This window comes from Lygodium microphyllum, chromosome 6, assembly GCF_053477565.2.
Source record: "Lygodium microphyllum isolate KBCC chromosome 6, Lygodium_microphyllum_v1.1.10, whole genome shotgun sequence".
NCBI lineage: Eukaryota > Viridiplantae > Streptophyta > Polypodiopsida > Schizaeales > Lygodiaceae > Lygodium > Lygodium microphyllum.
In genome coordinates, this window is record NC_141140.1 from 101953821 (window position 1) to 102025909 (window position 72089).

The following is a 72089-nucleotide window of genomic DNA, read 5'->3' on the forward strand; positions in this document are numbered from 1 at the left end:
AGATCAATGATTGCCTTGGTTTTGATTTATGGCTAGAATCTATATGAAACAGATGCTAAGAATGCTTCCTTGAATGGAACTTGGAAGAGAAAGTGTACATGGAATAGGTAGGAAGGGATGCATATCCTAAGAATGCACATTATGTATGCAAGCTAAGAAAGGCATTGTATGGGTTAAAGCAAGCACCTAGAGCTTGGTGTGAGAGAATCAATAGATTTTTATGTAGCATGGGATTTCAATAAAGCAAGGTTGATTATTCACTCTACGTTAGATACACGGAGGTGTTAGGATAAAATCTGGATAAGATAAGGATATGCAACACGTGGACAAAAGGATCCCATAGTTATCTCATTGTAAATATCCTAGATATTTAGAAAGAAACTCACCTATCTCATTTAATGTAACATGTATATATACAACTACTAGCAATGAAATCAATAACTGCAATTCACTCTATTTTCCATATTATCTCTCTCTTTCTCTCTCATTCATTGTGCATAGTGTCTTCTCATCTACTTATCCTTTAGCCTATGCAATTTACTACATGGTATCAGAGCCCTAGCTTCTAGTTCTCTAGTCTATTGTATCTTCTATACTATCTCCAAAATCATAAATCACTTATTTCCCTTTACTCTCATTACTCCAATGGCTCTAGTCAATGCCACTACCTCTTACAACCATCACATCAAGATTGACAAACTCAATGGCAGCAACTATCAAGTTTGGAAGCTGAGGATGGAAATATACCTATCCCAAGCTAACCTCTAGAACATCATCAATGGCAAGGATGAATGCCCTGAACAAGGAGCAAACAAGAAAGATTGGATGCAAAGAGATGTAGCCACAAGGATGGAGATTTTTATCCATTGTGGAGATCAATAAGTGCAACTAGTGAGAACAATATCCACAAAGGTATTTGGGATTTCTTCAGCAAAACCTATGAACACACAGATGTTATATATCAAATGACCATGTTCAGAGAGCTAGCCACTGCCACTATGCATGAAGATCAATCTACCACTAAATTCTTATAGGAGCGGCAAACCCTGCTAGATGAAACTATAATATTTGGATTAGTCATCTCTGAAGAACTACAAGCTATGTTTCTTCTCTCCTCTTTGCCACTATCGTGGAGAGCCTTTATCACTAGTCAAACGTCCATTGATAAACTCAAGCTTCAGTCTCTCATAAATAGAATCAAGTAAGACAAGTTATGAGGGATACTCTTTCCACTTATTCTACTCAAGAGTCTAAAGCCCCAGCTGTATAACTGCCTTCACCTCGAAACATCTTTACAAAAGAGCTCACACCCTTCACCCAAAGCCCAAGTTTTCTCCTCGCTCCCAACTTCAAAGGAATTGTTGCCAATCCTTATAACAAATCCAACTCTTTCTGACCTTCTCAACCACCACAAACTCTCAATCTCTTACTCTCTATCCAATTGCATCCTTTGCAACTACATCTTGTAGTTCCTCCCCTACCAATCACACATCCAATGTTACATCTTATCTACCCACTTGCCTCTTCATAATTGTCACATGGGACACCACTCTAAACCCAAAAGAATTAAATCAAATAACTAACTGCCAAAATGTATTGAATCCTTCCTCTAGTTCACAACCTAGCATTGGCTAGATCTTCATGGAGGCTTCAGTGCCTTCTTCTCCTATCCACACCATGATGAATCCCCCTTATCCCTATCAAAATGTAGCATGGTAGCCTCTTCAATATCTTTAGATTGAACCATGCCATTCACAACATGCAAATTAGCTCCTATCCACTCAAGAAATGGTGCTTGATAACACATGGCAACAAGAATCCTGTGTATGCATTTTCCACAGAGCACTAAGCACAAACTAGCACTATCCTTCCCAACGCATTCATTTGTTATGTGTAAGCATCGAGTGTTTTGACATGCACGGTAGTTTCTAAAGTTGCGCTTTTGGAAGCATGATATACTTGAGCATAATGTCCAACAAATGCATAAGCATGCTTCAAGGTAGGTAGGTGCACAAGGGTCATTCAATGGGCACTAGTGTAAGAACATGGGTTACGAATCATTTATCTCAGCATTGTGAGGGGTGACAGGTAGAGCGTAGTTCCTTATTCATGAGAGGTGAGCTAAGAATTATTTTTTGGTCTGTGGGATATGTATATATAAGTATAGCCCAGAGTGTACGACACATGTAACTATCTATTATATTAAATTTTGGATGTTCCTTATTGGTGGAAGAGAAGAAAGGCGAAGAAGATGGTGGAAGACCTCCGATAAGGCTAAAAAGAGGAGGAAGAAGAAGGACAAAGACAGAGTAAAAATCACGAGTAGGGAAGAAGGGACAGAGGAAGACGAAGACAAAGATGGGTTTTCTGTGCGTGGCCATGTTTTGAAATGTTAGACCATTACACGAGTTTCTATAACTTCAATACGAGCGCGGGAGAGAGAGAGAGAGAGAGAGAGAGAGAGAGAGGGAGGCTGCCTTACCACCCTTGACACTTACCATGGATAGACACAGAGCAGCCTGATCGGAAAACTTTTACTGCAGCCATTGCTCCCCCTTTTGCCCCTCTTCTAGAGCTAAGCCTTCAGCCGTTGCGATCTAGAAACCACGCGCGTTTTCTAGGTTTGTCCCAAGTGCACTTTAGCCAAACAGGAACACAGGTAAGGGGGAACATTTCACCACACAGGTTTGAACAGGACGCTTGCTGCAAAAAGGAGGGTGCTAAGGAGCGTGAAGGGTTCTAAATGATTTGAAATGGTGGATTGTTCTAAGTATACCCGCTACTTTAATTCACCACTAGGAAGCAACTGATCAGAAATGCTCTAAAGGACGCTTGCTCTCAGAGAATGAAAGCGCAGCAAAAAGCGTTAGTAAAGCTGTGTTTTGATCAGATGTGGACCTACATTTAAGGATGCAGCAGGTGTATTTAGTAGTTCAAGATGAAAGAAAAACTAATCTTGTGAAGCAAGAGATCAGCTTGGAGAGCAATGTACAAAGTCTATCATAGCAACGATTAGTCAGTAATTAAGTGGGGCTACAGGTTCACGACAAGGCAACAAGGAGGGAAGACCTCTTATAACTGATGCCTAGAGTAAATAAAGAGGCCGATGCAGTTGTGGGTCTGAGAAGAGGAAAGTAGAGATGTAATGGGAGTGAAGATGGATGGTTGGTTCTACTAAAGGTACATGGAAGATAATAAGGGTTTCTCTAAGTTCTATTTTTCTGCAGCTGTTGGATAAAACCCATTAAAGATTGGAAGTGTAGCTATTCCAGTCATTTTGTTTGATTGATGAAGACACCAATAATGTTTGTGTTTACGGCAGTGGTTTGATGTATGGAATTTGTGGTTTGTCGGGTGTCTAGTTGCACTCAGTTTGAAGAATAGGAGATTATGGAGAGGTTCATGGAGAAATATTGCTGAAGCAGGTTGAGAGATGAGGGAGATAGAGAAGAGATATGGAACAACTCCTAGAGTTTTTTGCAAGCATAGTACACCAACATCATGATGCTTTGCAAGTGTGATCAGAAGCATCATCTTGAGAGTCATCATTTCCAACTCCTTCAGGTATGATTAGCAGAGTAAGGGCAACATGCAAATTATTGTGAAGGAAGAAAGTAAATGCATCTAGGAAGAAGGCAGCCGGCCGGTAAAAGAAGATTGAGGAGGGGCTGGTGCAACGATTTTTGGTTTAGTTAAATTGCTTGACATTTTGGCTTGGGATGCAGACTACGGTGCTGTCACTGGTTGTACTAACAGTCACGATGTTATTTCGACAGCGGTGGTGAACTGATCTCCAATAGCTGGTACACAAAGAGGTTAGAGTGCTGTGTGTGTGAAGGAGGGCTGCAGCTTATGAAGAATAGATAATAAAGGGGAGGTGGCTATATCTAGAGGGAGCTGTTGTTCTTATGAAGGTATCCTCTTAGAAGCAGAGGGCTAGTGAAAAAAAGAGTGACAGGTGGAGATTGGAAGAGGAGAGTAATGGAAGATAAGAACAGCCAGAAGATTCCTTTGAGAGCTTGTTACAGAGATAGCAACAAAGAATTAAAGCTACCGTGCAAAATATCAATTTGAGAGCAAGCGGGGGTGAGGTTTAAGTAGTGCAAAAGAGTGGAAACAAAGAACAGTCTATTCAGGCCTGAAATAGATATTAACCTAGCAAAAGCTTCACGCCACGACAAGAACAAACACCAAGCACAAATTTTTAGCAACCTTATGAGATCTGGAGTAGTGTAGCGGATGAGAATGTGAAGGAAAGAGAGAAGACAACGGACGTAACCTGGGATAACACAATTTCAGATTGCAGCAGAGCCATAGCAAGTATTCAATTGTTATGGACCATACCTCTTTGAAGGGGAGTTGTAAATTCCAATAGAGGTGATAATTTAGAAGGGAGCCTCCTGCTGCTCGAAAGTTTGATTCTTAGATTTTGAAAGAATGGAAGACAAGAAGAGGCAAAATGACGTTCTCAGATTTTGAAAACATGGTTTCTTAAAATTCATACCCACTCTATCATGTCTGAATACATACCAAGTGTGGTGAGCTTGCAAAAACACAAATGGTTCGAGCATGTCATTGATATTTGGAAGTTAACAAGCTGTGCATTTCTGTAATTGCAGGAATTTCAAGACAAGGTTTTCAGCATTTTATGAAGTATATGTCTAGGTAATACTGTCATGGTGCATATTCACACAGGTACACCACAATGAACCGTCTTCAGTCTTTAACTTTGTATGTTCCATTTTGTCTTGGCTTTGCAAACATGGTGGTAGCTTTGACATATTAAACTAATTGGAATCAATAGTGGCATTTCATGGCAGGCATGTATCATGTACTTTTTAGATGTTGAAGCATATGTGCAGCTAAAAGAACATTAATGGTGGAGGTGCGGGCATATTCTAGGAGGTGCAAGCAATGTTTGCATCAATTGGAATCATGACCTGACTGGCCATTTCATATATCAATGACAAAGAAATGAAACATTGCCTGGATGTGTAATGCTTCAGAGTTTTTCAACCATATGTGCAACTCACGTGGACATTGAACAAAAGTATTGAGTTTTGATGTTATGGGATTGCATGTACATATTTCATTTGGTATTATAAGTTTCTATGGCCAGTGCATTCACAGTGCTGGCATTGCTATTTTGAAACAAACAGCGTATTGTGTGTTGCAGGAATGCGCATCCAATCAAAATAGATAGTAGAATCTCAACCTATATTTTGGTGTCTACAGGGTGGAGTTAGCCAGAAAACACTGATGAAAGTGACCAAAGAAAGTAGGAATAGACAACATAAAATCTATACAGCCTGGGCACATGGATGTTGTAGAATAGCTGCATATGGCTACTATCCCATAACTGCGACAACAAGCTGAGAAGTTGAGAAAGTGTGGAGCAAGGAGGAGAAGAGGCATGGAATGGTTGCAGGATGGGCATATATATGCATGTAAGTACTAGATTACAGTTTTCTTTTTCAAATATTTTTGTGCAACATTGTGAAGTATTTAATGTAGTTACATATTGTTAGCTCTTATTTGTGTGTTGCTTGCAAGTTCCCTTGTATCAGTCAGGAATGCCCAGAGCTATACCCTAGACTCTTACCCTATGAAATGCCAAAATTGTAGGTAATAACCCAGCTATGCTCTCTGTGACAACATTTGGACTATGCATGTGGGCATGATGTGATTCCTGAAGGTGGCATTGCAAACTTAAGACATGTTGTCAAGGATCTCATGTTGTTTTCTCCACTATTATGATGGGGTGTCTTCTTGCTAGCACAATAGAGGCTCTAGGTATTTTTATGAGGTAATTTTGATTCCCTTTTTTGGTTTAAAAACGTGCACTTGAAAAGAAATGTGTCATCCCATAGGAGAAAGGGTGCTTTCCACATAAAGCAGACCTGAAGTCAATGCAACTACTTGTAATGGATTAGATGGTTTGTTCTCTCTTGGCTTCTGTATGGCATCGTATGATATAATCTACTTGATGTACTTGTTGTAAACCTACTTACTATAGCTACTATCGCATAAGATGATATTGTATAATATAGTAAATGTATTGTAACCTACTTGTTGTAGCTGCTATTAGTCTCCCTGAATTTAGCTACCCACAAGATTCCACGTCAAATTTTACTAATTGTCTTTTCCTTACTACCCACAAGATTCCACCACAAACTTTGCAATAGGAGATGGTGCACAACAGGTAGTGAAGATCTATCATAGTTTGATACACACTCTCTTTAATTTAATTGGAATTTGCAAATTGAAAACGAGCAATTCTTCAATTGTCGTATGGTTGACTGTTCGACAAGATCTAGGTGCCTTATCAAGGCATAGAAAGATGTTGTAGCCATGGAGTAATTATTGAGCCATTAATTTTAGGATTTCTAGTAACTCATTATTAAGTCTTCTTAGACCATCCCTAAAAACATATCAGTGCTATTTTATTATTATTAAATGGCTTATTTTGGCAATAGTTTAAATCTCAAACTCTTTATAAATATAAGTCTATGTGAGTGCATCCATAGTTTCTTTATTTTAGCTAGCCATCATTCAACCCTGTGACACCCATTGCCGCTCTCACCCCTTTTAGAGGACATTTTCAATTCATGGAGCCTTCTTAAAGTGCTACCTTGTTGTCCATAACCACTACAATGTTAGGTGATTTGATGACCAGCCATCTGATTGTTGTATCCTCAATGCCTTGCTAGTTTGGGATACTTAGCTGTTGCATATCTATTTGATTGCCTAGCTAATTCACGGTGTTCTTACTACCTCCTCTAATATACCTGGTGGTGGATAGGCCCACCAAGGCAGCCTATTTCATTCCCATGAAGACACAGTTTATTGCATCATAGGTAGCTAGTCAATTCATGAGCATATATTTAAGTTGCATGAATTATTGTAAGTTATTTACATAACATGAACTCCAAGTTCATGAGTAACTTCTGGTAAGCGGTATTTAGCTCCATGGGTACTAAGTTGGCATATTCTACAACCTATCATCTGCAAAGTGATCACCAAACAGGAAGGGTCAACAAGTGGTTGGAGACCTACCTTAGACACTTCTGCCACATGAATGTGCACTATGTGTGAGACTCTTGGCTATACTTGATTGAGTTTGCCTGCTATAATTTTACCCATACGAGTATTGGAGTTTCTTCCTTTGAAGCCTTATATGGCTATAAAGTGCCCTTTCCTACAGTTCTCTTTAATGAGAAGGTTAACCCTCATGGAAAAGAGGAGTTAGAGCAGATGCAAACCCTTCTTTAGCAATATAAAGTGAATCTTAGAAAAGCTCAAAAGCATTAATGAAGATGTACATGGATGAGAAGAGGTGTCCTATGGAGTTCCAAGGAGAGTTGGTTTTGTTGAAAGTACCTGAGTCTCGCTACTCCACTTTGAAAGATGGCAATCTTCAATTGTGATTATGCTTCAAACCAAAAAACCTAAAGTATCCCAAAGATAAGGAAACTTATCCATGCTAAATGTAGGCCTCCAAGAAGCTTTTTTAAGCACGACAATCCTCTCCACTTAATCAAGTACTCAATAACTGACCTAAAGTGAAGCTTCTTTTCAAGAGCTACCTCCCAAGTATATCCCTTAGGAGATCACAGAATAGCATGAAAAGAAGCTTCACTTTAGGTCAGTTATTGAGTACTTGATTAAGTGGAGAGGATTGTCGTGCTTAAAAAAGCTTCTTGGAGGCCTACATTTAGCATGGATAAGTTTCCTTATCTTTGGGATACTTTATTGGTTGAAGCATAATCACAATTGGGAAATATTTATTGTAGACAACGTCAAACATCAGTCTGTTTATTCTACCTAGTTTTTAGCAAAGTGCCACTTATATAAGGTGAAATTAAACTTTTAAAGCTTCGTATTGATATGTAGTATGCCCCATTTGGACCAGCCCTTAAAGAGTTATGGCAATTTTTACTCCATAGCCATCAAGGTAAAATGAAAGGCCCAAATTGTTCCATAATGCTTCATAGCCTCAATCTCCATTGATCGGTCCAATCCAATCCTTATAAAGTGTGAAAGCCTTGCAATAGAAGAGACTTCAGCCCTTTTGAAAGCTCAATGACAATAAATTTGAGCTTAATGCATGAAACCGCCAAAATGTCGACCCATAATGCCCTCTTGATAGTCAATGGCTTCAATGATTGCAATCTTGAATAGGTCTTATTGACAAATCGTCAAGGATTTATGAGAAATTCAGCAATGCTTCTTAAATGGCATGTATCTTGATGATGACTTGCTAATTTGTCTACCTTGGCTCTAACTTTGCTTCCATTTACTAGAATAATCTCTAGCTAAGTTGTATTCTTCACTTAAAGGGACCTTTGGTATTTACACTAGTCTCTTTCAAGAGTTGTACCACATATACTTGTGAAAATGGAAAATCTTGGTTAGGATGTAACTAAATGGAATCAATGACCAATGCTCTCATACCACTTGTCAAAGAGGAGACTAGGCAAGAGAGAGAAGAGTACAAAAGAGAAAAAGACTAACGAGAAGAAAGAATGACTAGAATGAGAGGAAAGAGATGAGAATCCATGAAAGCTTGGAGAAGTTGGAGAGATGAACAAACCGTTCTTGTGTATTATTGAATAATGAAAAAATTACAAGTCTCTACATTTTAATACCTATGTCAATGTATCATGGCATTATTTCTTAAATACACTAAAAATATAACTCTTTCTAGTTTCTTACATTAGACTATAATAAAAGAAAAGAAGTGAGAGAAGCCATGAAAGAGTAAGTCCTTGTTATGTACAATAACGTGAGATAATCCATGGAGCTTGAAGATGTATTCCATGAACTGACAAGGCACTTATGATGCAGTAAATTGTGCCTTTGTGCGAATGAAATGGGCTATCTTGGTGAGTCTATCCACCACCATATATATACTATTCCATCCCTTCTTAATTGTAGAAAAGCCATTAATAAAATCTATGATTATGTGCATCCACTTTCCTTTAAGAATGGGTAAGGTTTGCAACAAACCACTTGGCTTATGAGTGATATCCTTATTCGGTTGGCATGGAATGCATCTATTAACATAATCTTTTACATTCTTTCATAATCTTGTACATTCTTTCATAATCCTTTCCAGTGAAAACTCTTGGAGATCTCATTATAGGTTTTAAACACACCCAAGTGTTCAACTATGGGTGAAGAACCCATCTCCTTCATAAAATTTAGCCAACTGTATATGAACTTTTGAATATATTTGGGTGTTGATTTTCTCTTTGCCATTGGCTACTTGCACCTTAATAGGCTATTGTAAATCTATGGAAAGAGAGTTCAGCCTATCAAGAACTGACTTATTTACAAAGCTATGTGTATTGTCATTGTCTATTAAGATAAAAACATCTTTCCCATGGATAGTACCCTACATACGACAAGCATCCAAAAAGATAGAGCAAAGTATAGTGGTAGCAATGTGTAGATCAATCCCATTCGGCTCAAATGGTACATTTCCACCTTTGTCTTTGTGGTTGGAAAAGAAGACCCATTTGTGAGAATTGCAAATTCACATTAATATTGGGGAAGCAAGTCCTAGTAACATGCTAATCCTTGGCGCAACTGAGGGCTAATAGAATCCCTGTTAGTGCCCGACTTGTGAGGTAGCACTAATGTATGAAGCAATGAAGAGTTGGTGCATGCATGTATAAAACTATCTCTAGAAGCCTCAACTTCATGCATTTAAATATGCATCATAGCCGCTTTGGGTACCAAATGGTATATAGAAACTTGGGGCTACCAAAAGACATGTTAGATTCACCAATATTACTCCCAAAGTTTCCCTATCTATGTATAGCCTTATGATGTCCAAGAGTGGTTGACTAGGAACATCCTTTTTGTACTTGTGAGCATATATTTCAACTAACTCAATTGCTTGAAACAATATGGTTACTTTTTGGGCCATAACATCAGTTGATAGACTAGGCTCCAAACCATCAATGTATTTTTGCAACTTTACATCATTAGTCACATTTTCCACATACATTATAATATTTAAAAATTGAGTGGTATACTCTCTAATACTCATTGTTCTTTGTCTAACTGATATCACTACTTGGCTAATTTTTTCTTTTTAATAGGGACACAAACACTTGAACCATCTTTGCCTTGAAACCTTCTCAATTATTAACCTATTGATTTTCTCTCTTGAAATATCTCCACCATGTATGAGCAAAGTCCTCTAGGTAAAGATAAGCAAACTGTATCTTTTGGTCATCTGATCTAGGAAAGATGTTAAAATATTGCTCCAATTTAGATGTCCTCTCCTCTAAATCTAAAGGAAAGATCAATGCCACTGTACTTAGTCAATACTATCTTATCATGGAGTTCTCTTTTAATAAAGCCTTCCTACCCATTAGAAGCTTCGAGATGCGTGCCCATGTAACTACCAATGGGGACTAAAATATTTGGAGCACTCCTGGTTACTAAATTCTTACCCTTGAAGGATTGGATGCATGAATGCTCAAGGCCATCTGTTCATTTCTAAATGAAGTTTCTCCTATCTCATAGGTGAAATCAGGTATTTCTTTCCTTCCAATAATCCCAGGCTATGGGTTAAGCTTAGGGGGTAGAAATAACTATTTTGATTCAAATCTATCCTTGTTTTCTTTATCAACTATCTGTGCTACCATAAATTGTAAGACTTGGCTAGTGAGCTTGTCTAATGATTTCATTGTAGAAGCAGTGAACTTATCCAAAGAATCTTTGGTAGAATGAGCCATTTGCTCTATTACTTCCTTGGTTTAGGCATTAGATTCTACCATTTGATCTAACTTGGAAACAAGCTCAAGATACCTAATTGAGTGCCTAGTCTCATGGTTACATAGAGTGTCATTTAAGGTACTATATTCCCCATATTCTTAAGAATCTTTTTTCTCATGTTGTGAATCCATCATTGCATCTCTAGATTCCTTGATTTGTCGCTGAAAATCCTAATTTGCCTTGTTCTTTCTTTATTCCTACCATTTCTATATGTTATCCAAGCAGACCTCCTATCAAAAAAATGGTCGTAACTTTCGATTTTGGTATGCAACTAAGCTAGTTTTTTATTTACATCTAAGCTAAGGATGAGCTCTTTGAGATAATCTATCAAACACTTCATTAGAATTAGTAAAAAATGTTGTGAGAATATTCTTTTGTGGCTATACAAAAATGTCCAGCAACCTGTAAATGCCCTACTTTAGTGTTCTAACCACCCATAGGTCCAAAGTAAGGTGCCTAGACCATATAACAACCTTTGTTTGGTTTATGAGGGCTAAGAGCAACTTATAATGACCTGTAACAAACCTATATATGCCTTGTAACAACCTACAACACCTATAAATGGATGGCAATCACCCCAAAATAGCCTCTTCGTATTTTACTTACAAACTCTCACAATCTATTCTTGAAGGTCAAAATAAGATGTAAACCATGTAGATTGATCACAATGAACACTCTATTTCTAGCACTTCAATGCTCCACTTACAATACCAACGTGAGAGATAAAGCGATATAATTTGGTAGCATTTGGACTACTTCAAAACATGCTTGAATAATGCTTGGATTCTTTGAATAATATGCTTAATCTCTTGCATATGACACAAGGAAGGTCTTGCATTCTTGAATAATGTGCTTAATCTCTTGCATATGACCTAAGGAAGGACTTGCATTCTTAAAGAATAATCTTTCAAATGGTTACTAATTGAAAATGGAATAGAGGTCTAGATCTAACATGGAAACTCCATAGTTTACATTGACCTCTTGCTTCTATTTCATGGATGAACTTGTCATTGGTTATTTTTGAGCTTTTGGACTTGGATGAGTGCTTCAAAGCCTTGAATCTTAAAGAGATGTTGATAAATATTTGTTGAAGGTAGGCCTCCAAAGCAAGAAAGGGAATATTATTCAAGAAATTGTAAACTTAAACCAAGGTTTTCATGGAGTCCTTGCCCTATCACAACCAGGGTTTCAAGAGGAGAAAATACTAGGAAAAGAGATAGCATTCAATCTTTATCAAGCCCTCATGGATGATGCTTAAGGAAGAAGCATAAGCATGAGACCAACACACATGATAAGATCCATGAGGAAAATAGAGTTGTCCAAGTAGCACATTCAGCTTGCTTGACTTGGAAGAATACTCCTCTAAAGCTCTTGACAATAGTGCTTATCTTGAAGGTTTTGACGCTAGGAAGCTTCCTCTTTAGTCATTATGTTTGAGAAGAAGAGATCAAAGAGAGGAGTAGATATTTCTTAAGAAAAGCTCCATGGGAGCTTCCAAGAAAGCTTGCAAAGAGGAAAGAAAAGCCTCTTCTACAAAAGTAACTACTTTGAAGATTTTCTCTAACTCTTCTACCCCTTCTTTGACCAAATATCTCCAAAAATTGCACGAAAAGTAATTATGAGTTGTTATTTTGACTATCCACCACCACATCTGTTCCTTCTAGCTTCAAAGATGTCCAGACTTGTCTTCTTCCAATTATTGAAATCCTTTAGTTGCATAGATGTACCATCAATGGAAGTGGGATAAAGGAAAAGTGGATAAAAAATTTGTGCTTTGATACCACTTGTAATGAAGGGACTTGAGAGGAGAGAGAAGACTAAAAAGTGAGAAATTGAGTACAGAGGATAGAGAAAGAGACTAGAAATGGAGAAATAAAGACCTGAAGAGAAGAAAGAGATGGCTAGTAGCCATGGATGGATAGGTGAGAAGCTTGAGAAGGTGAAAGGACAATTTGTATTATTCAAATGGTGCATGTACAAATGTCTATATCTTTTATACTTAGGTCAATGTGATACTAAATATTTATTCAAATATGTCCCTAATTTAGTTCTTTACAGGGAGAGGGATGGAGAAAAAGAGCCATATACAATCTCTCAAAGACTCACCTTTACCCTTTTCATAATTAGATCGTGTATTCAATTGAGAGAGAGAGAGAGAGAGAGAGAGAGAGAGAGAGAGAGAGAGAGAGAGAGAGAGAGAGAGAGAGAGAGAGAGAGAGAGAGAGAGAGAGAGAGAGAGAGAGAGAGAGGAAGAAGAATTAAAAAAAAGGAAAAAAGAGAAGAGGGAGAGAAGGAAAAGAGGCGAGAGGGGGGAGAATAAAAGGAGATAGAGAGAGAGAGAGAGAGAAGAAAAGCGAGAGAAAAAGGAGAGAGAGAGAACGAGGAGAGGAGGAAAAATAAACTAAAATAGAAGGCATAGAGAGAGAGAGAGAGAGAGAGAGAGAGAGAGAGAGAGAGAGAGAGAGAAAATTAAAAGATTAGAAATAGAGAGGAAAAAGAGGAGAGAGAAAGATAAGAAATGGATTGTGAGCGAAGTTGTGCGATAACATGGCAACTTCGCTTGCCGCTTCGAAGTAGCGAAGCGGCCTAACGTTCCATGCATGTGCGGAACGCTTATGCCTATAGTAATCAAATGCACTTGTCGAGTGTAAACTTGAATATTGTGATATTCTAATGTGTCGTTATTACCTTGTCCATGTATAACTACAACTTCATTCACTGTTGAAATGGCATAGTGTTTAGAAGTGGACCGATTCTCAAAAATTATAATTATTATTTTCATAGAGGGATTGGTTTGCAAGTCTACACCTACCACTCTACATGCATAGGCATGAATATTGTGATTATGCATCATTTATTAAAGTCCCTCTAATAAGTTTGGCGAATGCCGAGACATAACCCCCATGCGATTCAATAGCTCATTTCAATATCATAAACATAAAGTTGTGTAAAGTTTGGCATCTGTCATTCATTCCTCATTTGGAAGTAGGAAACCTATGCAATGATATATTGATCCATGAACTCAACAAGTATAACGATTTTCATTTTGAGAAAAAAGCTCATCAAATTTTGCACCCCTTGAAACAAACGCCAAAGCATTACTCTATGCAAGGGTGTTTTTTTTTTAAATTCTATATTTTGTGGATGTGAGCCATCCAACAAACTACATAGAGATTGTGGAGGTTGTTGTAAAAGTGGTAGAAGTACTTTTTCACTTTTACAATAATGTTTTCAAATAGAAACAAAACGTACATTTTTAATTTTAAATTGTCACAACTTAACCATCCAATGCTCACATGTTGGGGGTAAAGGCGCCTCCGCCTAGCTGCCTGTGTATTACTACACTGATAGTCACCGCTACTGCACACTGCAGGTGGCGGGCGTCCGTCACCGTCACTTTATTCTTTATTCTTTTAGTGACAGTTTGAATAAAGGAAGGCCCGGTTACACATTGTGACTGTTGGAGTTCCCATTTCTTGTCTCTCTATTTCTTGCCCTTGCTCTCCCGCCATAGCTCTTACGTGCAAGCTTCGATCCTTTTCACCTTTCAACTGGTATCGGAGCACGGCTTCCCGACTCTTGAGCTTGGCTCGTGGCATTCTCAGCTTCCCATCGACTCCCCACTCGCATTGGGTCTCCTTCCCAGCAGCCATAGCTCATTCTCTTGAGCTCCCGTCACTCCCTAGCTTCCCGAGCTTCTTCCCGGCCTATTGAGACACCATCAGGGCATTGATATTGAGGTATTGCTTCATTATTTCAGAGATTTATCTCAGTCCACAGGTCTAGGTAAACAGGGTTTTCATAGGTTGTGGGCAGTCATAGCTCACACCTCTTGGAGCTTCCTTCACCTAGATCTTGGTTCCAGCCTATTAAGGCTTGCTGAGGCTTGGTGTAGGCCTTCTTTGGCCTCCATTTGTGCCCCCTTTGGGCCCCATTGTTGACACATGGGACAACAGATCCCCCCAGCCAGCTCACGTTTTTTTTGCGCATATTTCAAAATCTGGCCCAAAAATCACTCTTTTTGTCATATCTCGGGCATTCGGAACCCAATTCAGGCAAGATAAGAGTCTAAGTTAGGGTTTTGGCATGCTCAGGATGCGATGGTGATGTCGGATTTGCCAAATTCTGATGACAGAATATTCTGGAATAAGTTTCAGGTCTGGGACAACATGTATTTGTATGTCTATAGCTTATGTGATGCTTCTACTGATGTCTATTGATACCGGATCACTTGTGGATGTTATGCCTCTTATGTGAGACGCATTTGGAGCTGATTTAGCTCAGTCATTGACTGTTTTGAACAATTTCAAATCTATCCAAAATAGGGCAGCCACCTGTTACTTCAATTTTATGCTTACAGGTCTTGGCATTTGATGTCCGATTATGCCCGGTTGGTGCCTATACATACGAGAATGTATGCCTATGGTTTGCCTATGGATTTGAGCTTGGATTGAGTACAAATTTGCTCAGTTTACAGAGGTTATATGCTGCTGGAAACTTCAGGGCTGAAGCTATTTATGCTATAGTTGGGTTATGCCTATTGGTCACGGGGTGCTCCCGGCTACTCGGTATGATGTCATGATGTATTTGGACTATGCCACATGTCTTGTTTATGCTCTGGAATGCTTTTGAGTTGAGATTAGAGCTCGATTTGGGTTTGACTGTCACTTCTTTGCAGCTGGTATTTCATCTATGACATGGTTTATGCCTAGACTACCCAGTATGGGTTATGATATCTTGGTGAATGCTTTATGCTTTGGCTGTGGATGGCAGTTGTTTGAGCTTGTCTCGACATTCATTTGAGTATTCCCTTGAGCAATTGGACATTGACTCGGATTTTTCCGTTACGACTTGGCTTTTTCCATTACGACCTTGGATGCTATCGAGGCATTGTCTTGGTTAACTGTCTTTGGTACTTTGACTTGGTTTGCTTGAGCTGTTGAGCTCGTTTATTCGCATTTTTTGTGCCAGTGGGAGCATCTTGTATGCTTGACCGACATTGAGCAAGAGGTTTATACTATTTTGAGCATTTTGCAGATATTTGAGACTTTGGGATCTCTTATACTTAAATGTTACATGATTCATGCACTGATATCTTGGAGTTGCTTTTCACTTGAGCTTGGGCTTTGCACTCTTGTGAGCATACACCTACTGGTGTCAGGTCTTGCCAGTGTTATGTATACTTTGCTCTATTATGGATATGCCTACTCACTAAGGGATGCTTTGGTGATATGTTTGGGTGTTTGCTCAAGGTCTTGATGACTGTTTGGTGTTGATTTATGTCCGTTTATGGCTGGTCATGTCTTGGCTGTCATTTCTTGACTTGGTGCAGTGATTTGGTCAGCAATTGTTTCTCACAGTACCCTGCTGTCATTTATTACAGCAAGTATATAACTCCAGACTGACATGGATTTTTCATGTTGAAATATTCTGAAATGATGTACTTTCACTAGTACTTAGTGGGCAGCAGCTTTGGTTACATTTTTCTCGTAATTTTTTCTCGATTTTGGTCATTTTCTGCAGTAAACAGCAAGTAGTCTTGAATTGTATGTAGTCTCCCAGTCTGCATTATGGCGAGTTCGTCCACTGATCATGCTATTTTCAACATCACTAAGCTTGATGGTACGAATTACTCTTATTGGAATAGCCAGATTTTGCAGGTGTTGGTGCAGAAATCGCAGATCAAACCATTGAAGTTGAGCGGGCATCTGCCTGTAACTATGCTAGATGAGGAATGGCTTGAGCTTGATGAGTTATGCAAGTCCACTATTGTATTATCTCTCACAGAACATGTTCATTACAATGTATTTGAGGAAGAAGAGAGTGCATGGTAGTTGTGGGATAAAATCAAGAATCTCTATGACAAGAAAAGTCCAGCGAGTCAGATGTATTGGCTGAAGCAGCTTATGGATCTGCACATGAAGGAGAATGTGACTATGTCTGCTCACTTGAGCCAATTCCATGCTATACTCAAGAACTTGACTTTGCAGGACATCAATTTTGCAGAGGATGTCACTCCTCTTTTCTTGCTTGGTACTCTTAATGAGTCATGGGATGTATTTCGCATTGCATTATGTGCCTCTACTGCTACCTTGAAATTATCTGATGTTGAGAGTGCTCTTCTGCAGGAAGAGGTTAATCGTAAGAATTTGGATGCCTCTCGTGTGTCGCATGCTATGACAGTTAGAGGCAGGAATGATGGATATGGAAAACATGGCAGTGGCAGTGGCCGTGGACGGGATTCTCAGAAATCTCGGTCCAAGTCTCGTGAGAAGTCACGTAGCAAATCCCGTGGTAGGAATGCAGATGTTACTTGTCACCATTGTGGAAAAAAGGGCCATATTAGGCCACAATGCCATGAACTGCACAATGAAAGGCGCAAAGATAAGGGGAAAGATAAAGTGCATGATAAGTCTTCAGATCGCAGCATAGTGCCTGCAAAGTCTAGTGTTAAAATTAAAGAGATCAATGTTATGCAACTTGAGGATGTTGATGATGATGATTATATCCTTGCAGCTTCTTCTAGTGCTTCACAGATGACAGAGATACACTCTATGTATGTACAGTGTTGGCTCTTGGACTCAGGTGCGTCCTTTCATGTGACACCTTGCCGAGAGTGATTTCATTCATATCGTATTGTTTCGGGCTCTGTGCGCTTGGGTGATGACAACTCTCTTGATATTGTGGGCATTGGTGCTGTTAGGCTGCAGTTTCCTTCTGACAGCAGTTTTGTTATGCAGGATGTATGTCATGTACCTGCTTTGACATACAGTCTCCTATCAGCTGGACAGCTTGATGACACAAGTTATCATGTATCTTTTGGAGACTCTGCATGGAAGATCACTCGTGGCAGACTTGTGATTGCGAGAGGTGCCAAGGCTGGCAGCCTCTATCCCTTGATTGTATCTGCTTCTTCCCTTGATTATGTTTTGTTTGTGAGTTATATCCCACATGTATCTCTTTGGCATGCCTGTTTGGGCCATATGTCTTTGAAGGGAATGAAAATGCTTTCTGGTTTGTATTACCGCCCCTTAATTATGCATGTTTTGATTCATGTGAGCATTGTCTTTATAGCAGGCAGACTATGTCTACGCATAAGAAGTCTGGTAGGCCACGCATGAGTGAGCCCTTGGCATTGGTACATTCGGATATCTGTGGGCCCATGCCTTGTCAATCTATGGGTGGTGCAAAATATTTTGTTACTTTTATAGATGAATTTTCACGGAAAGTTTGGGCTTATTCCATTAAGCTGAAATCCGATGTCTTGGCTGAGTTTCAAAGATGGCTTGCATTGGTTGAGAACCAGTCTAGGTATAGGCTAAAATGCCTAAGGACAGATAATGGGGGTGAGTATGTCTCACGTGCTTTTGAGCAGTTATGTGATGATAGGGGTATTAAGCGTCAGTTGACTACCCCCTACACCCCCTCTCCCCCCCCCCCCCCCCAGAATGGTTTGGCTGAGCGGATGAATAGAACCATCCATGAGCGTGTACGTAGTATGCTTAGCCACGCAGGCCTACCACAGAGCTTTTGGGTTGAGGCAGTTAGTACAGCTGTGCATATCATAAAGAGATCACCTTCTAGTGGTTTGGATTTCCAGGTTGCCGAGGAGGTATGGACTGGAAAACCTCCCTTTTATGCGCATCTCCGTGTCTTTGGATGTGAGACATTTTGCCATGTGCCCAGGGACAAGAGAAGTAAGCTGGATCCTAAGAGTATCAAATGCATTTTCCTTGGTTATGGGGATGCAGGTGAGATGGGTTACCGTCTCTGGGATCCGCAGGCGCGGAAAGTCATCCGCAGTCATGATGTAGTCTTCCATGAAGACAAGATGCATAGGCAGCCTGAGAGAGTTGTTGAGATCCGCAGGGTCATATTTCAAAAGGAGCCGAGAGCTCCCGCACAGCCAGTTGGACAACCTACAGCTGCAGCAGATGCTCATGGTCAGGGTGTTGGGCAGGCAGCTAGGCAGGGAGCAGAGCCTGCCGTGAGACGGTCTACTAGAGACAGACGTCCACCTGATAGATTTCAGCCCTCGATGTATTATGTCTTGGTTACAGATGCAGGAGAGCTATGCGCAGGGGTGACAATCACTCCTGGGAGATGGCTATGCAGTCTGAGATAGACTCCTTGCATAAGAATGAGACTTGGGATTTGGTTTCCTTGCCCAAGGGCAAGAAGGCTTTGCCATGCAAGTGGGTGTACAAGCTGAAAAGTATCCCTGGACACCCCAAGTTGGCATAGAAGGCTAGACTGGTAGGAAAGGGTTTTAAGCAGGAGCATGGTGTGGACTTTGATGAGGTCTTTTCTCATGTGGTTAAGATGACCACCCTACACTTAGTCTTCACTTTGGTTGCTCAACTTGACTTGGATTTATACCAGATGGATGTCAAGACGGCTTTCTTACATGGGAACTTGCATGATGAGATTTATATGGAGCAGCCTAAGGGCTTTGCAGAACCTGGCAGGGAGCACCTAGTGTGCAAATTGAATAAAAGTCTTTATGGCTTGAAACATGCACCTAGGGAGTGGTATCATAAGTTTGATGCCTTTATGTAGTCACAGGGCTACAGCAGGAGTGCTATGGATCCGTGTCTTTACACGAAGAAAGCCCATGATGGTTCTTTATTGATTTTGGTACTCTATGTGGATGATATGCTGATAGCAGGGAAAGCTCATGATGAGCTAGATGCTTTTAAGGCTCAGCTCAAAAAGAGCTTTGAGATGAAAGATCTGGGACATGCCTCTTACATACTTGGTTTGCGCATTAGACGCGACAGGCATCGATGACTCCTCTACTTGTCACAGAGGAAGTACATTCATAAAGTCCTTGAGCGCTTCCGCATGCAGGACGTAAAGCCTATTGGATGTCCATTGCCTTCTTATGTGAAGGTATCACAGGCTGATTGTCCGCAGACAAATGAGCAAAGGGCCGAGATGGCCAAGATTCCCTATGTATCCGCAGTGGGCAGTCTTATGTATGCCATGATCGCCACTCGTCCAGATATTGCCTTCGCAGTTGGTGTTGTGGCACGCTATATGGCTACACCTGGCAAGAAGCATTGGGATGCCATGAAGGGTATCATGAGGTACCTGAAGGGCACTGCAGATATGTGCATATGCTATGGCAGCCAAGATACAGGAGTCGTGGGGTACACTGACTCTGATTATGCAGGACATGCATATAGTAGGAAGTCCACTTCCGACTATGTATTCACATATGCTGGAGGTGCTGTTTCTTGGATGTCCAGGGTGCAGAAATACACGGCCCTTTCTACTACAGAGGTTGAGTATGCTGCAGCCACTGAGGCTTGCAAGGAGGCCATTTGGTTGGGTCATTTGGTTTGCTGACCTTGGTATTGATGCTATCCCTACATTGCATTCGGATTCTATGAGTGCTATTCAGTTAGCCAAGAATCCGGTCTTCCATGTGAAGACGAAACACATTGAGGTGAGGTATCACTTCATATGTGGGGTCGTTGAGGACAAGTCTGTTGATCTTGTCAAGATCTCGGCTGATTAGAATCCTGCAGATCTGCTCACGAAAAGCCTCTCTGCAGAGCGCTTTGCTTTCCTCAAGAGGTTGATGGGCGTGTGATGAGATGACGTATTTCCTCATCCTGTTGTACATGTGTACATGTTGTACTGTCTTTTTTTTTCTTTTTCTTTTCACTCCTCACTAGGGCCGATTTGCCTTTAAGTGGGAGGTTGTTGGGGGTAAAGGCGCCTCCGCCTAGCCGCTCGTGTATTACTACACTGATAGTCACCGCCATTGCACACTGCAGGTGGCGGGCGCCGATCACCGTCACTTTATTCTTTATTCTTTTAGTGACAGTTTGAATAAAGGAAGGCCCAGTCACACATTGTGACTGTTGGAGTTCCCATTTCTTGTCTCTCTCTTTCTTGCTCTTGCTCTCCCGCCATAGCTCTTGCGTACAAGCTTCGATCCTTCTCATCTTTCATCACAAACCTTGCAAAGTGTACCAATTATATGCATATTTGGTCCTTTGAAGAGTAAACTAGTTATTGATTGATGAACTTCTAAATTAGATGTGACATTTCATGGAGAATTGAACAAAATCCACCATTTTTTAGAAGAAACACTAGAGGGTCGTTTTTGTAATGCTAATATAGTATCTCAGTATTTATATTATTTATAGTTGCATTGTTCTATTGACCAATGGGAGGTGCCGATACTTGTAAGGGCAAGAATTCATGGAGAGAGAGGCAAAGTGGCACACTTCACATTTGAACCCATAAACTGCTTCTATCTACATTATCTTATTGATGGATTTTGAGTTTGTTTAGAATCCCATATAGAGTTTGCATGATATTATACTTCTATCTACATCATCTTATTGATGGATTTCGAGTTTATTTATAATCCCATATAGAGCTTGCATGATATCATATCCATTTGTATCTCTTCTAGGTTGTTTTTGTAAGTGTTGTAATTCTATTCTAGATCTTCATGTGTACCTATGTTTAGCTCCAGTAACAAAAGCATTTACCTATACGTACTTAATCCATTATTTGAAGTTTATTATAATTGGAAAAGTTGTCAAAAAGTTTCATGTACTAATACTAAAGTTAATCGCATCCAAGCGATGCATCGCTGTAAATGAAAAATGGTATTGTATTATCCTCGCACATGAATTAACGCACAACAAACTCTTTGATGCACATCCAGGCTAATACTATTTGGTGCAAGTAAGGTAACATGCACATTAAGGGCAATACTCTTTGATGCAAGCAATCCCTCATTCTTGTGAGGAGTTAACTCACATACTCTATTCTTTGTACAACTACTTCCTCTATAAGCTATTTACACGATCCTCACTTTATATCTCTCTTATAATATTTTATCAATCCTCTCTAGAGGATCAATTGTATCCTTATAGAGAGAAATGTATGCACTTTGACTGTTCAATAAAATTTTCAATTATTTCTTAATTGCATCTAAGCGATGCATCACCCCTAGGTAAAAAATAGTCTTGTCTTATCCAAGCATGATGTATTGCAATGAGAGAGAAAGAGAGAGATTATTAAAAAGTTCTATTAAGAATGATTTTAAAATGTGCCAAAGAGACATCAAAAAGTTGAGAGTTGACTAATTAGAAAAAGTCTTGCCAATATTATATATGTCAAGTGAACTATGGATTTAAGGACCTATATATCTATAAGGAACTTGAATATGCGATCCATCCTCTCCATTTGGAAATAGAAGAACATACAACAAAGGTATATATGCCTTATGTAGGTTAGATATAGTAATCAAATGCCATTGTAGAGTGTAAAAACTTAAATATTGCGATATTCAAATGTATCATTATCACCTTGTCCAAGCATAATTGCAACAACTTCACTCATAGTTAGAACATAATACTTTCTAAAAGTGGACCGATTCTCAAAAATTTTCATTCTTATTTCCATAGAGGGATTGGTTTGCAAGTTTACATCCAATGCTCTAAATGCTTGGGCATAAACATTATGATCATGCATCATTTGTTAAAGCCCTTCTAAAAAGTTTGCCAAACATAACCCCTTGTGATTTGATAGCTCATGTTCAGTATCACAAACATAAAATCATGCAAACTTTGGCATTTTTGGTTCATTTTAAGAATCCCCATGTGATTTGATAGCTCATGTTTAGTATCACAAACATAAAGTTGTGCAAACTTTGGTATCTGTCATTCATTCTCATTTGGAAGCATCAAACTTATGCGATGATATATTGATCCATTTTGAGATAAAAGCTCATCAAATTTTGTACCCGTTGAAACCAATGCCAAAGCATTGTTATATGCATTTATGGCTTTTTTGAATTATGTACTTTGTAGATGTCAGCCATCCAACAAACTACATAGAGTTTGTGGAGGTTGTTGTAAAAGTAGTAGAAGTACATCTCCACCTTAATGTTTTCCAATAGAAATAAAACATACACTTTTTGTTTCGAATTGCCACAAGTTAGCTATGCAATGCTCACAAACCTCACAAAGTGTATCAATTGTATGCACATTTGGTCCTTGGAAGAGTAAAATAGTTGTTGATGGATGAACTCTCAAATTAGGTGGCATTTCATGGAGAATTGAACAAAATCCACCATTTTCAAGAAGAAACATTGTAGGATTGTTTTCATAATGTTCATATAGTATCTCAATATTTGTATTGTTTGGAATGTACCAATACTTGTAAGGGTAAGAATTCATGGAGAGAAAGGTAAAATGATGCACTTGGCATTTGAACCTATAAATTGCTTCTATCTTCATTATCTTGTTGATCGATTTTGAGCTCATTTAGAATCCCTAATGAGGCTCACACGACATTGTATCCATCTCATCTCTTGTAGATTGTTGCAACTGTTGTAATACTATTCTAGCTCTTGCCATGTGCCTATGTTTAGCTCTAGTAACATTAAGCATTTGCCTATATGCACTTAATCCACCATTTGGATTTGTTTTAATTGCATTGTGCCCTTGTTGGCATAGCACACCTAGTATTTGAACACCTATATTGCTTCTATGTGTGTCATATCGTTGGATACCGACTTGGTAAGTTGTTTGAATTGGAGATTGCATGCATTGCATTCATATATATCTCTTGTAAGGTATTTTAGTTGTTGCAATTCTGCCTTAACTCTTGTGATGTGTCTACATTTAGCTCTAGTCATGTTGAGTATTTTCCTATGCACACCTAATAATAAGTGATCTCTACTCATAGAATGCACCGAGAGTACCATTGTTGGGGATGACCCAAGATAAAATAACAATGAAAAGAATACCTTCATATTAGTTTTAGTACAAAATTTGACATATGTTTCAATGAGAAAGAAATGTCAAATCAAAAAGTGTATTATAATCGAAAACAATGCCAAAAAATTTCATATATTAATACTGAAGTTAATCGTATCCAAGTGATGCATCACCATAAGTGAAAAGAAGTATTTTTGTATCCTCGCACATACATCAATGCACACCATCTACTACCTTTATAAGCTATTGTACACGATCCTCCCTTTATCTCTCTCTTACAATATTTACTCAATCCTCTATAGAGGAAAAATTGCATCCTTATAAAGAGAAACCTATGCACTTTGACTTTTTAGTAAAATCTTCAAAATTTATTTCTTAAATTGCATCTAAGCAATGCATCATCTTAAGTAAATAATAGTATTGTCTAATCCAAGCATGATATATTGAAATGAGAGAGAGAGAGAGAGAGAGAGAGAGAGAGAGAGAGAGAGAGAGAGAGACATTAAAAAGTTGAGAGTTCCATTAGATGACTCATTTAAAAATGTCTTGCAAATATTACATATGTCAAGTGAACTATAGATTTGAGGATGAGCCTATGCGATGACTCATGTGGGTCGGCATTGTTAAAAACCTATAAAGACAAACTTTAAAAGAGGTAACTTGCACATTTGGGGAAGTGCTCTCTATCGCAAGTATATTCTCATTTATTTGACCAAGTAACTCACATACTCCCTCATCTATACAACTAATACTCCTAGCAAGCTCTTGTAGCTTGTCTTCCTAATCTTCGTGAGGTACTTGTACAAAATGGCTTCATTAATTGGATCTATCAAATAAAGGATGTGGTATTTCTAACATAAGGCAATTGGATCTTACAATGATATTAGAGGGGGTTCCCATCCAATGCTTGATGGATTCCTTTTACTTCCTTTTTTTGTGAGTGATTTTGCATGATTTGTTTATAAACACATAGCACTTGTTTCATGAATATGAAGGGTGTTAGTATTGAATGATTTTGCATTATAAATGATGTTAGGTGAAGACATATAGTTCTATAATGTGGACTTCATAACAGAGAAAATGATGTTAGGTGAAGACATATAGTTCTATAATGTGGACTTCATAACAGAGAAAATGAGATTTCATTTGACGTTTAATCAAATACTTGAACTTCACAGACATTAGGGAGGGGTTTTCACTTCATTTTCTACCATTAAAAAAATAATTTATTAACTTACTAAGGAATATGAACCCTACAAAAGGATTATGCAGAGGCATAATCAATAGCAAAGCATCTAACATGAAAGTCATACACATAGAGATAAGCCCCAGAGATAATGTGGGTAAGAGGCTATTTATTACAAGTACTATTTTCATTCCTAATACATGTTAGTTACCACTTGCCAGGTGGTGTAGACAAATTCTTGTTTGATTAGTGTTTGCCATGATAACAACCAACAAGTCACAAGGTCAAATGTTGTCAAATATGGCCCTCTATTTGAAACCATGAATGTTCATACTATTTGAAGTCATCAGTGTTCATACATGGTCAACTATATGTTACATTTTCAAGACTTAAGTCACCTCATGATCTCATGGTTTACTTAATGATAAAATGTTTATTCTCACATCACTACCAACATTGTATGCAAGAATGTTTTGCAAAAGGTTTCTTAGTAGAATGTGATGTTGCTTTTAGTCACACATGTCTAGATTACTTACTTGACTAGGCCATTCTACTTTTTGTATTAATATTGTGCTACATTTGCTCCAAATTGTTGGCATTATTTTTGTTAAAACAAAAATGCATATTAAAACATTGTTTGCATTCTATAAACAAATGCTCATTTTAAGAAGTTTACCAATAACTTTTACCATTATTTTGAATTGTGTTTTGCATGTAATGGTTGATGAATGTGCAGTTAAAGTACCTTCTCATTGTTTAGATAGTATGTTGGTTGGAGACTCATCTAGTTATTCATACTGTAAAATAAACTTGTAAGGTTAGAATTTGCATTATTCAATTATATGAATTTTTAAATAACTATTAGATCTATGGTAGTATCTCTCTTATCATGTACATCTTGGTTAGGTTCACAAATGAACACCCCTACATATCACCACAATCCTACTTTTCAACATCACATACATTTGTATAGGATCTTTGGTCTATAACTATGCAATCGTAAGAGCTATTAAATCATTGTATCATTTATATATCAAGATTAGGTATGATATATAAACTTAGTGCTTTTGTGCCATGCCTTATCTTCCTAGCCTTATAATGACGTACTCCCATATAAATAGGACATCGCATTCTTGGGCAAGGTATGAGTTGCACGATTTATCGTCCTTGGTAACCTTGCATTGGCTTTAAAGGGTGCTAGCAACATCTTGTACATATGTAAAGTTATACATTTTGTTTGATAAGTTTGCATACATCGTGTGGAATGTGCCTATGTCCAATACTTAATATACTTAATTTTGAATTATGTTTGTTTGTAAGGAGCAAGACAAGGAGTGATTTTTCTACTACAAAGGCTCAATTAATTACATTTGCCATTGCTCCATTGTGCATTTAGTTTCTCATGGAGCAAGTTAGTGTCAATGGCCATCAAGAAAGCAAAAACTTAATTTCGTGCAGAGTGACCTTTTTTTTTGTATCTATTTGACTTGATTTTATGTTGTCCATTATAGCTTCCACATCTAAACATTGTCCTTTTTGCGCTTGATTTTCCATTTAATGATGATATTTATGTAATTGGCTGGCAATTGATAATATACTTGTTACACTTGTTTTAAACTCATGTTGTGGCAAGCGTTTTTTGACTTTCTACTACATAGTTGCAATTAATTTAGTACACATATATCCATTTGGTACATTTTACATTTGTGTTTAATTATGTGGATATTTCTGATATAGCATTTTAATGTTTTTGGTTACTATACGATGTGTGAAAGCATATATAAGTGGTTCACTCAAGGGAAGCAAAGTAATCTTGCAATCCCCTAAAGTGGTGTGCTATAGTGGTGAAACTTTCTTTTTAATTAAAATAAGGGGATATATATATATATATATACAAAGAGCAAAAAAGAAAGAAGAGGAGAGGGAGGGAGAGAGAGAAGGAACAAAGAGAAAGAGAATTATAGAGAGAGGAAAGATAAGATTTAAGAGAGAGAGAGAGAGAGAGAGAGAGAATAATAATAATAATAAGAAAGAGGAACAGAGGAAGAGAGATGGGGAAAAATAGAAAAGAGAAAATTCTTTTTAAAATTAAAATATTTTTTGAGAGAGAAAGGAAGGGAGAGAGAAGGAGAGGGGGGAAGAGAGAGAGAGAAGATAAAATTTAAAAGAGAGAGAAAGAGAGAAGAAAAATATAAAATTTAAAAGGGAGAGAGGGAGAGAAGAAAAAAAGGAAAATTAGGAGAAAGGGGAGAAGAAGAAAAGGGGGCAGAGAGAGAGAGAGAGGCGAAAAAGAGAGAGAATATAAACATAAAGAGAGGGGAAAATATAAAATTTACGTACTTTAAGAGAGATTGAGGGGGGGGGGGGAAAGAAAGCGAAAGAAGAAGAAGAAGACAGAGAGAGAATATGCAAAGAGAAAAAGAGAATTATAGAGAGAGAAAAGATAAAATTTAAAAGAGAGAGAATAAAAAATAAAGGAGAAAGAGAGAAGGAAAAGAGAGGAGAGAGAGAGAGAAGAAAAAATTTAAAAAGAGAATGAAGAGAGAGAGAGAGAAGAAGAAAAAAAAGGAAAAGAGAGGAGAGGAAGAGAGAAGGAAAAGAGAGGGGGAGAATAAAAGGAGAGAGAGAGAGAGAGAGAGAGAGAGAGAGAGAGAAGGAAAGAAAAATAAACTAAAATAAAAGGCAGAGAGAGAGAGAAAATAGACAGAGAATTTGGGGGAGAGAGAGAGAGAGAGGAAAAAGAGGAGAAAGAAAGATGAGAAATGGATTGTTGAGCGAAGTTGCTGTGCTAACTTTGCTTGCCGAATTTGTCGTGAAGCGACCTTCGCACGCGCAGAAAGCTAGTTTACATTATCAATGTTAGTACTATATTTTCCAGAATCATAAACGCCGATATTATTTCTTAAAAATTAAAAACTTATTTGGGATGATGTTGTTGGTCCTATACTCACATTTCCTTACAAATTTTCTCTATTCTCTAGGTGTACAATTCCGTTTTCCTATAGGAATACATAAACATACATCGAGAGAGGGAGAGAGATGCAGGGCGCAGGTGGCAGCTCCTCTCTCCCATCGCCACTGTCAAGGCCACAGCCTCCCTCGGCTTCTTCCTCTTCGTCTTCTTCTGCCGCTGCCCTAACCTCCGTCCAGCAGTTCGCCGAGGACCAGCTCTTTGCTCACCTCGCCGACGAGCTCACCTTCAACGAGGACCGCAAACTGGAGACCGAAAGAGGTACGTCTCGCAGCGGGAAATGTAACTAACCCTCAGATAGACCACTTGATTACCACAATCATCTTCGCTATTTGGCCTTACCACGTCTCGATCTTGCTGCATTGCTTAATTATCACGATAATCATCATTCGGTCTTAATTATCACAATAATCATCATTCATCTTGATGCATTTGTTGATTTAGTCCGAAATGGCGATGGCAGCCTGTTTTCCGCCCCCTTTTTTGGTGTGCCTATAACAAATCCCATATGTCATCTCTTTTCAGCGCTGATGGAAGATCTTATGGAGTCCTTGCGAAAAGAGGAGAAGCTTTTGGATGCAGATGCCTGGAAGTACGCGGCTCCACGCTCACAGTTGCATCTCACTTCCATGTCAGGTATCTATTTCAGAGCTCTCTGTTGGTTTGCTCCTTCAACTTTACGTGTACTTACTTGACTCAGTCAGCTTCATACTCATGTTTGTAATACTCTGGACCAGGAATAACATGGGCAAAAAGCCAATCCAGTGCTTCTATCCACACAGACAACAGAGATGACCAGTAGTTGAATCGCTGAAGGTGCATATCCTGAACTAACAATCGTTGCAATTGAACATGGCAGGGCACTGAGATGATTCCAATGGTTTGCATGACTACTTTCTCCAAGTATTATGTGAAGACATAATCGCAAAATGCCTGAGATTTGCAGTGCCAGAAGGTCTTGGTTTTGATGAACAGATGGTTATCTGGAAGTATGGCCTACATTAGGATGCATCAAGAGACCTTTCAAGCTCATAGTATGTTTAGTACACAAGTTTGTTTAAATTAGTAGGACAATCAAGTCAATTTCAATGGATCAAATAGCCAAAGCCCACAAGCCTCCAACTTGTGGACAATGATCTCACTTACATATCCCTTTAGATGATTTGCCTCCCTCTTGGAGGTTTGTTATATGTGCTGTATTTGGATGTCTTATGGACCTTTGTGTCGGGGAATGCTAACAATCTGCAATTTGCTGATTTTTATTGCAAGACACAATATCAATTATTGAGCAAAAGTAGAGAATGATCAATGAAACCATGGTGGAGTGTTTCGAAATGCTTAAGTGTGAACTAATGTTTCTAAGTTTTGAACACGTTTTGTAATGTATCAAACAAGTAGGGTGAAGTATCAAGAGGAAACTCCGGAAAGCCAATAGTTGTTAAGTGTGTGTACAACTTATTGCCATTGTGATGGATTTAGCAAGTTAAGGGAAGCATATTATGCTAGCAATCCCCCCCCCCCCCCCCCCCCCCCCCCCCCCCCAAAAAAAAAAGAAGAAGAAGAAGAAAAAACCATGTTTGATGGAACTAGGGCATGAGGATGCTGTTGACAGTTGCCAACATCAAACAACAGACACCCCCTCTTAAATGACCAATCTTCATGACAAATCTGCACTAATCAGCAAGTAGAGTTTGGTCTCCTCTTCGTAGGACCCCTAGATCTTCCTCTTTTGGCGATAACACCATGCGAGAGTATGCAATAGAAGGCGACCATGAACACAAAGAGAGAGGCTGAAATAAATGCAGAGAATGGAAGGAGAAATCTGCACTGATCTGAATAGAATGTCAAATACAAAGCGGATTGATACGCAGCTTGAAGCATCAGCAAGGGCACCAGATCAGGCAGATGACAGAGAGGACACTGGATCAGGCTGATGATGGAGAATACACTGGCTGATGAGAGTGATAACCAGCCAAGTGATAGGGTCTGCTGTAAATAGGCTGTGCAGCCGCAAACTGGCCGTCTAGCTACCTCAACATGCAGGAAATCTGGCTGACCAGCTTTAAATGTTGGTCATCTGCCTAGAAAATGGCCAACTCATGCTGGGAAACTGCATTTAATGCACCCACCAAGTGCAAAACCTGGTCACCAGCTTTTGCAGTGTGAATGCAGGTGGGGCAGGCGAAAAACTAAAATGTACTAGTTGGAAATAATGAAAAGCCAATGTGAGCACACTCTAAAACAGTCTACAACTGAAATGCAACGGTGCCACCTCCATCAAAACACATAAAATGACAAGTAGACAAAATGTTAGAGCTCTTAATGTCCTCGTTTGACTCTAACTCAGGCTTATAGGCAAGAGATGACAATGATGTTAGTTAAAATTGCATTAGCCTAACTTAAATAGCCCCAAAACATGCTTAATTAATGAAGAAACCTTATTTAAAAAAAAAAGAAACGCAATCTTACAGAGTTACTATGTCCCATATGCAAAACCTTAATTTGGGTGCCCCAAACTTTCTATAAATAGGCATGCAACAATCTACCACTCTTTCTCAACCTTGTTTTTATAGGTTTTAGGAGCCGCATCTCTGGTACCTATACCCTGTTTATGGAGGACATTGTGGTCAAACATTTCCCTTGTTGTATGCTATCATTTGGCATCTAACTTCAGTCTTCATCTCCACCTATGAGTTGTTGTCTGCAACCCAGAGTTGTCACATGGTGCCTTGGAGCTGTTGTCTACTGTCAAAACCTTGTGTTTGTTGCTGTTGATGTTATCAACTGGACTTGTCACCACTAGTCAGACATTGTCACCATAATCCAGAATTTGCATTTGCTGAGTTTCTCTCTCTTCTAGCTGTTGCCTACACTTTTTGTATAGTGGTCTACTATTTCCAATTGTCGCCCAGTTTTTCTGTATCCTCAAGTATTTGCATTTTTTGTTTTTCTCTCTTCTCACTACCTATCTGTATCAAATCTAGTCTCTTTGGTTGTGTTTGCTATTGTTTGACACACGGAGATTATCTTGCTACGTTTCAGGATCTGTGCAGAGTACAATGTACTTTTCAGCTCATAACCTTTGTCTCGATCCTAGAGATACGAGAGTTTGAGGTTCAATATTCATTGCATAGTGTATTTGCTGCATGAGCATTGTATATTCAATAGTCATTTACTTCACTTTTCATTGTGTTCACTATCTCAGAGTTACCCTAATCCTAATTGTGTTTTGTGTTATCAATTTGTGCTTTGTCATATGATTGATTTTGTGTTTTTTGTGTTTAGAGCGTTTCTTCACATGGTATCAGAGCCAGATACTCTTTGAGAAACCTTTCGTCTTTGATCGGAAAGCTCATTTGCAAAAGTAAGAATAATAGAAGGGTCAGATGACTTCGAATGCATTTACACCATTACTTCAATTTCCACAGCTAAACATGGGCAGAATTGATTAGGAGTGGGCCTCCCAGCTTGCTACTGCGCGATCTAACATGGGCGAAGAACCATCAGACTACCATGGAGTCCACAGACCATATCAGATTTCCACCATTGAGTATGATCTCATCCTTATGCATAGGGCTCAACAGGAGGTTGAAGGTAAGTCTATGTTATCTCCTTTAGATTTGATGCACAGAACTATTGATCTTGCAAGACCTTCGGAATCTCCACTATGGGCTAACCATCCGCAAGTGGAACTTGGCTTGGTTTACATTTCACTTTCACAATACTTCTTTTCTCCAATGCCAGGTAAACGAACCCTATTATGTTAGATTCTATGCCAATTGAATCACTATTTTCTATTGGATAGGGGGATACTCGTCAAGAAGAGACTCTTCAAAATAATCTTTAGTTTCTGAGTGATGAGGAAGACATGCATTTCTTTATGAACTCAAAACTAGGTAAGAAGCTTAAAGAAAAACTTGTAAGTATTCATGTTATTTTTTTCTTTCAAATAATTTTATTTCTCATGGTCAATTTGGAGCATGTGCATCTTTATCTAATGCATTTAATGGACAAAAGAAACCAACAATGTTTTTCACAACAACATCTATCACTAATCCATTTGGGCTCCCACCCATCCCTCCCTTATCTTCTGTTGCACCTTTCTTTCTACTTTCATTAAGTATACCACATTTACCTTCATATACCACATGGAGGGGTTTTACACATTTAGACACAGCCTTTAGAATCTCTATATATCCCTTTCTGGGTAGTGTACTTGTGATGGAGGTTCGATCTCCCACACACACTTTCGGGTTATCCCTTTGGGAGTGCATCCTAGACATACTCAAGCGTGGATCGTTTAGTACCACAGTTTGCCTCCATGGCATTACCTAGTGGACTATCCTAGACATACTCAAGTCTAGATCATTTAATACTACAGTTTGCCTCCATGGCATTACTTAATGGACCATCCGATCATTATGTTGTGCCCCTCTGGGAGTGCATCCCAGACATACTCAAGTGTGAATCATTTAGTACCGTAGTTTGCCTCTATGGCATTACCTAGTGGACTATACGATCATTATGTTGTGCCCCAGCTAGCATTTGGATAGGGCTATGGTGTCCCAATGTCTCCACCTTCAACTATGGTACCATATGAAACTATGATAGTTTCGGTACCTCCACATCAATTGACACTCATTAGACAACGGTAACCTATTACTATCTATCCACCATTATCCCCTTCTCCTTATCCACCACCACTACTACCATCTTATCCTCCACCCTACCCTATCTATCCATCTTTACAGACATCTCATGGTTCTAGCTCCTCATCCACCAAGCATGCTTTTAATGACAAGACTCATTTCAACGGGTCAAAACTTAAGGCATATATTAGACTTTTAGAACCTATGGGATTTAGTGCAGGGGTTGGAATCCCAATTTGATCCTATACTTGTTCCATGCGAGGTTGTGTACTCATGGAAGGCTCGTAATGTCTCTACTATTGTTGAGCTTATGTAGGGCTTATTGCTTGAGTTTCACTCTCAGCTTCAGCATTTCGACTTAGTATCCAAGTGTTAGACACAGTTGATTAACTGGTATGTAACTCGAGATAGGACTCATTGCATTAATTTGGATCATGAGCTCCAAAACTTTAAAATCACAGACCAGGATGATGTGATAGTCAAGTTGATTGAGTATATGTGTCTCCTCATTGAGTTCTTAATCACTAGGGCTCCTAAGTCGTGTGACAATCACATTACCTTGTTCCTTAAGCAGCTGCCAAGAAAAAATTGTGCGGTAGGTGATTTCATAGTCTAAAATGCCCACATTTTATGAGTTTGAGTGTCAGCTATTGCGTTATGCATGGTTGTTCAATCAATTTCACAAGACGTCCTCGATAGAGGGAGCTCTCATTGCATCTTCTCAAAAGGGGCTGCAAGGCAAGGACAAACAAAATTCAAATTAAAATCAAAATCAAAACAAGGCTAGTGAATCCTAAGGAACCACAAAATCTACTTTTAAACCTAGATGGTAGAATGTACTTAATAAGAAAAGGCATTGCCAACATTGTCAAAAGGTTGGCCATTATGATGACGAGTGTCGATTTAAGGCAAGAGACATACAACCAAAATCTAAGAATTAGACTTTCGCACCCTAGTCAAGTAACCCTAACAGGGGAAATAAGGTGGTGGCAATGCCCAGCAAGAGCAGTGGCGAGGCTAGACTCATACTACCATCGGTCGGCTAACACAGTCACAACAAACTACTCAACTCCAAAGGGTTTGTCGGACTGGTTTGTAGAGGCCCATGTCATCTCCTTAAAGACATTGGATGCAAGTCTTATTCAGATCTGTGAGTTGCCTCCTCTCGTATAGAGGGCATTTTTATTTCTCAAGTCTGTGCAACCGAGAGAGTTTGCATAGAAAATAACTCCTTAGTCAAGATTCAGGCCCATGGTTACCTCAAATTTTTCACTTACTAGGATTCGGAATTTACTTCGTTGGATGATATCTATCATGTTCCACAGCTTGGGTGAACTTGCTATTCATTTAGTAGCTTTGCTAGTTGGGGTGAGCAGTTTTCTTCACAACGACCATAGTCAAGGCCGTAGACTCTCAAATTGGTTTCATGATTGCTTGCGGCAAGGCATAGCCTAATGACCTTTACAACATGACTCATTTTCTTACTAAGTCGACAATCGATGATTCGGAGTTCTATCGCTTCCAAGCCTTGGCCACCACACGAGAGCCCATGAACTTTGAGCATCTTTAACGTTTTCACTTAGGACATCTTGGCTATGTCTCTCTTTATGAGTTGTTACCTCAGGGGATGGTTGAGGGCATTCCGCGCCTCAAACTATCTTGAGAGGTTTGTAAAGCATGTCAGCTAGGTAAGCATTATTGTACACTCTTTCGTCGGCAATCTACCACCCATGCTAAGAAACTCCTTCGGCTCGTTTATGTAGATCTTTGTGGTTTCACATCCATTGCCGCCTTAAATGGTGCGATGTATTTCTTTTTGATAGTTGGATGATTTCTTTAGGTACATGTGGATGTACTTTCTCAAGCACAAGTTAGATACCTTTACTTAATTCAATGCTTGGATGCTGTTGCTTCATAACCAAACTGGTCATCGTGTGGGTACTATGAGTAACGATTTAGGTGGCGAGTTTACTTTCCACTAGTTCTCTGATTTTATACCAGAGTGGGACATTGTACGCCAGCTCACCTCTACCAACTCCCCTATGAAGTCGTAGAGTGTAGGAACCGAATAGTCATGAATATGTTAGACTTTATATTGTTTGTAGTAGAGCTCCTTGAGCGCCTTTGGGTTGAGGCTATTAACACTTCGATATACATCCTTAATCGATGTTTGATTGCGGTGGTCCCTAAAAAGATCCCGTACAATACATTTTTTGGCTCTCGGCCTATTGTTTCTCACTTTAGAGTCTTCAGTAGTCATACTTATACGCACACTTCAGATGACAAGATAGAAAAGCTCACCTCTTGAGCAGATCTCTTGATCTTTGTGGGCTATTCTTCTAAAGTGAAAGCCTACCGTTTGTTCAATTCTCGTACAAACAAGGTGATTGAGAGGAGGGATGTCGTCTTCAATGGAAGGGGCATTATGCAATCTTCTGCATCGTACTTTGTATTCTCACCTCTGTTCACATTGGATAAGATCGTGCATTCTGAGCCAGGTCTATTGTATTCTTACCTTCTTGTAGACACAGCTTCGAGGTCCTCTTCATGAGAACCGTTACCTCACTAGTATTAGTAGACCATGTGGAATTCGGTGATTTTTCCATCGAATTCCACTTCGGAATGCCCTAGAAGGTCTACTCGGCTTGTCCCTTAGGCTTCACATGCATCGTTGTTTATAGCTGATTACATTGCACATTCTGAGCCAAACAGTGTGCAAGAGGCTCTCCAAGACCCTCTATGGTGTAAGGCCATGGAGAAGGAACTAGATAGTATTGAATGAAATGGGACTTGGACTTTGGTGGATGGTTCTTGTCACAAGCCGGTCATTGGGACGAAGTGGACTTTTAGGACCAAACTAAAGGTAGATGGTACTTTAGACAAATATAAGGTTCGCCTTGTAGTGCAGGGTTTTAAGTAAAAGCACAGCATTGACTATGAAGAAATCTTTGCACCTACTGCTTGGTTGATATCGTTTCATTTGTTGATTGCGCTCTCCACTCACCATGGTTGGTTGATCTACTAGATGGACATCAAAAGTGCCTTTCTGAATGGTTATTTGGAGGAGAAAGTCTATGTGGAGCAGCTTCTCGACTTTTCTTCTGCTGATCGGAATAATAAGGTATTTCACTTGCATAAAGTGCTTTATGGGCTCAAGTAAGCACTAAGGTCTTGATATCACAAGATGGACGAGTTCTTACGAACTCATGAATATCATTCTACCCCCTATGATCCAAATCTATATGTGTGTACCACTAGTGCAAGGGTCAACTATATCTTGTTGTACGTTGATGATATACTTCTCATTGGGTTAGAATCTGTGGCCATCATGGAAATCAAGGCAAAGCTTTGCAATACATATGAGATGACTGACTTAGGTTTATTGTTTTATTTCTTGAGGATAGAGATTATTTGATTCGAGGGAAGTATCTTTCTGTCACTGTTGATGTACGCCCTATAGTTGGTGGAATAGTATTGCACTGATCAGACACGGCTAGGGGCCACGTCTCTTGATTTGATCTGCATAAGGATACCCTGGGTCAATCTTTTGATGCTCATACCTACTGTTTTATTGTAGAGAAACAACTTTGGTTAATTCATACTAGGCGAACTCTTACATACTCAGCTAGTTTGCTTAGTTAGTATTTTAATGCACCTAGAATGTCTCATTAGATTGCTTGTCTTCGTATATTAAGATATTTAACGTGTATCCATAATTATGAACTAACTTATGGTCATGATTTATGCTTACGGGGGATTCTAACTGGTTGAGAGATCTTAACATTTGACATTTCCATGGTGGCTATCTCTACACCTTGGGCACCACACCCATCTCTTAAGCTAGTTAAAAGCAGTAGCTTTCATGGTTGAGGTGGAGTATCAAGCTCTCTTCAATGATACCAGAGGCCATGTATGCAAGGAACTTGCTAGCTACACTTCAGCTTCCTTATGCCTACAGTTGTCTATTGCGACAATCAGAGTGCCATTGCCCTTGCTTTACTTCACCAGAGAGTAGGTTGAGCTAGGCACTATTCGTCTAGAGTTTGTGCCTTCTAGTGACAATTTGTAGATGTTTTTACCTAGGTGGTTAACATGCTGGTTTTACAGCACATTCTTTCTCGGATTGGCTTGGATACACTCTCTTCTATTTTTCCAGATTGATGGGGAGATGGTGTTTCCGTCTTACTTTTGCATTCAATTTGTGAGAGGACGGTTTTCTTCTCTTGATAGTTACAGTGATGATGCTCACAGTTTTTCTCTCAGACATTTGTTTATTTTATATTGTACATTATGGACATTTGTAACTTTATCCACATTGTTAAGATGATATGATTGTAAAAGGATGCTTGGGCAAGTGAACAATTTTCTTGCGAGGTCATTGTCCAAGTGACATTGTTGTATTGCACTCTACATGAGTATGAAAGCTTGCATCTTCCTTTGTATTTTCCCATGCATTGGCACTGTTCATGTAAACATGTATATGTGTGCATTTTTTCCTTTCCGGTTACCCTTGGAGTGGTCGACTCTGAATCCACCATACTTGTGGCATTGCACATGGTAATCTCTTATGGCAGTTTTTATCCCTATACTTGCATGTTGGCTTTGCTTGTCTTGCTTGCTCCCGCGTAGTCGTGCTTCTCTCCATATATTTTTCATATGATTACTATCCCTCCTCTCCTCCCCTGGTAATCCCTAGGTCCTTATCCTAGTAGTGTGTGGGATTATTTTGCTTGTTTTATGAAGATAGTGGAGCGAGAAAGAGAGATAGAGAAGGTATGAGAAGAGAAAAATGATAAAGAAATGGAAAAAGAATCCATCCTTATTTCGTATATTTCAGTGCATAGTGGCTCATTGGAAGGAACCTTGATTTGCAATCCTCACTTAATACTAAATCTTATGAAATATTAAACCAAATCCATTGAAAAAAGAAAAAAAGTGTCCATTGTTGATTCCCTCTACCTTTGCAAGACTTAATAGGCCCTTGGGCAGCCAACGAGCACCCTTTGTTCGATGCCTTGGTCTCTCTAGGGTGATCACTTGGGCTCCTTTCATAAGATAACCATTGCCAAAATAAATGAAAGGGCTTATTTCTTATGGCTCAGTTTTGGGCTTGAGAGAGGGTGTGAGCTAAAATTGCATTAACTTGACTTCAACAGTTCCAAAACATGCTTAATTCATGAAAGAAGCCTTATTCTTTTAAAAAGAAACGCGATCTTAGAGAGTCACTATGTTCCATATCCAAAATCCTAATTTGGGTGCCCCAAACTTTCTATAAATAGGTATACAGCCGACTACTCTCACTTAATCTTGTTTTTGTAGGTTTCAAGAGCTGTATCTCTGTTGCTCACATCCTATTCGCAAAGGACATTGCGGTCAAACCTTCCCCTTGCTATATGCTATCATTTGGCGCTTGATTTCAGCCTTTGTCTCCACTTGTGAGTTGTCACCTACATCTAAGAGCTGTCGCTTAGTACCTCGGAGTTGTTGCCTATTGTTAGAACCTTTCATTTGTTTGTGACATCATCAGTTGGACCTATCGCCATCAATAAAAAACTGTCGTCATCATATAGAATCTATGTTTGCTGAGTTCCTCTCTCCTTCAGCTATTGCCTACACTTCTTGCACAGTCATCTACTATTTCCAACGTCACTCAGTTTTTCTCTCTTCTTAGGTACCTGTGTTTTTGGTTTTTCTCTCTCTTCACTCCCTGTTTGTATTAGATCTAGCCTCTTTGGCTGCGTTTGCTGTTGTTCGATACACGGAGATTGCCTTATTGCGCTTTGGGATTTGTTCGGAGTACGATACGTTGTCCAGCTCATAACCTCTGCCTTGATCCTAGAGATACAAGAGTTCAAGATTCAGTATTCACTGCGTAGTGTGTTTGTTGCATGAGCACTGTATATTTAGTAGTCATTCACTTCATTATTCATTGTGTTCACTGTCTTTGAGTTACCCTAACCCTAATTATGTTATGTGTTATCAGTTTGTTCTTTGTTGTACGATTGGTCTTGTGTTTTCTGCATTTAGAGCATTTCTTCACATATGGATGACGCAAATGTTCCCTAACACGATATTCATGGTTGAGGGGGGATTTTCTATCCTTCATTTTCTATCTTCAGGTTTTGGCATTGTCTTCTTGTCCTTGATATCGAGATCCCTTCCTTGTTGTACCTACTCTTTGGATTGCATGATCATTATCATCTTTTGTTAAAAGGCACTTGTGCAAGTGAACAATTTTCCCCATGAGGCACACTGTCCAAGTGGTATCTTTCTTATTTGCATTGTGTAACATTACTCTATATATCTCATTGAGCAAAGCACCTATGAGCACCTTGCTCCCATTGGATCCCAAGCAATCTTCATCTTTAGTTTTGTCATGTCCATAACCTTATATACCTCTATCCATCATTCACTTCATCATTGATACCCTTGCAGGTGACTTTGTACATCCTCTTTGTTTTTGTGATTTGTGAGTTAACCATTGCTTTCTCCCAACGAACACTCTTTCTTTAGCCACCCAAAAGGAAAGGTTCAAAGTGATTAATATATTGCCTTTATAGGTCTTGGTAGGCCATGTGACTAGGTAGCTGATAAGCGTCCTTTGTTCAATATCTTGGCCTCTTTGGAGTGGCCTCGAGGGAAGTTAGCCATCGCCTTTGTAGTCTTGGTAGGTTCTTGGGCAGTTGACATACACCCATTAAACGATACCTTGGCTGCTTTGGGGTGGGACCTCTCAACGTACAATGGGATGAGATTTGCTTGGCAATCTCTCCTAGTTTTGGTTCTAGGCTTAGGAGGGGATGGTAAACTAAAAAAGGTGCATTACACATTAAACCTACATTAGCTTATTAAGTAGCCCCAAAACTCAAATGCATTGTGTGTTTCGTTGTCTCATATGCAAACTCCCCACTTTTGGCTGGTTCCATCATTATGAATAGAGAGTGTGCTAGGTTAGTTGCATCCCAATCTATCCTAGTTCATCCCTTATCATGACATGGCTGCCAGCTCCATTGCATGCTACTACCTACTCATCACCTCTAGCTGCTTCTGTGGATATTCTTCAACTACCCTTGTGTCTTTGGTGGATTGTGTTTGTCTCCAATCAGCGTACATTTTTTGCCTCAAGAGCCTGCATTGCCTTGCACCACTCAGATGCCAATACATGTGCACTCTTTCTAGTTGATCCATTTGCTATCAATGTCACTCCATTTCTTGCCCATTGATTGCGATTATTTGCTATTGTAATCTCTGTGGCTGTTTTCTCCTTCTGAAGCAAGTAGTCCTGATAGTTTCTGATGAAGGGGGCCTATATGCGGGTTCATATTCGCAATCTTCATCACCATATTTAAAAAATACGGTGACTTGATTGATTTGAATGAAATATAATCATGATAGAGAAAGTGTAATGTGCCACTATTGCATCTGTTTCCTCTTTTTTCTTTGGTTCCCATGAACTATGCAAAGAATGTTGTCTAATATCATGACTTGCTACCACTAATGGTCCATGGGAAAACTTCGTAGCCGCTAATCCTAGTGGTCTTCAGCATGAAGCACCATGCCCTACTGGCCTTTGTTTGGTGTCCTCATGGCATGTGTATTCCCCATAGAAGTGGCTACACGATCAAGCAACTTGTGTCTTTTCTCAATTGATACATTGGTGCAAAAACGTGCCTCTTTCCCCTCCTCATGCAAAAGATGGGCTCTCACTTTATCAGCCCCACTAGTCTAGTGCGAGCATAAGGGAAAGCCTGCATTTCCAAGGGCGAGCCCCATCCATCTCTCAATGACACCCTTGCATCTACCTCATTCCACCATGACCAAGTAGTGCTTCAACTTTGTCCAATTGTTCATGAAGTATTTGCTAAGGATGATGAAGATCCCATAGATGTCAATGCTGCCATCTATATGAAAAGTGACAAATAACCAGTAAAGTTTAATGAAATTGCAGAAAATTGCAGCCCAAATTTCAGCATGCATGTGTCTAGTAAAAATACCCAAATTTTGGTGCTATTTCAGCCTGCATTCCTTTGCTGAAAATGCCCCAAATTTGGGGCAATGTCTGATTCAAAATGCTCCAAATTTGGGGGCAATTTCAAATCCCGAATCGCCCAAATTTGGGCATATCACATTGCAGCCAAATTTGGACCCCAATCCTTGCTGAGAAAGCTCCAAATTTGGGGGAGATTGCAGCCTGAATCATAGATGCTTTAAATACCTCAAATTGTCACAAGTTGCCCAAAATATGTGGACATTGCAGCAAGATTTGAGCTGTGAATCTCTGCTGAATCACGCCCAAATTTGGGGTAATGATTGAGCCGCAATGCCCCAAATTTAGTGGCAATTTCAGATCCAATATGCCCCGGATTTGGGGGTAATTCAGGCCTCAATTGTAGACACTTTGGGGCAATGGAGCAATTTGGGGTAATAGGGGCAATTTGGGAAAATTGGCCAATTTGGGGCAATCAACAAGGGGACGATTTGGGTCCCAAATTGCTCCATATGTGCAAAATTTTCCCCTTATGCCCCAACATTGCTCCAAGTTGCACAAATTTCTTATAATTTAAAGGAAATTGAAAGTAGTGCGCATGGTTAGTAGACACCTTGGAATTTATAATCGAAGGTTGAAATTTGATTGTTGATGATGCACCAAGTGTGAACCTCTCACTCCGAACGAGCTCACGATAGCCCACGGGGGTTGACAACTTGTGAATTGTGATTCGCACATCAAGAGTAGTGTGCATGAGAGAGAGAGAGAGAGAGAGAGAGAGAGAGAGAGAGAGAGAGAGAGAGAGAGAGAGAGAGAGAGAGAGAGAGAGAGAGAGAGAGAGAGCCTCTCCGCATTTATTCATGTCATTGAGATGTGCGGATTGCTTCAGTTTCTACTACTCCCAAGGGTCCATAGCCTCCCAAGGAGCCGCAACAACAGCAGCCCGCACATGATCCACCAGCCCTCCTAGCCTTTGATGTTAATGGTTGAGTGGTTACTCCGTGGGATCGCAAGTACCCAAGTTCTACCTTCCATCTTGCAGATGGACCTTCCTCCTAGGTTGATCCTCAACGACCCAATTCTTCTGTAGTGCTAGGAGACTTCTTTGAAGATGGTGTACTGGAGACATTGGTAGTGAAGGCCCAACCCTTGCAACCAAATCTTTTCAACGCTCTTAATCGTGTGTGTCAATTAGTCCCGAGGTGCCTCTTGCACACTCATCCTTTTCTGGTTGTTGAATCCATTGTAATTGGCTTATATACAATGGCCTAAGCCACTTTGTAATCTTGTTATCTTGTAACTTTTTTCGTAATTAATATAAACAACCCATTACGAGAGAGAGAGAGAGAGAGAGAGAGAGAGAGAGAGAGAGAGAGAGAGAGAGACCCTGGCACTAGACAGCCTATAGGGGACTTGTTGCACGTGTAGTGTGTGGGCTAGCGGGCTGTAGGCAGGTCAACACAGGGTAGGCAAAGTGAGACGAAACAGGTGGGCTGCAGGGGATTTGAGACGACAATGATGAGTGATTTGAAACACGCAACAATAGGATTCGAGAATGGAAAGGTATGCTAATAAAAAATGGTCCATGTTGGAACGGCCGTTTCAAACAGGGAACTGCTAGGAAATAGGTAGGAACGGGACAAGGAATAGGTTGGAATGTTCCACCACTATTTCACTGGTACATGCCTCTTGGAACACGTTAATCCATTCCTAAGTGTCAAAATGAGCGTTACCTATTTCTATGGGTGGATGCCTTACCTTCGATTGAGACCCCACCTGTCCATGCATGTAAAGGATGTATTTTGGGAAAAATGTTTTCTTTTTGCCTTCAAAAAGGATGGTGTAGTGCATGGTTTCCATGAGTTCTAGCTTATACACTCTGATGTTTGTGGTCCCATATGGACATGAACTCTTGGGGTTCTTGTCAAAGTGCAGCGATGCGGAAGCGTGGGACCAAGACTGAAAGAGAGTGAACACAAAGAGAAGAGAGAGGGAGAGAGAAGGAGACAGTGAAACACAGAAAATCGACAGTGTAGTATGCTGTATAGGAATGCAGAAATATACATGGGTGCAAAGAAAATATCTACGAATATCTCCGCCTTGAGGACCTCGATCTTTGTCAGTTCGCGTGCTGTCAGTCTCAGCAGGCTATCTCGGTCAGATGATGTATCCAAATGTTGGATAGGACTGCTATAAATAGCAGTGGAAAAATACCACAAAAATGACCAAAAAATAGGTCGGTTGCAATTAATGCAGCCGATTGCCTAAAACAGTCCGACTGTTGCTATGCTTGACCAATTGTGCTGACATGGCACCTGCGCCTGCTGATGTGGCTCCTCCTGCACTATCCATACTGCCCGTTGTCTTGGGAATGACTCTTTAACACCCCCTCTCAGATCCTGGACAGGTCAGAAGACTGAGGGATCTGGCATGTCTCCGAAGAAGAGCTTGGGGAAGTGCCTTCGTGAACAAATCTGCAAGATTATCCTCCGTCTTGTAGTAGTTCACATCAATGGTCCCATCCAAAAGCTTCTCCCGAATGAAGTGATACTGGATCTCAATGTGCTTCGTCCGGGCATGAAAGACAGGATTCCGTACCAAGGCAATGCAACTCTCATTGTCACACCACAGAAGAGTAGGACGAGTCTGAGGGAAACCAAGCTTCTCCAACAATCTTCGAAGCCATACAACCTCACATGTGGTGGAAGATGCAGCCCGATACTTTGTCTGAGTAGAAGAAAGGGCTATTGTGGGGGGCTGCTTCTTGCTACTCCAAGAGATAACACCTGTATCCAAGGTAAAACAGTAGCCTATAGTAGACCCCCGATGATCCACATCGCCAACCCAATCCAAATCGCTCCAACCTGCAAGAACAAGATCGAAAGTATCTGTATCTGCTAGATAAGAAATCCCTAAGTCAGAGGTTCCCCTCAGAGACTGATAAATCTCGTAACCCAAGAAGAAATGAAGAAGTTCTAAATCCGTCATCTTGAACGTTTGATGTAAAGCTATCTTGGTCTCTTGGACCTTCTGTGCATGGTCCTTTGGAAGAATCAAATCATCAATATACAACACAAACAACACACGACTAGTCTCAGAAGTGTGCACATAAAGCTGCGGGCTAGCCTTGGAGCACCAATATCCCAACGATGGAAGAAACGAGTTAATCTTCTCGTTCCATGGACGCGGAGCCTGCTTGAGGCCATTCAAGGCCTTCTTCACCCTATAAACTTTTCCATTCGAGGATCCAAAGCCAGGAGGCTCCTCTACATAGATCTCCTCTTGCAAGTCACCATTGAGAAAGACCGACTTCACATCCAACTAATAGACAGGCCATCTCCTATGGCTAGCCAAGGCAAGAACACGAATAGTTGCCATACGAGTAGTGGGGGTAAAAGTATCATGGAAGTCAATGTCTGGGCGCTGAGCAAAACCTTTAGCAACAATGCAAGCCTTGTGCTTGTCCAAAGAACCATCGATAAGGTACTTGGTCTTGAAGACCCACTTGACGCCTCTCACCTTCTTGTGAGAGGGATGAGACACAAGGTACCAAGTGCCATTCCTCTCAATAGCCTCCAACTCGGCTTCCATAGCCTTTCACCAATGCTCAGACTGCAGAGCCTCCGTCAAAGAAGTGGGCTCTCGATCTTGTATAACAGGCAGGGGTCATCAAACAATAGTTAGAGCAAACAAGCTCCGTAGAGTGCGTGATTCCTCCGTGACCGCCACGGTCCATCTTGTAGTTCCCTCTTCTCAGGGACCCCTCGATCTAAGTCTTGAAGTGTGTCACGAGCCCAAAGAGGAGGTAGGCGGATCTCTCCCCGACGCTCTCCAAGTGCTGAAGACTCGGGTACATCCATTGGCGGAAGCGCCATTGGGCGGCCAGTGGAAGGGAAGACTTTGAATCAAAAGAAGAATCTCCATCAAGAGGCTCTGTCTCCAAAGGAACTATCTTGAGAGCCCAACTCTCCCTTGGATCTCCAAGGACGGGGTGCTCCTCACCCCTCTCTGTGGCCAGAACTTCCACGAACCGCATATCTCGGATCGTGTAGACATCCCACTTAACGGGATCAAACAGACAATAACCTTGGGACTGGGAGCTGTAGCCAACAAAAACCTGTCATTGGGAAGCCGCCTCGAACTTGTCACGATGCGTCTTTGGGATATGCACATAGGCGTCACACCCAAAGATCCCGACATAAGAGACATTAGGCTTAGTCTCAAAGTAAGCCTCAAAAGGTGTCATCTTGTCAACCGCCGAAGTGGGAGATCGATTGAGGATGTGAACTGCGGTAGTCATTGCCTTGGCCTACAGAAACTAAGGTGTCTGTCAGTGCTCCATCATGGTGCTTTGATGGCGTTTTCCACGAATGTAGGAAAAATATGGCTGTTGGCTCACCACTATGTCTGGCAAACGTCAGACAAACGATCCTGGCGACGCCTTCCGAAGGTACTTATAGTTTAGGTGGCCAAACCGAGCATAGCATAGCTCGGATTGTGTTTGAGAGGTAAGAGCTATAGAAGACTTCAATTTGTAGATGCCGTTCTCCTCATATCCTGAAGAGAGAACCTTCCTCGATCCACGATCCACGATCAAGGACTCGAATAACATCATTGTCAAACTCCACCAAGAGGCCAAGAGAACAAATCTTATGCACCGAAAGCAAATGATATCCCAAGCCTGGCATATGCAACACCTCGGAAGTGTAGGTACCACTACGTCCATTTGGAATCAGTTGCATCTCACCCCGCGCAGCAATAGATACAAAAGAGATATCTTCAATGAGAATTTGCCCACGCGAAGGTCGCAAATGGGCAACACCAACAGGAGAAGGAGTCATGTGCCGTGAGGCACCACTACCCACGATCCACTCTCGAGCCTGGGGAGCTGTCATTGTGGCATCAAAAGTTCGGTGTAGGGTCCTCAATGACCGCTAAGTGTAGAAAAGCAGCTGATGAGGGTGCAGCTACCACTCCAGAATCCTTCGGGTCCTTGTCTTTGTCGGGGCAATCCTTCTTCTAATGACCGGTCTTGCCACAAATATGGCAAGTTGATTCCTTCTCTTTGTCCTTCTTAGATTTGTTGTCCTCCTTCTTCTTTTGGTCCTTCCCCTTCTTTTGAGAGGCTTGACCAACCAATGCCTCTGATTTGGAAGCATTCTGTCCCTTCAACTGTTCCTCTTGGTCTAAGACCATAGGAACTAGCTCTTCCCACCGAAGAGTTGACCCCCGCCTTGATGCAATAAGAGCGGAATAAAAGGTATCGAATCGTGGCGGCAATTGGGACAATAAAGTGATCGCCATGTCTTCGGAGGAAATAGGCTTTCCCGCATTTTGAACCTGTATTTGAAGCTATTGAAGCTTGTTGATGTGTTCTCGAAGCGAAGAAGACTTATTCATGGACAAGGTCCGCACCTGCATCTCCAAAGAAACCCTCCTCATCAGGGTCATCCGGTTATACATCTGGTTGAGCTCCAGCCATATCTCTCGAGCCACCGTCAAGTGCTCGATGTGAGCTATCATGGCTGTAGTACAAGACAGAAAAAGAAAAGAATGAATCCTAGCATTCCGTTTGTCCCAATGAGGTTGGGCCTTAGTTAATTCCGCATGAGCATTGGAAGAGAGTTTGGACTCATCTCTCACCGAGGGCCGGTTAATCTCCTCCATCACAAGCTCCGCCAAATCATAAGACTCCAAAATGGCCAACATCATCACGCGCCAAATGCGGTAATTGTCACCATCAAGCTTCTGATCTGATGGAAGAGCCGGTAGGACAGGCACCTTCTTGTCCATGATCACCTGGAACTCCAAGTCAATCTCTGCAGACATGCTCACGTGCGATGCTTGCACAAACATAAAATCGGCCTCCTCTGACTGTGTAAACGCAGCCTATTAGGGCTCTTTCCTCCGCTTTCCGAACCTTCTTCAGTCGCCGGAGGTGATGAAAAAGTAAAATCTGTAATGGAAGGCTTGAAACACAGCCTTTCTTCCCTTCAAACAGCAATAACCTCCAGTAAATTCACCAACTGGTCTCCTTTCCTGCATGCCCACTCTCGCTTCAGCCTAGTTCTGATGCGCAGCCCTCCCGCTCGCCCTCAAATGCTGGAAACACAGCCTTGTGTCGCGCTAAAATCTCCTCTTTAGGTAGGTTCTTCAATCAGTCAGTCTGATTTCACCACTCTGATACCATGTGAAAGTGCAGCAATGCGGAAGCGTGGGACCAAGACTGAAAAAGAATGAACACAAAGAGAAGAGAGAGGGAGAGAGGAGGAGACAATGAAACATAGAAAATCTGCAGTGTAGTATGCTATATAGGAATGCAGAAATATACACGGGTGCAGAGAAAATATATGTGTATGTCTCCGCCTTGAGGACCTTGATCTCAGTCAGCCCGCATGCTCTAAGTCTCAGCAGGCTGTCTCTGTTAGATGATGTATCCAAATGCTGGACAGGACTACTATAAATAGCAGTGGAAAAATACCCCAAAAATGACAAAAAAACAGGTCGGATGCAATTAATGCAGCCGACTGCCTAAAACAGTCCCTGACTGCTGCTGTGCCTGACCAACTGTGCTGACATGGCGCTTGCGCCTGCTGACGTGGCTCCCCTGCGCTATCCGTATTGCTGACATGGCTCCTCCTGCACTGTCTGTACTGCGTGCTGTCCAGGGAATGACTCTCTAATAGTTCTTCTATATTTTTTCACCTTCATAGATGACTACTCTTGACATATATGGGTGTATGGTCTTATGGAAAAATCTGATGTATTTATGCACTTAAACACTTGGTTGCAAAGCTAGAGGTTGAAACAGGTTTAAAAGTGCAGACTTTTCACACGGATAGAGGGGGGGGAATACATGTCTTGCACATTTGAGACTTTATTACTTGAGAATGGTATCATATATCAGGCCACTGTGAGGATGACACTTGAACAGAATGGTGTTGCTGAAAGAAAGAATTAGAGCACTTATGGAGATGACTAGATATATGCTGGAAATCTAAGGGGTTGCCGCATAAATTTTGGCTTGAGGATTGTCAATGTGCTCAGCATGTGCTGAATCATGCCCCTACAAAGGCTCGTAAAACCATCACTTCTTTTGAGACTTGGCATGAGAGAAAACCAAAGGTTGCTATGTCATGTGTTTGGATGCATAGCCTATGCTCATGTGCCAAAAGAGGTTCTTATAAAGCTCAATGATAAGGCATTAAAATGTATCTTTGTTGGCTACAGTTAGGAAACCAAAGGCTATCGGTTATATGATCCATGTACTTGCAAAGTTTTTGTCACTAGGGATGTTATCTTTGCCGAAAATGCATCCTTTTCACATGTCCAATTTGAAATGGCAGCCATATAATCGACTAATGTTTTTCAAGGTCTTCTACCTCTTGCTTTGGGATCCAAGCTTGTTGTAATGCCTGAGCAAGTGTATTACAATAAGCTGTTGCTACTGCAACTTCATGTCCTCGAACAGCTCATGGTTTGCATGCCAAAGTAGAACATGCAATTGAGCAAGAAAGGGCTGCTGTAAGTGTAGCAAAAACAATCCCCAGCTGGTTGTTACAAACTCTTTGAGAGAGTCAAATCGATGCTCCCTTACCTCAGTGCACTACAAGGGCTGCTAGATAGATAGTACATGATCCAGAGAAAGCACATTTGGTTGATAGTATGGAAGTAGTCACCTTTTGATGAGCATGCATTTATGAGCTCAGTGTTGGATGATGACGAGCCTACTTCTTTTGATGAAGCACAACAAGATGCACATTGGTTGTAGGCCATGCGAGAAGAATTGGACTCTATTGCCACTAACCCTACTTGGGATTTTACTGAATTGCCACATGGCAAGAAAGCTATTGGCACTAAATGTTTTTTTAAACCGAAGCGCAAGGTGGATGGCACCATTGATAGGTATAAGGCACATTTGGTAGCAAAAAGGTATGCCCAAAAGAAAGGCATTGACTATGAGGAGACATTTGCTTCTACATCTTGCATTAGTACAGTGAGGTGTGTTATTGCTATGGTTGCAAATTGTGGTTGGAAAGTGCATCAATTGGGCATAAAGACAACATTCTAGAATGATGACCTTTTCATGAGGATGTCTATGTCTCACAACCTCTAGGATTTGTTGGCAAAAGAAAAAGAGCACTTGGTTTGCAAGTTGCAGAAGGCCTTTATGGTTTAAAATAGGCTCCTCATACATGGTATTCAAAAATTGATGCTTATTTGGCCAACATTGGGTTGAAAAATAGCCCAATTGCTCCCACTCTCTACATTAAGAATGAAGGGGGGAACTTGCTAGTTATCGTTCTCTATGTAGATTATATGCTGCTCACCAAACCTAGAGAGGATAAAATTGCAGATTTTAGGCCGATTTGAAACATGCTTTTGCTATGTCAAATATGGGCTGCCTACACTGTTATTTGAGGATTCAATTCACCCAAAATCAGCATGGTATCATCATGTCACAGTCCCAATATGTGGACAAGCTTTTGCATAGGTTCAATATGCAAGACTGTAAATGTATGGGCACTTCGATGGAGCCAAGGCTAAAGTTGTCCATGCATGAGGGTAGTGAGATACATGATGTTGCAATTTACAGCTAGGCTGTTGGCTATCTTATTTATCTTTGCAACATACGCCCTAACTTACAATTTGTAGTATCTAAGGTGTATAGGCTTATGTACGGCCATGCATTTCATGGCTTAGCAAGAAAGAACATAAAGTGGCTACCTCATCTTGTGAGATTGAGTATAGGGGCAGCTTTCACAGCAGCAGTTGGATGTGTATAGATGCGTAGATTGTTAGCTGATCTATAGATCTCATTGAAGGGTCATACATTCTCTTTTTTTTGTAGTCAAATTGATACTACAGTAGCACGAAATCCTATGTTTTATGCTCGCACGAAACACATTGAGGTTCACTATCATTATGTCAGAGAAAGATGTTATGCAGGAGAGATCAACTTGATATATGTTCTTACATAACAAAATGTTACAAACACTTTCATCAAAGCATTATCATGTGAGAAGTTTGAGGCTTTTTAAAAGTCCTTAAACTTACTACCCTTCGGTGATTGATCTTCCTTGTACTTCACACATTGGCACTGTAGAGGGATATTAGAATTTGGTAATTCTAGGCATAGTAGCTAGAAACGTCAAAAACGAAACATCAAATATGTGTTTCGTAAGTTTCTTTCAAGAGAGGGTAAATTAAGAACGTGGGTTTTATCATATGGGGATTTCTTATAGTTTTAACTAGGGAAAGAAGTTTTAAACCTCTATGGAACTCTCTCTTAAACAAAAAAATGCCAATTGAGCTTGAGTGATAATACATGAGAGTCGTTTGAGAATATATTACATATTCATGATCCATTGTTGACTTATGTTAAAGTTAGTCTTTAGACAAGCTATACTATAAGTTAGATCTCAAACATTATGATTCATACATATCACACAAAGAAAATTGAAATAAGCATGTAAATAGCCCATGTACAATATGGATTGAGTCAAGTTGCAACATCATGATTCTCATTCCAAAACAAACTGTCAAAATGTCAAAATCCAAAATGAATTATAATATATCATAACTCATAAATGAGACTAAAGTTGTATAATAATTAACTCTCAAGACAAAAATAGATACTAGATTAACAAAGTCCAATAACTAAATCCCAAAAAAACTAAGTCTCTCATCTAGAGTCTTGAGCCCTCACAAGTCATTACTCATTGTCATCATCATGTTTGACATTGCCCAACAGTTTTTGTTGAAATAACTGTGTTTCCTGTTTTCCCCTCCTCCTAAAACCCCCCCCCCAAATGCACCCCCAAACCCAAAACTAATAATAATACAATCATGTTTTTCACTATCAGAAACATTTCTTACTTCAAAAAATGTTTCATAAGTTTTGAACTCAAAGAGATGTGTTTCTTTGCTGCTATGATTCTAGGCAGTGCCCAATGTAAGTTGTGTGGTGTGGACACTTATTAAAGTGTCATTGTACACACACCTAGTGTCTTACGACATTAAAGTAGTGACACTAGGCTCTAGAGTAAATAAACCTAACTCTAGTTAGTTGGTGGAAGTGTGGTCAGGTTAAACATTAGACCTAAACCTTAGTTGTACTTTCACCTATCCTTTAGTTTAGTTAAGCAAGTACACTTCCTCCCGTCTTGCTCTCACACTATTTGTTATCTACTATTCACTCTCTTGTTTCCCTCTCCTCCATAGCTGGTGCTGTTTTCAACAAGATGCCCACATGTCCTTTTACAGAAGATTTTCAGGCATTTGTCCTATTAACTGAAATAGAAGCCTTTTACACAAATAATTTGTTTTGGGTCTGTAATGGAGCAAGTTAGGCATTAATGCATGATAATTTAATACTAATGCATGCCTTGATTATGGTGGTTAAATAGAATCAAGGTCCTTCGAGGTAACGATGTGGTCTTGCTGATTCCTTTCAGGTTGTGTGGTATTTGGTCTCTTTTTTCTGCATAATTTGCTCAGACAATTTGGAATACAACTGAAAGTGTTTTAAGCTCATTGAATAGATCTTACTTCTGCAACACATTTCAGGAAAATGAGTGTTGATGTGGCTCTATTCCTGGGTGTAAGATGTTGAAAACTTGCTTTTTGTGAGGTGGCCCCCCTCCTGGGTCTATCTTGTCTCGGAAATTGCCTCTTGTGAATGGGACCAATGGTTATTGGTAGACATGTTGCACAGAGTGTTACGTTTTGGAGGTGTATGCTCAGAAAAATCAGGGTTGTAATTTTTAGGAGAAGAATAATCATTTCACTTGTTTTTTGAGTAAGAAACACTAGAATCATTTATAGTTATAATTATGGTTGTCATTTGCAGGAAAAGCAGGAAAAGAATGATGTTTCTGTTGCTTGTGTTCTGGGAGAGTCTTTAGTTTGTGGGTGCACAACTGCTATGGTACTTAACATGGAAACTGCTGCACTGATCAAGTGAATTATAATGAATGTGTCGAGTAAGAAGCCATACAATGACAGACACAACAGCAGCTGCAACGTCTTGTTTCTCCATCTTGGTGGAAACATGCCAAAGTCTGCAGCATTGGATTAGGGGAAAGTTTTTACACATGTGACCAAGATTGTGTTCCTCTCTTTGTGCTATATATAGCTATCATTAATAGAAAACTGCTCACCTTGGACACAAACAGAGTCGTGGTTCCACAGGTGGGACACCCACAAGTTGCTGGAGGAGAATCTAGTTTAATGCTTAAGCTGGTGGCTATGGCATACTGTTTGGTCATCCCACTGTCCAGCAAAGAGCATCACTAGTTTATTTGCACAGGAGACCCACAGTTAAGAATGAGGCACCTGCATGGATTGTGTCTGTAACAGTTAACCATGCTTTTTATGTTACAGGGGTCTCAGCACAAATGAATTTCAGGTCATTGGGCAAGATAGAAAGCATGGAAGGGAATTCTGAGGCAATCAACCCTACCAACACCACTGTGTGAAAGAAAGGAACTAAGACACAAAAATATGTCTTCAACTTCATGGCATCTTAATGATGAGCTAATTGTGTGGGAGGCAGTTGTTAAATATGCAGATCTAGAGCATGGCAGTGGTTATGGAGGATGGAAGATGAAGACAAGAATCATGTTGACATAGACAAGGAGAGACCAACTGTTACACAAGTGAATTAGGTTCCAAGCTGGAAGCTTGGACTCATAAAGACAATCTTGTGTAGTGGACTGACAAAGACAAGACACTTAAACTGAAAGTACAAAGCATCATGACATTGTATTCATTTTATATGAAAAGTCAAGTACAATGCTTTATAGTTGTTGGATGGCTACAGTTTTCCTCTCTGTGCATATGGGATTCAGTCTGCCTACTTGTCCTAAGCCCAGAAAATTGCCTCATACAAAGAGGCTACAATAGGTGTGATTGCAAATATCTCAACGCCCGTTCTCAAGCACAACCAGAAAGTACAGTGTGTAGAGGCTTTAGTGAAAGTAACACTTGCAAAGCGTGGGCACACCATAAACATGGCAAAACACCAGAGACTGTTGTAGAAAAGGCTAAGTGTGGGTACGACAAACATGATGGTCATTCAGAGGCTGTAGCAGGGGCTTTACAGAGGCTGTAGTATAAGGCTACATGAGAAGTTTACAAGCTTATGATAAAGACATTTGGGCTAGGCAATACAAGGCTAAAAAAGTTAGTAAAAAATAGGATCAAGGACCGCAAGGCCCTTGCGGTTTTTAGCATTTCTTTTGATATAGATCTTCGATTCATTGCAGTTCTTCTTGTCTAGCTTTTTGTACTTATCATTCACTTTGTTTGCCACTTCAAAGTCTTCATGATTTTTATACTTCTTTTTCTTATTCTTTTTCTTTTTTATCTTTTGGTCCTCTTGATCTGTTTCTTCATTGACTTTGCTTGCACCAGTTGTATGAGTCTTTATATCCATGTTTCCCTTAAGCAAAGGTATCATCATCTTTGAGACAGTAGAAATGTTTTCAAAATCTTCAAATAAATTCATCGATTGCTCTTCAAAACAAGTAAATCTATCCATCTTTGCAAGCGGAATAAACAAGTCTTTCATGTAGTTGAATTGAGCAACAAGAATAATGTTATTCTTTATGAGAAGCATCTTTATAAAAGACTTGATTTTGGTTTTTTCCATGATGGAAATCAGCTTCAAATGACTGAGAATAACCAGCAATGAGTTTATCTTTATATGTGTCAAAAGACACAAGCAATGTCATTGAAGTATCAAAAGATACTAGTTTGAAATTTTATGTTCGTTGCTCGAGTTTAACTTGATGATCTTCAAAAACTCTTCATAGCTTCCTCTCCTTGCTGATTTTATGGTTGAATACTTGCTGAAAACTTCTGATTAGAGTGGCCTTGGCTTGGTTTAAGTAACAGGAGAGAGAAAATGAAGGAAAAATGAGCTTCAAGGTAAGTGGCTATAGCTGTTCTGTCAAGACAGAAACCAGCAACTAGTAAATGAGCTCCCATGAGCTCCACATGTCGAATCTGCTCAAACTCTTTGAGATGGAGGACCCTCACTAATGGGTCTAACTCTCCCTAAGAGGGTTTGTATTCATTTTACTCGAGTTGAGAGATCTAAGCCTTAAAAGTGGTCGCTGTCAAAACTACGCCGAGATTTGGAAAAATACACATGTCGGGCATGGTGTGCATCAATCTCCTTGATTTTTGTGCCAAGAAGTTGCGCCTTGACGTGAAGAACAACTCTCAAGAAGAAAACTCGAAGACATATGGCCTGGTTGATGAGATATGACTGCTCCAATAAAGATAGGTAGGTGTTGTCCACAGACATAGTTATGGTAGCGACTCTGAAAAGAGACAATGCTGAATATAGTTGCCCAATCTCAATGATTGAGGTGCCAGAGAGGAGCTCTGAAAGTAGAGAAACACTTCTCTAAAAGGAAGTTTAGAGAGGTTTGGCCTGTGGAGAGAGATATGAAAGCTTCAAGCTGACAGGGTGCTGTTGGCTATGGCTGCCATGGAAGCTTCATTGAAGATAGGAATGCAAATGAAGTTGGAGATAGGGTCCAGTACTCAAACTGAGCTGAGCAGAGATAGAAAGGAGTTGAGAGGAGTGAAAGGAGAGTTGAGCCATGCTCAGCTGAGCTTTGATACCATGTTAAATACGCAGATCTAAAGCATGCCAGTGGCTATGGAGGATGGAAGATGAAGACAAGAATCATGTTGACATAGACAAGGAGAGACCAACTGTTACACAAGTGAATTAGGTTCCAAGATGGAAGCTTGGGCCCATAAAGACAATCTTGTGTATTGGACTGACAAAGACAAGACACTTAACTGAAAGTACAAAGCATCATGACATCGTATTCATTCTATATGAAAAGTGGTAGTCAAGTACAATGCTTTATAGTTGTTGGATAGCTACAATTTTCCTCTCTGTGCATACGGGATTCAGTCTGCTTGCATGTCCTAAGCCCAGAACTGCCTCATACAAAGAGGCTACAATATGTGTGATTGCAAATATCTCAACAGTAGTGAGAAAGAACATACAGACGAATGCATCTGAGGTAAAGTGGTTTGAGCAAGTACAGAAGAGATTTCACCATGATATCACTAGGAGGCTTGCGTATGGAAGTATGAAGACAAGGGGTTCATATGTAGAAATTGTTATTCACTTAGCACATATTCAGAAGTCACATCGCACGAAAATCACATTGGACCACCATGAACTCAGCTTGTCTCATAAACACAGTATATAGTTTATTACATTTATGAGTTTACAAATTCGTGGTAATGCTTATGGGGCCTCACGGTCATAGAAGTGCAGATCACCTTGGAGAATGCATGTGTGTGGGAGCTCTCGCTTAATCGCCAAGACCCACGGACTGCTTATTGCTTCAAGCGTTTCAAGCCGAGCACTAATGGCTATCTCTCACATAGCCGACGCGCCATCCATATCTACGGGTGTAGTGAGCTTACCTCCATGCCGATTGAGTTACCTCCTCTCCCGCGCACTCCGGTAGCTCCACGATCCAAGTGCAAGCTTCAAGCAAGCTCCATCCTCAAGCTCCACGCTCCAAGCTCCATTGCCGCGAGCAAGAGAAGAGAAGAGAAGAGAAGAGAAGAAGAGAGGAGAAGATGGAGAGCTTATCCTCCCCGGTCCCTCACCCTCACACACACACACTCCCTCACACAAGCACAAGCTCAAGCAAGCAAGCAAGAAGAAGAGAGCTACTTTTGGCCACACACAAGAATGAGCTTCTCATTCACTTTTTAACTTTATATACAAAACCCTAAATCCCTTTTGGGCGGTCATCCCCTTATCCTCTTTTTTTACATGGCCGGTCGTAGGCTAGGCCATTTTTCCCATTGTCCTTATATCTTTCTAGCTTCCTTCCTACCGCCTATGTACCTTTACAAATTGCACGGGTGAGAGCTCGACGCTCTTTAAATTAAACCATGATGCGCTTGCGCTCTTTTACAAAAGTATTGACTTGTGCTTTTCTTGTGTGCGTTTTTTCTTATTTAGGACTTTTCTGCACTTCTTGTGCTTCCATATTTTTCTTGGCGTGCCGTCATCTTCCGTTTCACTTTTGCCTTGGCCTTTGTCCTTTGCTTTCGATTTTTCAGATTTTTCACCTTGTTCGTCTGATGGTTAACATTACCCCCCTCCTAGACGAGTGCTAGTCCCATGGCACTCACAGTTGTAGGTAGCAGACTTTAGCATGTACTGAAGACGTGGGTGGCAAGGACATCTGTGGTTGTTGTGGAGTGTTGGTGATGGTATGGAGAAAGGTCGTTGGGGGCACGTTGGTGGCCTAGGTAGTTGGTGGTAGGGTTGTTGGAGTTGGTGGTAGGGTTGTTCTTTGTGGGGATTGCACTGATGGCGAGCACAAGCGGTGGTTTGTTGGGGATTCTACACATGACGATTCTTGGCAGGCTTGCAATATGATAAAGGATAAGAATTCAAAGTTGAGTGTCGATGAAGAGCGAACGACACTTTCGTTGAAGTCTTCAATACCTTCAATTGAAAATCTCTCATACGTAGTCTTTTCCTAAGGATAGTGCTAGTTTTCTTGATCGTGCACAAAACGTAGCTCAATTAGTTTGGGAGACAGGTCGAACTCTAAGCAGTTGAGAGTATTGTCTTGTACTTGAGGACCCAAACTGTGTATATATTTCGGTGCATGTATTATGTGAGTGCTCGTGCATACTTAAATATTACGTAGTTAGAAGACCGCGAGCTGGTTTCTCGTAACAATGTGTGGATGAAGCAAAGTTGTCCATGTTGAGTACACGTGAAGGTGTATGAGATATCCTTTGCATTGACTGCACGACGTAGCATAATTGATCACAGGGACACCGCACTTGCGGCAGCTGGTAGCTACTTGTATTGCTTGATGAGTGCGGTGTACTTTTCATGGCTGTTCGTGCGTTACTTACCACGATGGATTGCAACGGTAGAGTACAAAAAAGAAATCGGTCAATTAGGTCGGGGTGACAGGTTTAACCATAGGCGAGACAAGCTCCCTAGGTATGTCTTGCGCTTGATGTACTATGAACAATTGTGGGTGATGCTAGAGGACTAATGAAGTAGAGATGGAGTCAGCCGACCAAGGTCACTGTACGTACCTAATTTGAGAATCCCTAGGTGTTGTGCTGTGATCGTGGGTGCTTTTTAGCTTTTCGTTTTCTGGCTTTTTTTTCTTTTATTTATTTTTGCTTTTTCTTTTCCTCGCCTTTTAAAAAAAACTTGCTTGAGTACCATTGTAATATTTTGAGGCTATCAATCTTTCAATGGGTTGGGAAATGTCGAGATCTGAAGGCTCAAGAAATGGATATTACAGTGATGATTGTGTCCTAGCCTCGTTATTAGAGAAACAGTTGTTGAGATGGGGAGATACACTTGAGATTTTGCAACCCTCTTTGAAATGTGCGATGTTGGTGCAATTGAGGTGGCAGCTACTGTGAGTGCCAAGTGTAGAGTTTGACCCAGGAGACATTTGCCACTGATCATGCTGTGGGCTACGCGATGTGGACAATTGCAAGGGTGATTTTCTCTTCTGGCAGTGAGGCTTCCGTCATGGCTCTTGTGAGGTTGGTGGTCTTGCAGTGACTTGGGTGTTGAACGCTTTCGCACGAAGATCTGCGTCGTCTTGCATCCACTCGTCAATTCATGAGAGTATATGCAAGTTGTATGCATCAAGTACACCAAATAGATGTAATCACGACAAGATATTACTTTGTCAAAATCCTATGATGCTAAGTGCGATGCATATTTCGGTGCTTGTTAAAGACATGACATATATTAGCAGTAGGCAAGAAAAGTGTATACAGGTGGGGAGCTTGTCCCTTTAACCATTTAAAGACAAAAAGTTTTGGCATGATGGCCTTTGTTAAACAACTTATACATCATAGGGACTACTCTATTTGTACGAGGCGGGGCGAGTCTAGGTGGTCAGGCGACTGAATTTGTGTCGGTGAGGGGCTTCTGTGTGAGGCTCTGCAGGAAAGATGTCGACCAGGACCTAAATGGTATAGTCCCTGGCTGTAACTGTTTTCAGAATGTTTTTAAACAATGCATCAAATTCTTGCTTGTCTCAAGCCGTCCTTTCCTCTTTCGAGCACCTGGTGTCCAAGAGTTTGGTGGGGGTCTGCACGGTCGATGTTGCCACACCCGTGTGCTCCCTTGAGCCCTCGTCCTCTTGGCTTGGGGGGTTTTCGGCCTGGTCCTGGGCGGTGTCGTTTAGGGCCTCTTTTCAGCACGTACCTCTTTAGAGTAGGCACGTAGCGTTCTGGTGGGGGCGCTTGTGCCTTATGCTCTCTTCGACAGCGGAGAGCTTCCCTGCATGTCAGTTGTACTAGGTGGTCCATGACTGCTACCGTAGGGGGACTTAAAAGATACGAACCAAGGATTAGGCCCTGAGGTAAGATAAAACTATTCGCATGGAAGGGATTATACAGTGGGTTATTAAGCGCATATAATGAGGAGGGATGAGGTGAGGCATGCAGTGTTTATTGTAAAGAGACGGTCCTAGTGATGATATTCGTCTTGCTTCGACGGCGGAGCGTATTTCAGCTATAGCAGATCTTGGCTTATACTAAGCTGCGTGGACTGGTTATCGTGGATTGGAGCAGGGCTCATTCCTAGAAGGATAGATCGAAAAGGGGAAAGGTGTATAGAAAGGGACGATGCCCCTTCTACACCATCAGAGATGTTGGTCAGGGCTTTCTATATTGGTAATAAGGGTTGCATGTCTCCACCTGGAGGCAGGAATGGTTACATGACTTCTAAATGTGTGGTGAGAGGACCTGAGGAGCTCAGCTTGTCAAACCCAACTCTTCTCCTTGCGCTTGACTATCATTGCTTTTGTGTATTAATATTATCTATACAGGGTCACAAAATTCATTGTTTATTTATGTATATATTTATGAATCCATGTCACTTCACGAGGATAAAAACCAATTATAGAACTTTGGATTGTACTGGAGTGTGACACATGCATCTAGTACTCGTGGCAACTTACTCAATAATAATAGATATTTTGCAACATCGAGTAGCATGGCACCTTATCCGAGTCTACTAGCAACATGTAACTCCTCCTCGGTGAGAACCTTATCAGCTAGAGAGTTCTCTTCGCTAGTTTCAGCTAAGTCCGTACTTCGAATGGCAATTAGCACTCGAAAGGAAATTGGTGCCACATAGGTTGGGTCTCTTTGAGACCGCCATTTGGCCAATTGCTCCTCTGAGACTGCCATAATTTGGGCTCCTAGTTCGGCCATTGCAACACGGTTTTCAAACCAATGTTTTTCGAATTGACTCTGATCCTTTGATTGTCGCTTTAGTTGCTCTATCTCTAAGAGATTTGGTTGGCAAAGCACGTCATTGAATGTTACAGTTAAGCGTAGTTCGTCAACTTCCTCGTCAGAGGTGAGTCGCATGCGTTCATGCATAAGTCTATCATAGTGCTCATCAAGATGTTCTTGCTCTTCCCAGGATAGGGGAAATGGCAAGTATTCTTCAAGCTGCTCCTTAGGGGATGCACCCATGTCTGCAAGGATGTAGACACGTGCGAATACTTTGAGTTTAGCATCCAACTCAGTTAAGCATTCTACGACACTTCTATGTTTAACGAGGGTTTACTCGGTTACTATCTCATGCAAGGTTCTAGGAGTTTTCCTAGGCTTTAGCATAGTTGGGTGATCAGGCCTAGATGAGCAAGATTGGTCAACACTAGGATTGCATATGTTCTTGCGGTTTCTATATTTCTCCTGAGACCTTGCTGCTATTGTGTCATGGTTCTCCTTGGATGTGACCAATAGTCTTGTCACCTTGTTGTGACAATGTTGTATCCACTTTTGATTGGTCAATGTGAGTTCTGTTGTCGATGGATTGAGTGTTGCAAGCAACCGTTGATGGTAATGGTTGCTTTGATTTTTCAGGATACACGAATGTATCTAAGGTTTCACCGATATTAGGAGAGACATCAATGGATTCCTTAGTGGATGGACTTGATGCTTTATTCCTTAGCTCTCCAGCGCTCTTAGTCTCAATGTTCTTGGGGTCCACAACTACCTATAACTGCTATTGTTTTCATTGTTTTCTCATCTTTTTCTTGGTCAGTGAAGGTGCATAACTTAACGACTCACGACCCTGAACTAGGTCAGTCATTGATGTGCTTGGTTGGGCCTAAGCTTTCCCCTTCTCTAGTGTGTTCTCATGGGACATAGCTGTGACTTGTTGGACAGCCTTGCTAGGTTGATTGGTCAGATGCACCATCTCCTTGGCCACATCTTTGAGAGGTTTCTCCTCAATCCTAGGCTTTAGCTGCTTTTGAAGTACTGGAGTTGTCAAGGATGCTGGTTGTGGCACCTCCTTCACATGTGAATAGCTAAGGACACGTTCCGCAAGGAGCATTGTTACGGTCGAGGGCTGTGACTGCTATGATCCCTGATTGGAAGTAGTAGCAGCTAGTTCAGTGGACTGGCTACTATTGGTGGATTGCGGTGTCAAGTCCTTAGACTGATCGGAAGTGGTCGTGTCTTTTGTTGCCCTTTAAGCATTCACTTGTGTAGATCGAGCATTAGTTGATCTAGTCACATTAGATTGCACAGGCACATCCTTGGGCCGAGCGCTACAGGGGATATCATGTCCCACCTCTTGTACATTTGAAAGCTTAGATGGAGATAGAGATTGGGATTGAGCAACTGCACTTGACGACTGTTGTACTTCCTGTGTCCGTTTAGGAAAAGAGGGTGTAGGAGATTTGGGACCCTTAGGTGGACTTGGCACTAGGGCTGACAATTTGCTCGTGGCTGTCAGACGATTGTGCCATTTGCTTTGTTGAGCAATTAGCATTCTTACGAGCCTCTGGTGCTCATTATCCTCTTGGGAAATCAAAAGCTCCTTGAGCACTAGTGGTCTTTGTGCATGCTCAATGGTTACATATGATATCTACTTATCGAGCATGCTAGGTTGGAGTTTCTCTTAGATTTTCTCATGTGCTTCTTTACTTTTGATGCAATCTAGCCTTCAGTTGATAGAAGTGGTTTAGGAGGGGGTTTTGGTACCCAAATCCATCGGTTACCTGCATAGTACCCTCGAGCACACAGCAACGCTTTGGATATCCATTGCGGCGTTGTGTTGGCTCTCCATCGATACCTTTGTCTATAAGGCCTGGGCTTCTTTTGTGGTATTCTATGATATTTGTAAGTCCAAAGCATGTCCTTGGCATTGGCTCTTGACCTCCTTGTTTCGAGCATGGCCTCACTCACTGGTTCTCTCTGTTCAACCTGTGCTTGTATCAACTCTTTCAACAGGTCCTTGCTCTCATTACTAGGCTTGCTTGTTATGTCAGTATCTTCCTTGCCTTTCCCTTGAGGTTCGATGAGGTCACCCTTACTAAAGGTTGTGACTATCCTCACACCTGGTAGTGTCAAGTGTATCCTCTGTGCTACATAATCGGCCTCACACTTGGTCACCCTTTTGAAGGGTCTTCTTAGGAGGATTTTCTTTTCGCAATTAGTACTATTTGGAGGAACATGAAATAGGATAGGCAAGCTCTCAGTTTCAATTGTTGCGAGGATTTTGCACTTCCCTATAAGTGCTTGTGGGTGTCCCCTATAAGGACTAAGAGTTGCATTAGTCGGTGTGAGCTCTGGTTGGCCTAATAGGATCCATGTTTCATAGGTCAAGATATTAAAATCTGCTCCTTCATCAATCAGAGCATCGATAGTGTGCTTTCTTTTCGCGGTGAGTTTGACTCTAAGATAAGCAGGTGGTATTATGTCTTCGTCTTCCGGGTCTTGGCTTATAAATTTAAGCCTTCTGACAAATGCCCTTGAGTCCCCAACTGCACGACCAGATGTGGATTCTCCAATGATGCCTTGGATCGTCTATGCATTGCTATTCAAGGAGTATCTATCATTAGGAGTGTCATATCTAGTCATCCTCACAGTTGTAGCTTGATGTTGTTGATTTTCGCTTTGACTAGATGCAGTCCGAACGCAACACGTACGTGTTTTTGCAATGTGGTTTTTTCGCCCTTGTTGGCTAGATTGGTCCATTGAGGTTGTAGAGTCTCTGTTTGTCTTTGTTCGGGTATGGGCTTTTGGTTGCTCTTTTGCAAGTGAGAATTCATGCTCGTGTAAAGCCATTACTACACTAGGGTCTAATTTGGAGAACTTGTCATGGCACGCGTTTTCTCTCCAACCTACTTGGGGGAGATGTGGAGGGGGCCAAATTTTGAACTACTTGCTCTAAATTTCAGTCCACTGATCGATCTATAATATGGTTTCGGCTCTATATGGTCTCTCGGTCAGTTTCAGGGTCTACAGGTTAAAATTTGAAAAAATCCAAATTTAACCCAACAGGTCCGAATTGCAAGGGCCAAATGCGAGCAGAATATAATTGGGCCTAGTATAACTGGGCCGAATGTCAAATTTGGCATGTCCGAGTGTAGTTTTCTGAGGGCCGAGTGGCTGAGTGGGCCAAGGGCCGCGTCAGGTGGGCCGAGTGGTGAATTCGGTCGGGCCAAATGTCAACTTATTCGAGTGGGGTTGGGTCGAGGGCCGAATGGCCGAGCGGTTCGAGGGCCAATTCTGGGACTCCGCCCAGAATTGCAGTCACTCAGACACGCCGAGCACGATGTGATTTTTGCCGAACTTTAAAGAATTCTTCCCGCCGAGCGATTGAGGGCTTTCTACCTGTTGAGCACCTCCAGATCCAAGGTACTCAATGCTCATGTAGGGGAAGGTGTGGAATTACCTGGGCTGGGAAAATAACTCCTAGATGACCAAATCAAAGAAGGTCCGCGTGATGAAGCTCTCTCTCTCTCTCTTGCTCTCCTGAAACCCTGCAATGCAAAATGTGGCCTTTCTTGCCACTCCTGGCCCCTTATCACCCTGCTCAGGCCTGCACTCATCTTAGTCTTGCTCCCTTTATCAACTTTTAACCCAAAGTTTCATTTTTTGCCCTTCTTTTTCCTGTTTCAGCCTGTTATACAGCAACAAAAAACCCTATTGTTTGCTCCAATGTTTTGCTCCTATCCTTTCTAAATGCAAGAAAAAATCACAAGGGAAATATCTACACTACTCCATTATGCTTTTCCAAGTCCAAAAACCAAAATCCTACTTGTTAAGGAGATTGAATACCTCTTCAAACCCCCTCGCTTCCTACCTATCTACTCAAGCACCGGTTTGAGGAAAACCCTACTTCAATGCTCGATTCGAAGTGCGCAAGCGCTCAAGGCTTGAATTTGTTAGTCCCGGCAACGGAACCAAAATGTGGGATCTCTCGCTCAACCGCTAAGACCCACGGACTGCTTATATTTCAGGCGTTCCAAGCCGAGCACTAATAGCTACCTCTCACATAGCCGACGCGCCATCCATATCTACGAGTGTAGTGAGCTTATCTCCATGTCAATCGAGTTACCTTCTCTCCTACACACTCCTGCAGCTCCACTATCCAAATGCAAGCTTCAAGCAAGCTCCATCCTCAAGCTCCACACTCCAAGCTCCATTGCCGCGAGCAAGACAAGAGAAGAGAATAGAAGAGAATAAGAGAGGAGGAGATGGAGAGCTTCTCCTCCTCGATCCCTCACCCTCACACTCTCACACTCCCTCTGTCAAGCATAAGCTCAAGCAAGCAAGAAGAAGAAGAAGAAAAAGAAGAAGAGAGCTATTTTTGTTTCAAGAGGGAGGACCCTATGGAAAGAGGGGTCTTGATATGCGAGGTTAGTATATTGCATTTGTGCTTAATAATGGTTGTGGTCAAGCAAAACAGGCAAGGCAGAAAAGGTACGGGTGTGATGAGGACATGTGATGTAGATGTAAGATAAGGCCCAAGGGTTTGGGTTGTTCTTGGTTGATGCTTTACGCTTCTGCATGGAGTTTCAAGACATCAGACACAGAGTAATATCAGTATAACAACTTCTATTCATGTGCAGGGTCAAGGCAATCTTGGAGGAGGATTATACTTCTAATCAAACAGAAAATACAAGACAAATAATTCAATCTCAAGTAAAGAATCGTTTGTGGGGATATAGACAAATACAAGACAAAATTGTAATGGGGAGGATAGGATGCTCTATATAAGTATTACAAAAGGGAATATATAGAAATGGTAACTTGACGTATTTTTTTAAAATCATGAAATGTAGCATGATAGAGTAACCATGTTATTCTTATAAATCTTACTGTAGAAAAACTATAATATCTTTGGGTAGGTTAAACCAAACCAAGTGTTTAATAGCTCTCTAAAAAGCTCTTTTAGTATACTTTTAGATCATGTAGCCTATACATAATTTACAAGAGCTTGATACAGAGACTAGCATGAAGCAAATTGTAATGAAACTGGGGCCTTAACTTGTATCCTTTGCATCCAAAGATCATTGTGAAGATATGGGGATTCTCCAAAGATGATTGCTAATCTACATAGAGTTTCTTTCAAGCCTCTTTTTTTTCATCCACTTGGATCAAAGAGAAATGTGATATCGATACCATACATTAGATCATCGCCAAAGAAAGCATAGTCAAGTAGAGTTGAAATAAGTAATGCTCCATGCAATAGATCTTCAATAATCTACATAGTATTATTCATTGTGTCATTCTTAGGATCACTAAGGATTATCATACCATGTGGGACAGAGATATACAAAGCTAAAATCATCATTGCATTCTCACAGTCCCAGTGAAGCTTCACTTCACATTTGAAATAAAGATCCTTCTCATGAAACTCCAATGAGCCACTCTTATCATGGTTTGAAGTAGTAAAGGTTGGCCAGCTCGTTTTGTCCTTGGTCTGTCTCTTCATTAGTAAACTCTAATCCCACTCTAGGGCAAGTACTAGTTTAGTATTTTTTGCCCTGTAGTTATATTGGTGATTAGTAGATATAGGCTTAGTAGACAGGTAGCACAAGCCCTGAGCATGTGTTCCTTGTATCTTAGTGTCCACCTTAAACTCGAGTAGTATTAGATGAAATTTTTTCCACATAATTGTCATCACTGGTTGGTTCAGCAATAGATCTAACATGTTGTCCATGGTGCTCATACTGCCCAAGAGAATATGTAGTATCATCATGCCTTTGTTGCCCATAAGAAAAAAATTCAAGAGAGAGAGATATATAGATGCATTAGCATGATGTCCGTATGCATTTGCATGTTGCTGTCCATATACATACTCATATACATTTGCATGTTATTGCCCATGTATATATTGCTATCCATGAGAAATTGCAGAATTATTAGGTGCATGCTACTGCTCATAATATGTATCACCATTATATGCATATTGACCATAAGTATATACATGATGTTGCCTTTACTCATTGTACCCATACCAATGGTCATGTTGTTCATAACATCCACAAGAATAATCATGCTACTAATAATACTCATGGTGCTCATATTGACTACACGTGCTCTCATGCTGAGCCCAAAGAATTTGTAAACAATGGTCAATAAGGTTCAGTCTTTCATCCAACATACCAGTGAAACTTGAATGTTGTTTGATTGTCATGCTTAGACATGAGCCAACTGGTTATCAAATCCTCAAATTAGGAGTTGAAATGGTTGCACAATTTATCAATGAATGATTGTCTCAATACATGGCATTCATCCATATACTACAAGCAACAATTAAGACACCAACTTTTACAAACTGTAAAAGTTTTCTAATTATGTTTGCTTGGCAAAAAATTTAGAATTTTCCATGTACAATCAGAAGTCTTGGTGCAGTTGGTTCCAACTTCCAACAATACAATATCACAACATGCAAATTCTATAGATGATCATGATAATGTTGGATCCTGTATCCATTTGATGTAATGGGTGGTTAACAACTTGGCCTGGATCATCCAATAGAAGCCTTAGGAAAAACAACATTATCTCTTGTAAGTCTGCTACAAATCAGGCCACTCAATAGATAAACTAGTTGACATAGAATCACATGACTCTGACATGAATTGATCCCCGTTGCCTTCAATCAAATGGCATTGCTGCAATGTTTGCTTAGGGCATTTGCCAAAGGGTTGGCTAGACAATAGCATCAATTAGCTTATCTAGCAACTTGCAAATGCATGATTCAAAGATATTGTGCAGGTTGGATCGTATTTGTAGCTAGTAATTTGATATGAGTATATCTACATACGCTCCTATACTTGGTGTAAAGATCCCCTTCCTTACTTTTCAGATGGAAACAATCAAGTCAATGTAGGCCTCAACAACGTGATTACAGCACCACTAGATAATGTTATAAGCAGCTTTATGGTCGAGGCTCTAGAGTCATAAGAAATCACTACATTCTGCAAGATCTGGAAGGTAAACTGCTATTAGAAAAGCTTGATTATGGCAATCACAAATTATATTTGTGATTTGGTCCTGTGCTTTAGTGTCCAATTATGTGAACGTGCCATTAGCACTATGAGTAAAGGCCCCCAGGAAAATGCAATAGAGGATCATAGCATGGAAACAAGTGCAACAATGTTTGCCTTGAATGGTAGCATTGGGCTTGATCCAGAAGCATTGCTCAAAGGTTTGTTCGTAGGCCTGTTTGAAGTACTGGTAGCCACATGCTTTTGGCAGTGAGGTCTTCCTCCCTAGTGCTACATCAATTGAGATGAAGGTGCAAGCTTATTTGTTTGATGGGTACTTGGAAGATATTGGAACCTTTGAAGCATTCTAAAATGCTAATATGGGCCAAGATTTAGTTTCTATGTCTACATTCATCCATCAATGATTGGAACTTTGACAGAGAAACAATAAGCTTTTGTAAGGTGCTTCTTGTAAACCTTTGATTCAAGAGAAAGGAATAGATTTCTTGTTGTAGCTTCAAAAAGGATAAGAACAAGAATCTCTTTCCAAATCCTACTAAAATGGTACTCAACTTGTGCCCAATGGTACCTGGAAGATCCTCCTACAATCCATTGCTCATGGGAGATGAAAATTTTGAAGCTAAATGGAATTGCAAGCATGTTTGCCATCAGAGCTTGAAAAAGAGCTTGGAGGGAGGAAAATGAAGGCATATCTTCAAAAGTAACCCTCACTTCTTCTCTAACTTTAGTAAGGTCGCTTTCTTCCAAATGGCTACCAAAATTCCCTAGAACTAAGTGACAACTTGCTATTTTGACCTGAATCCCTTCAAAATCGTGCAATCTTTTTGAAAATTGCTCCAAATGTGGTATCTGCTATGTGAAAAAGATATGTTGATTCCAATAGTACTCCACCTCTGCACTTGTGCCTCCTTTATCTGTTTGAAATAGAATTTTCCCAGTGAACATGAGACTAAATATGAAGAAAATGAAAGAAAAATGAATCAAAGACCTATATTCTAATAACACTTATAATGAAGGAGACGAGAGAGAAGAGAGAAGAATACAAAAGAGAGAGAAAGACTAGACTGATAGAAAGAAGGGCAAGAAGAGAAGAGAGATGGTTGGTAGCCATGAAAGGACAACTAAGAAGCTTGAGAAGGTGAAAGGACAAAGTTGTATCATTCAAAAATGGTGCATGTACAAGTGTCTTTCACACCTTTTAAACTTAGGTCAACATGATACTAAGTATTATTCAAGTATTCCCTCCATTACAATCCATAGCAATGTCACCAATATATGGTGGGACCATCTTGGATACTCATGGCGGTAGTAATATTGCCAAGTGTGACATTTCTCATGGACTTGAGTAGTCCATTTCAAAGGCATGGCATTTCTCATGGACTTGAGTATCTCTCCAATCAAAATTTTTTCCATATGATAGGACCATACACTATAGTTATCCTTAGTCAGCTTGTCACCAATAATTTGAGTAATCTATGTGATATTTGCCATTATAATAGCTATAATTTCAAAAAAACCAATAGTATAGAGTGTATCAAACCACTATTGGACCATGTAAACAAGTGCCACATATCAATCACTCAAATCCGAGACCAAAAAGCATTAAACATGCCCAAGAAAATACATATAAACTGAGTTTCCATTATGTAACTATCATACATGTATCAAACTATTGTTAAATATATCCATACATCATACCCATATGCCATACATCAATTGTCTGGCAAGAAACATTGAAAACAGGGCTCAAACAATGTCCATACGATCCAAAAAGCATCAAAATATAGGTCTAACATTGGTAATTATCCATATTTTTTTGGGTAATTTTTTATACCAAGAATGAAATTCTAGACAAGGTCAAACCATGTTAATTTTTATAGAAAATTTCTGATAATTTTTACCCTTCCAATTTGCACTCAAAAGTTGCATAGAAATTGGAATTTTGACCTTGAAACAACTAGTTCAATCTCATTGGAATGTGAACACTGAACCTATGAATTGGTTCAAGCTAAACTAGTTCATCCCAACTCAATGTGAAAGAAACTCTGCAAACTAACTAGTTTCAGTCTTCTTCAAGTGTGAATGTAACTCCATCAAACTAGTTCACTATAATGCTAGTGTGAGGTGATTAGTTTGAGGGGAGGGGGTTTTAAAACATTAGTAATAAGGTTTAATAGAACTAATGGATTCATGACCAGGCGTGCCTATTTTAGCTACACCAATTTTTGTTAGGTCTCCTTCATGCACTCACAATAGTCATTCTAATCCACAACTTCCCCCGTCTCTCACAAAAAACCAAGCTTTAGAGTCAAAGCTCTATCCAACAAACCATAAACTATTCTCCTTCTCTTCTTTGTCTCACAAATATAAACCCCCTTCTTATCCAACAAGTAGCCAATATGCTTCTTCACAAGCTACCCATGTGTCTCCGGGAATAAGGAGGTGCCTAGCTCAAGCAAGTCATGAGCTTAAGCAGCCCTTGAGCTTCCCGCATCCAATACATGAGCTAATTTGAGACTACAAGCAACCAAACCATTGATGTAATCCATGATTTCTAACCTTCAATGGCTTCCTGAATTCATTCAAAGCGAGCACTAATGCCCTAAATTCAAGCTACAATGGCTCTTTAGTTAAATCATTGTACCTGTTTTGAGTGGATTAGTTGAGGATTCGTACCTGATTTAATGATAGATATCAAGCTTTTAATTCTTTTTAGATGTCAATTTGTCATACTCCTCAATTTGATTTTTGACTTTTGCACTTCCTCTCTAATACCAATTGAGAAGATAGGCTCAATCCATCTTCTTCATCATCATCTTTATTCTTCTCTTCACACAATACACACAAATGAGCATCTCCCAAAGTGGATAGATACTTTGCCTTTAGGACACTTTGCATATAGCCTCTTTTTCACTTTAATACAACCATAAGATATGACTTAACCTATGTTGTATTTCTCAACAAGTAGCTACAATGGAGATCCTACATTCTCCACCAATGTGAAAGGCAAAAGTGGTTCCTCTACCAATGGTGACATAAAGAAGAAGGGTGGCAAGAAAAAGTTTCAAGAAGAGTACTTCTATGGCAAGAAGAAAGGACATACATCGCAAATTGTCGTATCAAGAAGGCTGATGAAAATAATGGCACCTTGAAAGTCAATTGGTGCCCTTAAAATTGCCTTACTTGTAGGCTTGTTTCCATTCAGCCACTCATAGCCACCCAATATATACAACACTCATATGTTGAGTAGTACTCGTGGATCGTCACCAACCTCGCACTTGTAGTCCTGATAGCGGCATCTTATGCACTTGTGGCCATCACCATAGCCACATAGTCATCATAGTACACTCATAGTCACAAACCACACTAAGAAATTTATAGCCATCATAACTATCATGCTCTATGAGCTTAATGTCTTCAAGGATTTTGAGCTACAAAATGCACAACTCTCTCTCACTTAGCCTACTCAAACACCAAATGGATCTACAACTAGATAAAGAACACACTTACCAATACTCACCATGTTGTGATTGTTGCATTGGTAAGCTATGTTGTTGATCCATGCACACACTCCTTTGCACTTTACCTTTCTTTCATTGTTGTACATGAATGAGAGGAGATGTCAACAAGAAGCTTGAGGAGATGAAGAGAAGAATAAACTTCACAAATTGTATCTTTCACTTTATCACACTTTTTGAACTCACACACTCTTGCTTGTATTTGCAACACATCAAAGGAATGGGATGGAGAAGAAGAGAACAGGATGCAAGGAGCTTCTCATTGCTATGTGTCTCACTCCTCACACACACTCTTACACTCTCTCTCCTTCACCTCACTCAAGACAATAGAGTAGCAAGAAGGTAATATTTACCCATATGAATAGCTTGTTCTATTAGTTTTAATCTCTTTTGTACATAAATTCTAAGGTTTGCATTTCCCCATCCCCCTTAGGTATCAGTCCCTTTTTATAACTACATGACTAGACTTACCTCTATCTTATCTAAGGTTTGCATTTCCCCATTCCCCTTGGGCATCGTTCCCTTTTTATAAGTACATGACTAGACTTACTTCTATCTTATCTCAAAAATTGACTACTACATATCGCAACCATGTGGTGCTACTCAATTAGATACAATTTGCATGGGAGGAATCATGGATCTCAATTATACATCCAAATAAATTTTATAACAATCATTTTCTTCTAAAAAATTATGGGCCATTTCTCTTCCAATTGACATTATGTCCCCTCTTAGATGAGTGACAGTCCCATGGCACTCATATTAAGGGTAACTTGCTATTGTATGTGAAGAGTGCTAGGATGACTGGTGAGAGGCCTAATAGAGAAGGGATGGAGGATTGATGCTGAAGAGTTCGAGAAGGGATATGGAATGGTGATGTTGAAGGATTTAATGCTTTGATAGGGAGATTGTCTCAAAGAAATGTGGAGTGATGGCTAGCTTGATGGGTCAAGATTGCCATAAGCCACCAATATTGATGGGTCTGTAAAAGGTCTAGTGTACTTGTTACATCACTTATGCTCTTCCTGAGGGGCGTATCTACTTTATTTTGTGTAGTGGTTGGTATGCGTGCATGTGCAATAGGGAAGTGGGTTGAATTCCAAGTAATCTTGGAATGTTGACCCACACTTGAGGACATAGTTGGGATGAAGTTATTGTGCTATGATGATCCTAGGCTGATAAGTCATTTGATCACACCTAGGATGTCCACCCTTGATGTGCCTTGAGATTATGATGTGGGAAAGTGAGCTAAGGGATTGTTCTAGGTGCCATGAAGGTACAACATGCTTTTCTATTCACTTTTTCTTTTCCCTTTTCTTCTTCTTTTTTTTTTTTAAATTTTTCTCTATCTATTATATAATAAATGGAATAAATACAAATGAATACATAAAAGCTGACATATTATTGAGAAAGTGGCTTGAGGATTTTCTAAAGTCATTCTTTGATGAAAGTCCTTGGCAAATTCGCACAGTTGCAACGAGGACTTTGGGTAAAAGGCATATGTGCAAATAGTGAACCTACTATCCACCATGTCTTTCAATAATTGCACATAGAATGTGGGCAATAATGAAGCTCTAAACCATCACTACTCAATCAGTGCTTATATTTATGTCAAAGAATAGTGGTAGGAGCTAGTCTTCATATGGTGTCATAGGTTGCATTCATGTCAAAGAATAGAAGTGGGAGCCTATCTTCATATGGTTTCATGGGTTAATATAGTACTTGATGAGCAGCTTGAGATAGTTGCATGTGATCATGAAGGAGTGGTCAAGATAGTTAGTGAATTGTCTTACAAAGTGGGAAAAAGAGGACACTAGATCTATGGTTTGAACATGTAGGTTTTGTCAGTGTGGATGACTCTTATGATGGGGATCCTTGAGAAGTTGCACCTACCATGTTGACTTTCTTTTGCCTTGCCATCATGGGTAAGGGCAATAAGAAGAGTCTACTAATTCTTCTCCATCTAAGTTGTAGAAGGCATCCCATGTACCCTTTTTATTCTCTGAGATGGGATATTGCCCTTCTCATAGATCTAGCCATGTGTCGCTTGGCTTTAGTTTGAGGTACCTACCCTTGCTTCCTTATGCTCAGCAAAAGTTTTCATAGATTGTGAGATCTAGATGGATCTAGCTACTTCATTGTGATGTTCTCTACTATCCATATGAGCATCCACAATATGCATAAGGGAACTTGTGTTCTAAACTTACTTTCTTCATTAACCTTAGAATAAAAAGCCACCAAGGTACTCGATTTCTACCTCTCTTAGTACTTTTGCACATTTTTCTCTAGGATTTTTTCTTTTTTCTATGCCAAGAGCTCAAAGGGGGAAAGGTTACTTTGTTACCTTCTATGATTGTGTTCTTAAGGTTTGTACCATAGCAATGTATGTCTCCTCCCACTCTAGGTCTTCTCTTCTTCTATTGAAGAGTCTTATGATTCCCTTGTGCTAAACTCTAGTAGCTCTAGCATATCAATGGGGGATGTCATGATAATGAATAGCTCTAAGACAATGGGAGTTGACTAGGGTGTTTCAAGTTGCAAAAGACTTATTGCATCTAGTTCATGCTCTTCATATCCAAGTGGTAGGTCAAGTCTTCTTTTCATTCATTAGGTTGATCTCTCTTATTTACTCCATGCCTTCCAAGGTTACTAAGGTCAATCCTCACCAAGGCTTAAGCTCTTCAAGGTCTTCTATTTGTGGGGTGAAAACCAACAATGTTGATTTTGTAACTAGTTTTTGTTGCTTGGCCATTAGAAATTTGGAAGCTTCTAATTGCAACTTATACTAGATCTCATTGCATAGTGCCACGCCTAGATCATTGAAAAATTGCTTGCAGCCCTGTGTATGTGGCTTTTCATTGGCCTAGTGTCTATAGATGATCTATTGTCTCTATCTTTTGTGCAAGTCTATTTTGGCTT

The 72089-nt window shown here is 40.4% G+C and overlaps 1 protein-coding gene across 3 annotated transcripts; it reads left to right on the plus strand.

Annotated features, from left to right (window-relative positions):
- Positions 1 to 2318: 2318 nt before the first annotated feature.
- On the plus strand, positions 2319 to 52156 carry LOC148034878 (uncharacterized). Of its 3 annotated transcripts, none has more exons than XM_087679812.1 (5): positions 2319 to 5447; positions 27711 to 27961; positions 28226 to 28336; positions 28438 to 28516; positions 51722 to 52156. In XM_087679812.1, exons 2-4 carry the CDS (start codon positions 27769 to 27771, stop codon positions 28500 to 28502), a joined length of 369 nt encoding a protein of 122 aa, XP_087535938.1. In that variant the 5' UTR covers positions 2319 to 5447; positions 27711 to 27768; the 3' UTR covers positions 28503 to 28516; positions 51722 to 52156. The 3 variants fall into 3 exon arrangements, with proteins under 3 accessions (XP_087535938.1, XP_087535939.1, XP_087535937.1); XM_087679813.1 differs by lacking the exon at positions 51722 to 52156 and adding an exon at positions 51189 to 51708; XM_087679811.1 differs by lacking the exon at positions 51722 to 52156 and having other exon boundaries at positions 2321 to 5447; positions 28438 to 29013.
- The last annotated feature ends 19933 nt before the right edge of the window (positions 52157 to 72089 follow it).

Bases quoted from the DNA above. Each gene is read 5' to 3' on its own strand.
- LOC148034878 (XM_087679812.1), top strand. From the start codon at position 27,769: ATGCAGGGCGCAGGTGGCAGCTCCTCTCTCCCATCGCCACTGTCAAGG. The intron at 27,962-28,225 runs GTACGTCTCGCA...ATCTCTTTTCAG, and splicing joins CAAACTGGAGACCGAAAGAG to CGCTGATGGAAGATCTTATG. The intron at 28,337-28,437 runs GTATCTATTTCA...ACTCTGGACCAG, and splicing joins GCATCTCACTTCCATGTCAG to GAATAACATGGGCAAAAAGC.